This window comes from Lucilia sericata, unplaced genomic scaffold, assembly GCF_015586225.1.
Source record: "Lucilia sericata isolate MDLA Ls3-8-SP2 unplaced genomic scaffold, ASM1558622v1 Contig000473F_arrow, whole genome shotgun sequence".
NCBI classification, from domain to species: Eukaryota; Metazoa; Arthropoda; class Insecta; order Diptera; family Calliphoridae; genus Lucilia; species Lucilia sericata.
In genome coordinates, this window is record NW_023994488.1 from 208,900 (window position 1) to 280,988 (window position 72,089).

At 34.3% G+C, this 72,089-nt stretch overlaps 8 protein-coding genes across 8 annotated transcripts in view; all 8 read right to left on the bottom strand.

The window, feature by feature from the left end:
* Positions 1-40,968: 40,968 nt before the first annotated feature.
* LOC119605314 (arylphorin subunit C223-like) lies at positions 40,969-43,583 on the bottom strand. Its single transcript, XM_037958342.1, has 2 exons — positions 43,253-43,583; positions 40,969-43,186 (listed from the first exon to the last, which is right to left on the bottom strand). Exons 1-2 carry the CDS (start codon positions 43,457-43,459, stop codon positions 41,075-41,077), a joined length of 2,319 nt encoding a protein of 772 aa, XP_037814270.1. The 5' UTR covers positions 43,460-43,583; the 3' UTR covers positions 40,969-41,074.
* Positions 43,584-46,042: 2,459 nt separating this feature from the next.
* LOC119605310 (arylphorin subunit C223) lies at positions 46,043-48,626 on the bottom strand. The gene is made up of 2 exons (XM_037958337.1): positions 48,313-48,626; positions 46,043-48,249 (listed from the first exon to the last, which is right to left on the bottom strand). The coding sequence occupies exons 1-2, from the start codon at positions 48,517-48,519 to the stop codon at positions 46,123-46,125; spliced, it is 2,334 nt and encodes a 777-aa protein (XP_037814265.1). The 5' UTR covers positions 48,520-48,626; the 3' UTR covers positions 46,043-46,122.
* Positions 48,492-52,042, bottom strand: LOC119605313 (arylphorin subunit C223-like). The gene is made up of 3 exons (XM_037958341.1): positions 51,748-52,042; positions 49,555-51,681; positions 48,492-48,758 (listed from the first exon to the last, which is right to left on the bottom strand). The coding sequence occupies exons 1-2, from the start codon at positions 51,952-51,954 to the stop codon at positions 49,555-49,557; spliced, it is 2,334 nt and encodes a 777-aa protein (XP_037814269.1). The 5' UTR covers positions 51,955-52,042; the 3' UTR covers positions 48,492-48,758.
* An 890-nt stretch (positions 52,043-52,932) lies between these two features.
* On the bottom strand, positions 52,933-55,473 carry LOC119605308 (arylphorin subunit A4). Its single transcript, XM_037958335.1, has 2 exons — positions 55,186-55,473; positions 52,933-55,116 (listed from the first exon to the last, which is right to left on the bottom strand). The coding sequence occupies exons 1-2, from the start codon at positions 55,393-55,395 to the stop codon at positions 52,990-52,992; spliced, it is 2,337 nt and encodes a 778-aa protein (XP_037814263.1). The 5' UTR covers positions 55,396-55,473; the 3' UTR covers positions 52,933-52,989.
* A 2,849-nt stretch (positions 55,474-58,322) lies between these two features.
* Positions 58,323-60,954, bottom strand: LOC119605309 (arylphorin subunit C223-like). The gene is made up of 2 exons (XM_037958336.1): positions 60,630-60,954; positions 58,323-60,566 (listed from the first exon to the last, which is right to left on the bottom strand). Exons 1-2 carry the CDS (start codon positions 60,837-60,839, stop codon positions 58,440-58,442), a joined length of 2,337 nt encoding a protein of 778 aa, XP_037814264.1. The 5' UTR covers positions 60,840-60,954; the 3' UTR covers positions 58,323-58,439.
* Positions 60,955-62,541: 1,587 nt separating this feature from the next.
* On the bottom strand, positions 62,542-65,348 carry LOC119605315 (arylphorin subunit A4-like). Its single transcript, XM_037958343.1, has 2 exons — positions 64,798-65,348; positions 62,542-64,744 (listed from the first exon to the last, which is right to left on the bottom strand). Exons 1-2 carry the CDS (start codon positions 65,002-65,004, stop codon positions 62,633-62,635), a joined length of 2,319 nt encoding a protein of 772 aa, XP_037814271.1. The 5' UTR covers positions 65,005-65,348; the 3' UTR covers positions 62,542-62,632.
* Positions 65,349-65,577: 229 nt separating this feature from the next.
* LOC119605311 (arylphorin subunit C223-like) lies at positions 65,578-68,172 on the bottom strand. The gene is made up of 2 exons (XM_037958338.1): positions 67,856-68,172; positions 65,578-67,793 (listed from the first exon to the last, which is right to left on the bottom strand). The coding sequence occupies exons 1-2, from the start codon at positions 68,060-68,062 to the stop codon at positions 65,667-65,669; spliced, it is 2,334 nt and encodes a 777-aa protein (XP_037814266.1). The 5' UTR covers positions 68,063-68,172; the 3' UTR covers positions 65,578-65,666.
* Positions 68,173-70,154: 1,982 nt separating this feature from the next.
* LOC119605312 (arylphorin subunit C223-like) overlaps positions 70,155-72,089 on the bottom strand; it is a 2,612-nt gene continuing 677 nt past the window's right edge. The window contains exon 2 of the mRNA XM_037958340.1: positions 70,155-72,089. This exon is cut by the window's right edge and continues 295 nt beyond it. Within this exon, the coding sequence (XP_037814268.1) occupies positions 70,258-72,089 (1,832 nt within the window). The 3' untranslated portion in view covers positions 70,155-70,257.

Consider the following 72,089-nt stretch of genomic DNA (forward strand, 5'->3'; position numbering starts at 1 on the left):
CCTTGCACGGTCCCGCCCTTTTTGTGATACGCTTCACTTCAGAATAGAATAAACGATATTGGCCCGGCCCGCTATCACAATGACCGTTAGAAACTATTTTCAACAAAGTGGTTGGAAAGTTTTGATTCCCCCGCCTTATAATCTAGACTTTGCGACCGTCCGACTACTATTTGTTTCAATCGATACAAAGTGCTCTCTGGCACATTGGCTTGTTTTGTTCTTGGCGTTCCCGCCCTCTCTGTCATACGCTTCTCTTCAGAATGGTGATGTGGCCAAACATGAACGCTCGGTTTATTCTTAATCCAGACCTTGCACCGTCACCACCCTCTCTGTGATACGCTTCACTATAGAATAGAATAAACGAAATTGGCCCGGCCCACTATCACAATGACCGTTAGAAACTATTTTCAACAAAATGGTTGGGAAGTTTTGATTCACCCGCCCTATAATTTGGACTTTGCGATCGTCCAACTACTATTTGTTTCAATCGATACAAAGTGCTCTCTGGCACATTGTCTTGTTTTGTTCTTGGCGGTCCCGCCCTCTCTGTCATACGCTTCTCTTCAAAATGGTGATGTGACCAAACATGAACGCTCGGTTTATTCTTAATTCCCGCCCTCTCTGTGATACGCTTCAATTCAGAATAGAATAAACGAAATTGGCGCGGCCCACTATCACAATGATCGTTAGAAACTATTTTCAACAAAATAGTTGGGATGTTTTGATTCCCCCGTCCTATAATCTAGACTTTGCGATCGTCCAATTACTATTTGTTTCAATAGATACAAAGTGCTCTCTGGCACATTGGCTTGTTTTGTTCTTGGTTTCAAAAGCTGAGCAGTACTCTTGGTACGGAACCCATATATTTCCAGTAAAATGTGAAAAGGTCATAGCTATTAATAGTCCTCTTTCGATGAGTGGTTTGTACAAGATTTCAAAATTTTGCTACCTTTAAAGAAATGGCCTTCTTTTTTGACACACAAATACAACAACTTAACTTTCAATATTCAAATTTTAAAGAGTTGATATTTTAAGACCCAAAATTACAAATTTTTCTCTCCACCCACAAGCAGAGAAAAAAATCAACTTATCGATTTCATGTACAATATCACATGTTCTTTTTAGATATTTTTAACTTTTTTGTTGTTGTGTAGGAAAGCTACAAACATTTTTACATTGTATGTATGCATGTGATATTAAGAGTATTGTGCCGTGTCATGGCACATTCATTAAAGCCATCAAAAACACATTTGCTCCCCAAAGAAATGGGTTAATATGTTATGATGTGTCCTGTGATGTGAGTGGCCTGGCCCGGCCTCCCTGCCTGACAGGGTAGATATTTGCCAATATAACATGAACCATAGCCAGAACTAATGCTGTTTGCTGCTTGCTGAATATGACCTGCCAAAAACTGACCAAGAAATGTAATAAAAAATTCTGTAAACCTTCCTTCCCTCGTCCTTTACAGGATGTTTTTGCTGTTTATGGTTTAATGAAAAATCACCCAAAAAAGAAAAAAAAAAACATACAAAATTGTTTATTTTCACATGCCATTTATTATCAATACACGAAACATTTTGAGCATATAAACGTTAAACGTACATTCTTGTGATAAGGATATGTAATAAAATGAGAGCAAAATAATATTTATATGAGAACCTATTTTTTCATCTCTTCCTTACTTACCCTTGTGCAAAGCTGTACAAAAAGCTAAATTTATTGAACTTTTTTTTTAAATAATGTATGATGATTTTAGCATTTTTGTTGTTGTTGTTGTTTCTTTAATAATGATTGTTATTGATTAAGGCGGTTGGTTATTAAAAACCATAAAATACAAACTATTACAAGTGGGTTATAAGGATTTTTGAAGAGTTTTTTGAAAATTTTCATTTAATGTTTTTGAAAATAAGTTTCTTGGTTCTTTTTGAAATTTCATTTAAATTTTTTTGTTTTCACAGTCACTAAACAGTCGTAGTACATTTGACTGCTTAATGAGATGAGTTTTGTAATGAGATTTTTGTTCATGTCTCAGTTATACTTGAATAATTTACTTTTTTACATATGACGCCTTTTTGGGGGTTGTTGTTTCTTTTTATTTAAAATTTGCCTTTAGAAAGTTTTATCAAAAATATTAGGTGTATAACTTAAAAATATGGTATTTTGAAACATTCAAAGTATAGTTCATTGTTGTTCGCTACGAACAATTCTCATCCATCTGGCATCCTGGCGTAATTAATATCGCGTAACTTGACTGGAAGCAAAGAAACAAATAGTAGTCGAACGGGACATGGTCTGGACTAAAAGGCGGATGAGAGAAAACCAACCTCTTCTTTCTAAAGGTATTTCCGTATATGTCCCAGCTTTGTCACGATCAAATCTGATCCCTTTTCCTGTAAGTTTTTCGGACAATGCAACAGATTCGTCTCAAACGAATCAGTTGCAATCGGCACCGTTTCCCTGTGATGATCTCGCCATATATAGAACCCTAATAATATATCTATAGAACCCTTTTGGTTTCACCAAATACACAGTTTTACTTTGGCGTTAGTGATATTTGAATTTGATGTCGTTTCGGCTGATTTCACATAAGATATCCTACACTTCGGATTATAATTCTTCATCACAAGTAATGATTATAAGCAAAAGTGATTTTATTTTATAGTCCCCCCGGGGACCTTGTACATGGACCGGATTTAGCCATGTACAGAAATTGCCACCTGATTTCTTCATTGAAGATTGAAGGGGCGGTGGTGAGTCGTCACAAAGCTCACCCAGTGGTTGAAAAAGAAAACCATGAGATAGGCCAACACGGCAGGTACTCACGTAAACCACTTCGACTTCAAAGTCCCCCCGGGGTCATGTTACCTTGGTGAAATCTCCATCTTGGTATTATTGCAATATCACGGGGAAAAGAGGTGCCATCAGTACCTCTAGTCTGCCGGGACTATAAACTGGTGATGTCACTTCACTCTTCGGCTAGTCGTTGGTATGATTTGACATGAGGGGTCTAACCAGAGAGTCTGGTACTACGGGTGGCCAGTTGCCCGCAGGACTATGTCCTGGCTGGTCAGTTGGTTGATCTTTCTTCGGGATCCACGTAGCGGCTGTGGTTTAAACCGAAATTCGCGGGAAGAGTAAGTGGCGGTTAAAAGACTGATATAAGGTAAAGTCAATATTCCGGGATAAGTTCGGTGCTACCAATACCTCTAGACTGCCGGGACTATAAACTGGTGATGATCAAATGTATCCTCTGCCTTTTCTTGGAATGATTTGACATGGGGTCTAACCAGAACTCCAGATAATCTAGTACTACGGGTGGCCAATTGCCCGAAGGACTTTGTCCTGTCTGGTCACTTAGTTGAGGTTCCTTCGGGATCCAGTGGCTGTGGTTTATACCCAAATTTGCGGGAAGGGGTAGTTGGTTTGATTTGATTCACGGTGGAGTAATATATTTTCAAGATAAATTTCTGTTATCGACGATTGATCGGTACAAACCACAGGGTAGGTTGTGGAATAAAATGTTTGGAATAAGCTGATAATGCATAGATTGATCATTAAAATGATATGTTGACTGTTGGATATGATGTATCTGATGGAAGAGATGGAAGTGTCGGAAAAGACGGAAGAGACGAAAGTGTTGGAGAAGATGGATGGAGTGAGAAGGTTGATGGGTTTGTGTTTTGCTGCATACTTAAGTATGTGTTTGGAGTTTACCCTAATCATGCTTAACACAAAGCAGTAGGTCCTAATGGCCTTGTCTTGTCAAGTTATTATGGAGTCCGTGATTCGGTCTGACAATCTGTCCCTAGTTGCTGTTGCCGAAGCAACAGAGCTTCGTGATGTGGTTTCGCAACTAATGGTTGTTAATACTAGCGTTAGAAGATGGTGACGCTATGGCGTCGCTCATGACTATGCATATATGTACCTGTTGATCGGTGTTGATCCCGAGATTATACATAGATTCAATAGGTGCGATGTTGGGGTCTTCGTTGACCCCTCTCTTTCGATTTGTCTGGTATTTTTCAGCCTGTCGGGGTAGCTTGCTACCTGATTAGATAGCTCGAGCTCTTCAGCAAAGTGCTTGTACATGGACCGGCTCAACCATGTACAAAAATTGTCACCTGATTTCATCATAGAAAGATTCAGGGGCGATTGGTAGACCGTTCTCAAGTCTACTTAGCGGATGAAAAAGACCACCGTGAAATAAGCCGTCAAGGCAGGTGTTCACGTTAAGCACTTAGACATCTTTGATTTCTCTCAGCTTTAGTTTGCATGATACCCAATTTCCCTGCTTTTAGATGAATCCCGCTGATCGCAATCGATATGCTTAAGTTGAACGTTTTTCAAATTAAAGAGCAAACGTAAAACTTCACTGACTGGTTTCGTTTCGGGATAATGAAAGGATTGTTGTGGACAAAAATCTTTCGCAAAATGAAATTCAAATTCTTCTGGTTTGGTATAGAACACTATCGTCGAATGGGCGACATAAAAATCGGGACTTAAGTGATCCATTATCACCTCTAGCAAAATATCCAAAATGATCTTGACTCTCTTAGACTGTAAGCGAAATTCGCTAAAGCTGTATATAAGCTTGATAACTATACTCTCTATTGCATATTAGTCGAACGGCATCGATTGTATGGTGGACCCAAGTAAAAGTTATATCCGATGTTGTCCGGAAGGGTAGGAAGAATAACTTATGGCTCTGCTCAACAATAGCGCAGATTGGGATATTGTTTTACAAGCCTCTTTCTGGATCTGGAAAATTTTCGAAAAATTTTTTTTTTCATAGAAAATTTTCGATAAATTTTCCTTTTTCATAGAAATTTTCGATAGATTACCTTTATATAGAATTTTTTTTATAGAAATTCCTTTTATTTCTTTAAAGACTTGAGTTATATAAAATTATTTTTTGGATTTCTTATTTCTTTATTATTCATGTACTCTACTCTTAACGCTCTTGAGACACGATATTTCTGTACTTACAACTTAAACATCCATTGGTGGCAGCTGTCCTTTTTAATTTAGAAAACATTTATTGCTTTAGTTTGCATGATACCCAATTTCCCTGCTTTTAGATGAATCCCGCTGATCGCAATCGATATGCTTAAGTTGAACGTTTTTCACTGACTGGTTTCGTTTCGGGATAATGAAAGGATTGTTGTGGACAAAAATCTTTCGCAAAATGAAATTCAAATTCTTCTGGTTTGGTATAGAACACTATCGTCGAATGGGCGACATAAAAATCGGGACTTAAGTGATCCATTATCACCTCTAGCAAAATATCCAAAATGATCTTGACTCTCTTAGACTGTAAGCGAAATTCGCTAAAGCTGTATATAAGCTTGATAACTATACTCTCTATTGCATATTAGTCGAACGGCATCGATTGTATGGTGGACCCAAGTAAAAGTTATATCCGATGTTGTCCGGAAGGGTAGGAAGAATAACTTATGGCTCTGCTCAACAATAGCGCAGATTGGGATATTGTTTTACAAGCCTCTTTCTGGATCTGGAAAATTTTCGAAAAAATTTTTTTTCATAGAAAATTTTCGATAAATTTTCCTTTTTCATAGAAATTTTCGATAGATTACCTTTATATAGAATTTTTTTTATAGAAATTCCTTTTATTTCTTTAAAGACTTGAGTTATATAAAATTATTTTTTGGATTTCTTATTTCTTTATTATTCATGTACTCTACTCTTAACGCTCTTGAGACACGATATTTCTGTACTTACAACTTAAACATTCATTGGTGGCAGCTGTCCTTTTTACTTTAGAAAACATTTATTGTTTGTTGTTTTTTTTTTGTTCTGTTTTCATACAGCATCAAAACTCCTGAAACTAACAAAAGTTTTTCCCCGAAAAAACAAAAGAAAAACATGTTGTGTTCATCAATGTTTCAATGTAATTTTCATTGCTTAATCATACGTTTAGGACAAAAGTTGGTTTGACAGAGCTGGGAAATAAATATTTCAAAAAGGTACGGAAAAGGTACCTTTTTGAGTACTTAACAGTGTTATAAAACTGTTTGTACCTTTATATTCAAAAAAGTTTTCTATAAGATTACTTTTTTGATGTAGAAAGCATGGGAAAAGTACAATAGTACCAAATTGTTTATAGTACTGGAAAAGGTACACTAGTACCTAAATTCCCCATCCCTATTGAATACTCCATTGAGCATAGTTTTCAAAAGAGGGTGGTTTTCTTACATTTCTGCTGATTTTTTCAAAACAATATTTGTTTTTCTAAACAGGAAGGAAATCTGCTCATTTTTATGTTTGAAGCAAAAGCAAAAAAGGACGATAAAAAACAATAGTGTAGATTTTAAGGGTTTCTAAAAAGCCAACGTTTCTACTTCTTTTTGATTATAATAATTGATTAGTTTCTTATGCCAGGGGTGGAGTAAGTGGTGACTGGTGGTGGTGATGCTTGAACAGAAATAATTATGATACCAAGTACCTTTTGTATCCGTCCATTGACAGTTGTTGCATATTGTGTAAAGGAGCTAACGGAATGAAAGTCGTGGGGCTATTAGAAACAAATTTATGATGCAATATTATAAATCCATTGTAAACTTATTGAATAAGTCTGGACCATTTGTTTTCTATATTGTATTGTATAAGAGGGTTTCGGTCAAGTGGCTGTTTTTTGGGCAAATTCTCAACTTTAGTTTTTTTGTTTATTAAGAAGATTTTTTGCGCTAAAAAAGCAGAATTTATTTTCTAATCATTTGTTTTATTGAGTTTTATAGCTGAATGGAAACGGCAGCCCTTCTGTGTAAAAATAATACAAAAATGTAAATTTTTTGTAAAAATGGAAAATTTATCAAAGGTTTTCTATAAAAAAAGGAAAAATTTTCTATAAAAAGAAAATTTATGAAAAATTTTCTATAAAAAGAAAATTTATGGAAAATTTTCTATAAAAAGAAAATATATGGAACATTTTCTATAAAAAGAAAATTTATGGAACATTTTCTATAAAAAGAAAATTTATGGAAAATTTTCTATAAAAAGAAAATTTATGGAAAATTTTCTATAAAAAGAAAATTTATGGAAATTTTTCTATAAAAAGAAAATTTAAGGAAAATTTTCTATAAAAAGAAAATTTAAGGAAAATTTTCTATAAAAGAAAATTTGTGGGAAATTTTCTATAAAAGAAAATTTGTCGAAAATTTTTTATAAAAAGAAAATTTGTGGAAAATTTTCTATAAAAAGAAAATTTTTCTTGTCATACTCCATATAAAATATCACAAATTTAATTATTTCTAATTCTTTCCTATTTTCCTATTTTTCTATCCTTAATGTTTATTTGTTTAATTTAACAACATTTATATTCATTTTATGAATTTTGTATTTGCGTGTAAATCGAAAATTATGACAGTTAAATTTAACTTTTGCATATACTGAAATTAAACAGACAACAAAACGATGAGAGAAAAAAAAAATAACGAAAAACAAACAAAATTTAATGGCTTAGTAAACTGAATTATAATTGAAGTTAAATTGCCAATTTATTTAAATTTATGCTTAATTCTTAATGCAAATATGAGTTTTATTAGATATTTTAATGTTTAACGGCAAGAAAAAGAGCAAAAATAAATGTTATAATTTGTAATATAATTTTTTATTAGAACAAAGTGTTTTTATGTTATTTCGAAAGATACACACAAATTTTTTAGTAGAATTTAATATTTTTATAGAAAATTTTCCATAAATTTTCTTTTCATAGAAAATTTTCCTTAAATTTTCTTTTTATAGAAAATTTTCCTTAAATTTTTTTTTTATAGAAAATTTTCCATAGATAAAAAATTTTTCATAAATTTCCTTTTTATAGGAAATTTTCCTTAAATTTTCTTTTATAGAAAATTTTCCATAAATTTCCTTTTTATAGAAAATTTTTCATAAATTTTCTTTTTATAGAAAATTTTCATTAAATTTTCTTTTATAGAAAAATTTCCATAAATTTTCTTTTTATAGAAAATTTTCCATAAATTTTATATTTATAGAAAATTTTCCATAAATTTTATATATATAGAAAATTTTCCATATATTTTATATTTATAGCAAATTTGCCATAAATTTTCTTTTTCTAGAAAATTTTCTTTTTCTAGAAAATTTTCCATACATTTTCATTTTATAGAAAATTTTTCATAAATTTTCTTTTTATAGGAAATTTTTCATAAATTTTTTTTTTATAGAAAATTTTCCATAAATTTTCTTTTTATAGAAAATTTTCCTTAAATTTTCTTTTCATAGAAATTTATCCATAAATTTTTATTTTTATAGAAAATTGTCCATAAATTTTCTTTTTATAGAAAATTTTTCATAGATTTTCTTTTTATAGAAAAATTTCCATAAATTTTCTTTTTATAGAAAATTTTCTATAAAAATTCTTTTTATGTAAAATTTTCCATACATTTTCTTTTATAGAAAATTTTCCATAAATTTTCCTTTTATAGAAAATTATATATAGATTTTCTCTTTATAGAAAAATGTCCATAGATTTTCTCTTTATAGAAAAATTTCCATAAATTTTCTTTCTATAGAAGTTTTCTTTTACAGAAAATTTTCATTAAATTTTATTTTTATTTAATTTTATTTCTATAGAAAAATTTCCATAAATTTTCATTTTATAGAAAATTTTCTTTTTATAGAAAATTTTACATAAATTGAATGAATTTTCTTTGTATTTTCTTTTTATAAAAAATTTTCCTTCAATTTTCTTTTTATAAAATATTTTCCTTAAATTTTCTGTTTATAGTAAATTTTCTTTTTATAGAAAATTTTCCTTATTATAGTAAATTTTCCTTAAATTTTTATAAAAAATTTTTCCTCAATTTTCTGTTTTTTAGAAAATTTTCCATAAATTTTCTTTTTATAGAAAATTTTCCTTGAATTTTCTTCTTATAGAAAATTTTCCTTAAATTTTCTCTTTATAGAAAATTTTCCATAGATTTTTTCTTTATAGAAAAATTTCCATATATTTTTTTCTTTATAGAAAAATTTCCATAGATTTTTTCTTTATAGAAAAATTTCCATAAATTTTCTTTTTATAGAAAATGTTCTTTTTATAGAAAATTTTCCATAAATTTTCTTTTTATAGAAAATTTTCCATAAATTTTCTTTTTTTGGAAAATTTTCCATAAATTTTCTTTTTTTGGAAAATTTTCCATAAATTTTCTTTTTTTGGAAAATTTTCCATAAATTTTCTTTTTTTGGAAAATTTTCCATAAATTTTCTTTTTATAGAAAATGTTGAATAAAATTTTTTTTTATAAAAAATTTTCCTTAAATTTTCTTTTTATAGAAATTTTTCCTTAAATTTTCTTTTTATAGAAAATTTTCCATAAATTTTCTTTTATAGAAAATTTTCCTTGAATTTTCTTTTAACAGAAAATTTTCCTTAAATTTTCTTTTTACAGAAAATTTTCCTTGAATTTTCTTTTTATAAAAAAATGTTCCTTCAATTTTCTTTTTATAAAAAATTTTCCTTCAATTTTCTTTTTTTTTTAGAAAATTTTCCATAAATTTTCTTTTTATAACATTTTCATCTTTTTATGTCACATTGCCTTTCTTAAATTTTCTTAAAATTGTTCACCTAACAACCCCCAAAAAACTTTAATTTATTTTTACTTTCCAATAATACAAAAGAGTCACGCAATAGTTTGCCAAACTAATCATTCTTTTTGTTTAACTTTCGTTTTGCAATACAATCAAATAGTTAGATAAGAATGCAATCATTTGTTTTTCAAAAATTTCCAAGTAAAACTATTAATTTCAGAAAATATTAATGATTTTCCCAGATATTTGTTTTGTATTTACAAAGGAAGAATCATTTAAATCATATTTGTTAACTTGTTAGTGACATTTGGTAACAGGACGTTTGTTATTTTGATTTAAGTTGTTGTTATCATAGATATTTGGGAAGTCTTAGTTAAGAGCTTTTATCAAGCATTCGTTTTGGAAAGAAACTGGAACAGCAATTTATCTGTTTATGTAAATGTGAGTTTAAGTTTAATTTGTTCTTTTTCTAAATTTTAGGTTTTTTTTTTTTGGGGTATACTTAAAAAAATGTGTTGAAATAAGGTGGTTAGGGGAAAAAGTAATTTCTTGGAAATCCAAAAATTAGTTTTGAGCAATAGATTTATGTTTAAATTCCTTCCTAAGAAATCTTTTTTATTCTGTTTATTTAAAAATACGTTTTAAATATAATCTTGAAATGACCCTTTCTCCTACCTAATAATTGCCACTTTCTTAAGTTTTTTTAGACCTTCTTCCAAGTTGGCGTATGAGTATGTGTTGACTTAAGTGTTATTGTGGGCAATTTGATACTTTCGATTGAGCAAACTTTTAAAAACAACCACTACAACACAAACATACTCTTATACACACAGACACTCTCTCACAAGCATTTTTTATAACTTAAAACATAGGTCGGCATAAAGACAAGAAATAGCCTACAATTTCTTATTTCCTCATCTGTCTTAGAAAAGTTCGCTGATGTTCTTGTTATATTACTGTTTAATGTTGTTCCGAAACCTGTTATCTTTAAATGTCGTTCACTGTTTTAGATTTCTAGCTCACATATACATACATATATATTTACACATATGTAAACATCATTTACGCACATTTCTAACGCTTGTTTAAGGGTATGTGTTTTAAATGTTTTATAGACATACAGTTTAAAGGACTCTGCCGAGCATTCTTGCTTTCTTTTCTTTATTGCTATTGTTGTTTGAAGAGAAGAAGAAGAAAAAAGAAAACAGAAAGTAAACACGGGTCCTTGTTTTTCTAGAATGTCTTAGTGTTAGAGGGAGTGTTTGTTTATTTTTGCTTATTTATGAAAAATATGCACGAATTTATGTATATTTTGTGATGTGCGTATGTTTTTTATGTTTTCTTTACATTAAGGCATAGACTGATGTGAAATCATATGAAAACAAATTGAATATTCTCGAGGACTCCCACCAAAGGTTCATGATGCAGACAATTTTATTTCTATTCGATAATATATTTGAAATTAAGGCTAAAGACCTTATGGAACACTTCTTAGGGGGTTAATTCGAAGTCCGCTCGATAAACATATTAAATTTAATGCTACAGAAGAAGGAGATAGACTTCTTCGGGAAATTGAATGAATCCTTTGGTCACGTGGAGAACTAATTGATGCGATATTTTGACTCTGTAAGATTGGAGTTTTGATAGAATCTTGTCTGCGTAAATATGTTTATTCGACGTTTCGATGCCACTACCCAATTGATGGAGACTATGAGATTGAACTCATCAGATTTCCAAGACATTACGCAGTTTACGCCCCAGTAGCCGCTATTTGGTATTAGATTTTGTGGCGTGTCATAATGAACAGGATACAGAGTGACTTAGAGGTGTGTTGGCCCGTAATGTATGGGTTAAATGGTGATGGATGTTCCAGATGTCGAAGTGCTTTACTTGAACACCTGCCTTGTAGGACTAACTTCAAGATAGGGGATGGATGCCGAAGTTCTTTACGTGAACACCTGCCATGTTGGCCCTTTTTTACGGGCTCACTAGGTGAGCTGACTAGACAATTCATCACCATCCCTCACCATGAACCTTCGTCTCTGCCGGTCCATATACAACCACTTTGCTCAAGTACTCCAGTTATCATTTACAACCACGCAAATGGGATGGCCTCTGTTGAGTCGCCAACAGCACCTAGTGACGTATTAAAAAACCGAAACACGAATCCATCAAATAAGGACTTGTTCTTACTCATAGAGAACACACTGTTGTAAATCTGGTATGAACAGAGTAATGGTATCAATGGTATCACTTGTATAAGATACCTTTCATCCTTTACCATTTAACCTAGCATACTTCTCATTCATTCGACATCTCCCTAGAGAACAACAAACCGACACACTCACATTCATACTGTATCATATACATTTAACACCAACTCATTCCCAACGCTTAGTCCCACATTCACTCTTCTGTGGTATATTCCGAATTATAAACTTTACCGTACATCAGTCTTTTAACCGACATTCTCTTACCGCGAATTTGTGTTTAAACCACAGCCACCACCTGCACCCCGAAGGGACCTCCAAAACTCTGCCCTGCGGGCTACCAATTCCTATGGTACCAGATTATGTGGTTCGACCACATTTCAAATCATTTCAAGGGAAGGCCGAGGATACATTTGATCCTCATTCGTTTAAAGGCAGACTAGAGGTACCAAGATGGGGTCTATCATCAAGTTTATATAACCCATGGGGGTGGGGAGTAAAAGATGTGTAGTATTTCTGTCCTTGTGTTAAGGATATAGATGCCTTATCTATCCCTTTTTGTTACGGGCTTTGTACCTTTCATACCTGAACTCCCACATAAGGGACATACTAATATTCAAGAAAACGATACTTCCATTTACTAAATAAGTCTTTTGGAGCTGTTGCCGAATCAACAGCGATTATTCCAGCAGTGTAATTGTGTAGATGTCGAGGAGGGCTTCAGAATGATCGTTGAACATTCCAAAAATCGAATTTCAATGGTCAGAAATTCGATAGCTCGGGTACTTGAGCAAAATATTCGTAAATGTTCGGGTGTCCGCCGAAAATCGCCATCTTCGCGTTCTTTGCAAAATACAAAGTGGTGAGGGTGAGTCGTCACTAATTCAATGTTGTTGAAAAAGTCCACCGATAGATTAGCGCTTAAAGGCAGAAGCTCACTTAAGCATTCCAGGAATTTGTCCATGAGCATAGTGATATTATGTTCGGATTTCAAATACCCAAAGATACCTTTTTAAGGGAATCAAGGCCCATGGACTCTGCGGCGCTATTTGTAGTCATTTAACATACATATTGCTGGTTAAGTAATAAGTCTTTTGTCCCATTGTGATAATCTTAAAACTTTCGGAAATATTTTGAATTTCACAATATCCCAGATAATCAAACGGTACTTTAATTAAAATCATTTAGTAGGGCCTTGAATGAAATTTGTGCCAATATATCAGTATGGGTACATTTAAAGAGCATACACATAGAAGGTATTGAACAGATTTTAATGTTGGAAAAGGGTAGAAGCCCATACAAAAAATCTAAACGAATATCGGTCGATGCTGGGCCCTGTAGAATATAAATATCTCTTTGTGAAACATTATTTACTTATTATATCTCATGTCATCAAAACCATTTGAATTCTGCAAAGTATTGTCTAAGTTCGAACAGTAACAGAGACAATATTTCGACCTTTTGCAAGCCAGTAATATTAATGATTTCCGATGTTCGAAAGAAAATTTAGGTCGACTGCCAAATTCATAAAGGAAGCTCGAAATTTCCAACACTTAGATTAAAGTTGAGTGTTTAAGTGTTCTCCGTTAGTAAAAAGTTTAAGAGCTTAAATGGTAATCACTAATTTGAGTTTAAAAGGCTGCACCAAGGCTGTAGGCTGGGTAATTTTTGGTCTTCACTAATCAAACCATAAAATGAGCACGCGTACAACTTAAACCTGTCGTAAGCCATACAACATTTGCGATTACGATGATGACGAGCAAGTTCTTCAACTGCGACTGTTCTCGTATTCTTCTCATCTGTATAGCTGATTGCTTGCAGTCCAGTCTTGCAGTCTCTCTTAGGTGTTACGATGCTGAAAGCTTTGATAAACTTTGTGTAGAAACTCTATAATCCAACTATTGCCTCTAATTTGGACTTCTAATGTTTTGTAGTTTACATTGGGTAATGAGATCATGCCTTGAACTCGCTGAGTCCATGCTTAAAGCTTAAGTAATATTTTCCGATGAATTCCTATAGAATAGTTAAAAATCTGAGTGGGACATTTCGTGCATAGAAAACGTCCTTTACGTATAGTAGTGGTATTTGAGGCACCCTAATACATACTGCTTTTAAATATGTTTATTTAGACTTTCTTTTTTGTTCCATATTATTTTATATTTTTTTACATATTAAGCATTCATCTCCACATCTTTCACTCACACTCCTCTTATCTATATCATCGTTTTTGGAATATTTTATATGATGCGTAAATTTGAAATATAACACAGAGTTTTAAAAGAATGAAGTCTGAAAAATATATTTTCATTTAAAATTAGTTTTATAAACCTTTGATAATTTTAATAGTCAATTATGAATAACGGGCTTAACTAAAAAGTAAGACCAGTTCAATGAATCTTAAATGGTTAGAAAATCTCTAAAGAATTTATCATATATCGGTCTAAGAACAGGACCCATACACATTAGTTTCATCTAGTTATAAACTTAACTGCGTATATGTATATTAACCTACTTTCTTCCCGATTCACTTTACTCCTTTACAATCTGTAGCTCATATGTAATGTGTAAAATTTATTTACATTTTTATTTTCAAATTCAAAACAACAAATTTGAACGTGCTTTTAAGCTGCAAACAGTTTTTGCTCTTATTTCTTTTTGACTTGCCACATGTGAGGAAAACTCCTTTTCTTTTTTGCTTGAAATCGACAAGTTTGAAAAACAGTTTACTTGAAAGATAAACCAATAACTGGAGAAAAAATAAAACGTATGTAAGTAACACAACAGCAACAATAATAAAAAAGGGAATAACAAAATAAAAATTGTAACAATAATAACAAAAGAAAGTATATATTCGTAGAAATCTAAGGATACACAAACATATTCACATCTTAAACATGGACCCTGCAGTTCTGAGTAGCTAGAATGATATCCATTACAGTCCAATACATTGCTTTCTTACTCACAGGGAACACACTGCGGAAGTTTAGGTATGAACAGAGTAAACCCCGAAATATACTCGGACAAAGAAGGGAACAATACCTACAACATCAGGACAGGAATACAATACATCTCAGTGGACCGTTTATCCTTGATTCACACTGCATATTGTCATTGAGATATCAACTCATCCTCAACATATAGTTCGTAAAGTCTCTTCTCTGTATGGTCCTCTTGAGAAACTTATATCGAAATATATAATTTTCCGAAGTTTGAGATTCAACCACCGTGAAGCGATGTATCCAATAATCAGAACAAGACAAATTCTTGCGGGCACTAGCTCCCAGGATAGTATATAGGGTATATTTTCTTGTCAGATCGTGAGTCAAATGGCTCCCCTAAATTATATTCCTGATAGGCTAAATATATTGTAAGGTCCCGGTTTGTAATAACATCAAGGTGAGTACTGTTCACCAAGGTTACTTTCCTCGAGGGGAGAAATACTAAACAATTCACTTCCAGCCAGATTACCTGTAATGTGTTAAGTAGTCAGTGAACAAATCATTTAGAAATATTTAAAGTTCGGGCAGATAAGCTGTAAGACTCAAAACTCACATTGGTTATACAGAACTGAACTAGAACTGAACTAGAACGGAACTAGAACTGAACTAGAACTGAACTAGAACTGAACTAGAACTGAACTAGAACTGAACTAGAACTGAACTAGAACTGACCTAGAACTGAACTAGAACTGAACTAGAACTGAACTAAAACTGAACTAAAACTGAACTAGAACTGAACTGGAACTGAACTAGAACTGAACTAGAACTGAACTAGAACTGAACTAGAACTGAACTAGAACTGAACTAGAAATGAACTAGAACTGAACTAGAACTGAACTAGAACTGAACTAGAACTGAACTAGAACTGAACTAGAACTGAACTAGAACTGAACTAGAACTGAACTAGAACTGAACTAGAACTGAACTAGAACTGAACTAGAACTGAACTAGAACTGAACTAGAACTGAACTAGAACTGAACTAGAACTGAACTAGAACTGAACTAGAACTGAACTAGAACTGAACTAGAACTGAACTAGAACTGAACTAGAACTGAACTAGAACTGAACTAGAACTGAACTAGAACTGAACTAGAACTGAACTAGAACTGAACTAGAACTGAACTAGAACTGAACTAGAACTGAACTAGAACTGAACTAGAACTCAACTGAACTAGAACTCAACTGAACTAGAACTCAACTGAACTAGAACTCAACTGAACTAGAACTCAACTGAACTAGAACTCAACTGAACTAGAACTCAACTGAACTAGAACTCAACTGAACTAGAACTCAACTGAACTAGAACTCAACTGAACTAGAAACTCAACTGAACTAGAACTCAACTGAACTAGAACTCAACTGAACTAGAAACTCAACTGAACTAAGAACTCAACTGAACTAACTGAACTGAACTAGAACTGAACTAGAACTGAACTAGAACTGAACTAGAACTGAACTAGAACTGAACTAGAACTGAACTAGAACTGAACTAGAACTGAACTAGAACTGAACTAGAACTGAACTAGAACTGAACTAGAACTGAACTAGAACTGAACTAGAACTGAACTAGAAACTGAACTAGAACTGAACTAGAACTGAACTAGAACTGAACTAGAACGAACTAGAACTGAACTAGAACTGAACTAGAACTGAACTAGAACTGAACTAGAACTGAACTAGAACTGAACTAGAACTGAACTAGAACTGAAACTAGAACTGAACTAGAAACTGAACTAGAACTGAACTAGAACTGAACTAGAACTGAACTAGAACTGAAACTAGAACTGAACTAGAACTGAACTAGAACTGAACTAGAACTGAACTAGAACTGAACTAGAACTGAACTAGAACTGAACTAGAACTGAACTAGAACTGAACTAGAACTGAACTAGAACTGAACTAGAACTGAACTAGAACTGAACTAGAACTGAACTAGAACTGAACTAGAACTATGAACTAGAACTGAACTAAACTGAACTAGAAACTGAACTAGAACGACTAGAACTGAACTAGAACTGAACTAGAACTGAACTAGAACTGAACTAGACTGAACTAGAACTGAACTAGAACTGAACTAGAACTGAACGAACTGAACTGAACTAGAACTGAACTAGAACTGAACTAGAACTGAACTAGAACTGAACTAGAACTGAACTAGAACTGAACTAAACTGAACTAGAACTACTAGAACTGAACTAGAACTGAACTAGAACTGAACTAGAACTACTGAACTAGAACTGAACTAGAACTGAACTAGAACTGAACTAGAACTGAACTAGAACTGAACTAGAACTGAACTAGAACTGAACTAAACTGACTAGATCTGAGCTAGAACTTAACTACATCTGAAGTTCGGCCAAACACGCTGTAAGACTCAAAAGTCACTTCAGGGACCACTTCAAAACTGCTGGTCATACCTCCATCCTCGATAAAACATTTTGTTTTTCTCCAGATATAAAAAATCATTGATGAAAAACATTGGAAAGAAACAACATAGGATGTGTGTGTGACAGTGTGTTTGTGTGTAAAAGAAGAAAATGTATATGTGTTTTTGAAGCCCACAAAGGGGTCATACATTAATATTTAAAAAACGTATTTGAACTTATAAGGGAAATGTGTAAGAAATCGTAAAAAATTATTGAAGATAGTTGATGTTGCCTTGATATTGAATAAATATTGAAACAACACGAAGTACATATATACACATTTTAAATGTTTTTATTTTCTGCTTAAATTCTATACACATTGAAGAGGTGAAAGGTGTGGTTATTGCTGTTTTAGGTTAAATATTAAGGTACATATTTTACAGACTCTTTTTGAGTTCTATTTTATAAAGGAACAAGGATTGACAAGTGTTTCTGTATCAATAAATAATTGGAAAATTTAGTTTTACTTTTATGAAGAGCTGCTATCGGCAAAGAGCTCTCTTATTACTTTTCTTGTCGCAGAGCACAATGGGTTATTGGATGCCACTTCGTATGATTACCTTTGAGATTGAAAAGTATTTATACAGATACTTTGACAGGTCACTTGATAACTTCTTAAATTTGTGCAAGTACCATTGCTGCTCATTTTAAGCAGATTATCTGCAAGATTTTTCCACCATTTTTTCATTCATAACACACAAGTACGTATGTATGTTGGCTGCTCATTTCAATACTTAAACTATATAGTATAACTCCTTTTCTTTTCCTCCAAGAAAACCAATTCCCTTGAGGTTGCTTTTGCTTATATTTTTATTGATTCTGGAAAAAATAATAAATAATTTAGCTTGAAATGAAAAATTTATCAAATATTCATCATTGTTGTAACACAAATTGAAACGTGCAAAGTGATTTTTATTGAGTTCCATAATGTGGCTTAGCATTTTAAAATAGGCAAAAAACTTTAGCACAAGTTGGTTATAAATTTAAAACATGGATTTTTCTCCTCGTCCTTTAATGTTTTTTTTTGCACAGAAAGAGTGTGCAAAAATGATGTGCTAAATTTACACATTACGCAGCTGAGTGGAATTTTTATTAACTTTGGGAAATGGCAAATGAAACGCAGATAATGTTTAAATTTTTTTGAAATTTCAACATTAATTTGAGGCTGCACTGGGGAGAGAACTAGAACAGAACTAGAGCAGAACTAGAACAGAACTAGAACAGAACTAGAACAGACTTAGAACAGAACTAGAACAGAACTAGAACAGAACTAAAACAGAACTAGAACAGAACTAGAACAGAACTAGAACAGAACTAGAACAGAACTAGAACAGAACTAGAACAGAACAAGAACACAACTAGAACAGAACTAGAACAGAACTAGAACAGAACTAGAACAGAACTAGAACAGAACTAGAACAGAACTAGAACAGAACTAGAACAGAATTAGAACAGAACTAGAACAGAACAGAATTAGAACAGAACTAGAACAGAACTAGAACAGAACTAGAACAGAACTAGAACAGAACTAGAACAGAACTAGAACAGAACTAGAACAGAACTAGAACAGAACTAGAACTGAACTAGAACTGAACTAGAACTGAACTAGAACTGAACTAGAACTGAACTAGAACTGAACTAGAACTGAACTAGAGCTGAACTAGAACTGAACTAGAACAGAACTAGAACTGAACTAGAACAGAACTAGAACAGAACTAGAACAGAACTAGAACAGAACTAGAACAGAACTAGAACAGAACTAGAACAGAACTAGAACAGAACTAGAACAGAACTAGAACAGAACTAGAACAGAACTAGAACAGAACTAGAACAGAACTAGAACAGAACTAGAACAGAACTAGAACAGAACTAGAACAGAACTAGAACAGAACTAGAACAGAACTAGAACAGAACTAGAACAGAACTAGAACAGAACTAGAACAGAAACTAGAACAGAACTAGAACAGAACTAGAACAGAACTAGAACAGAACTAGAACAGAACTAGAACAGAACTAGAACTAACTAGAGCTTAACTAGAACTGAACTAGAACTGAACTAGAAAACTAGAACAGAACTAGAACAGAACTAGAACAGAACTAGAACAGAACTAGAACAGAACTAGAACAGAACTAGAACAGAACTAGAACAGAACTAGAACAGAACTAGAACAGAACTAGAACAGAACTAGAACAGAACTAGAACAGAACTAGAACAGAACTAGAACAGAACTAGAATAGAACTAGAACTTAACTAGAGCTGAACTAGAACTGAACTAGAACAGAACTAGAAACAGAACTAGAACAGAACTAGAACAGAACTAGAACTTAACTAGAGCTGAACTAGAACTGAACTAGAACAGAACTAGAACAGAACTAGAACAGAACTAGAACAGAACTAGAACAGAACTAGAACAGAACTAGAACAGAACAAGAACACAACTAGAACAGAACTAGAACAGAACTAGAACAGAACTAGAACAGAACTAGAACAGAACTAGAACAGAACTAGAACAGAACTAGAACAGAACTAGAACAGAACTAAACAGAACTAGAACAGAACTAGAACAGAACTAGAACAGAACTAGTACAGAACTAGAACAGAACTAGAACAGAACTAGAACAGAACTAGAACAGAACTAGAACAGAACTAGAACAGAACTAGAACAGAACTAGAACAGAACTAGAACAGAACTAGAACAGAACTAGAACAGAACTAGATCAGAACTAGAACAGAACTAGAACAGAACTAGAACAGAACTAAAACAGAACTAGAACAGAACTAGAACAGAACTAGAACAGAACTAGAACAGAACTAGAACAGAACTAGAACAGAACTAGAACAGAACTAGAACAGAACTAGAACAGAACTAGAACAGAACTAGAACTAGAACAGAACTAGAACAGAACTAGAACAGAACTAGAACAGAACTAGAACTAGAACTAGAACTAGAACTAGAACAGAACTAGAACAGAACTAGAACAGAACTAGAACAGAACTAGAACAGAACTAGAACAGAACTAGAACAGAACTAGAACAGAACTAGAACAGAACTAGAACTGAACTAGAACTGAACTAGAACTGAACTAGAACTGAACTAGAACTGAACTAGAACTGAAGTAGAACTGAAGTAGAACTGAACTAGAACTGAACTAGAACTGAACTAGAACTGAACTAGAACTGAACTAGAACTGAACTAGAACTGAACTAGAACTGAACTAGAACTGAACTAGAACTGAACTAGAACTGAACTAGAACTGAACTAGAACTGAACTAGAACTGAACTAGAACTGAACTAGAACTGAACTAGAACTGAACTAGAACTGAACTAGAACTGAACTAGAACTGAACTAGAACTGAACTAGAACTGAACTAGAACTGAACTAGAACTGAACTAACTGAACTAGAACTGAACTAGAACTGAACTTGATCTGAACTGAACTAGAACTGAACTAGAACTGAACTGGAACTAGAACTGAACTAGAACTCAACTAAAATTTAATGTGTTGGCATTCTAAGGTCTTTAAAATAACCTTCCAATTTAGCTTTATTTTTGGAAATGTTGTTTTTAACAAAACTCTTGACAAGTTTAGTATTTTATTTTTTGAAGTGCTAGACCACAATCCATTATAATGTGTTTGTTTTAAAAAGTTTCTGAAAATAATAAATAAATAAATAAATATTTCTAATATTTAAGCATTACCTTATATTGTTTAATATCTAAACTGTCCTTGTTCCAATTTTAGTACAATTACTTAGAATTTTATTTCAAGGATGATTGGCATAATATAAATCAGCATACATGAAAGACATATTCAGTAGAATTTTGCATATAATTTTAGTAAAGACCATCTAACAAGAACGATTTTTCAAATATGAATGTAACAGTTTTTAGAAATGAATGAAAATGTTGTTGAAAGGAAAATAAATTTTAGAAATCAATATAGATTAATAAAGTCTGTAATAGAAGTACATTAAAACAATTTATAATGTGTTCAGATTTTGTATCCTTAGTTGCTATTGTCCGAGAAGACCGAAAATGATCAAAAACTTGGGGTTGTGAAATAAATAAAAGTCTCTGAGAGAAACTAAATCGCAGAGAGACTAGCACACTAAGATCTTACCTCAATAAAATTATTCATTTTGATTTCTAGTGCATTTTTGTGCATACCCCACAATACATTACAATAAAACTAAACTCATAGAAAAAAGTAAAACAAATAATTCATGTTCGGTTTTAATAGAGATAACAAACAAACCGCCCAACCCTCATACCACACTACACAGACCAGACCACCAACCTCTTGTTACTAAACGATGTGATGAGACCCCCCAAACAGATTCATAACACACATTTATGAATTTTAATACATAAGTTGTTTTTCTCCGCCGTACTGATAACACAGCTAGCAGATTGAAAATATATTGTGCAAAAAATTATACAAAAATCAGGGGAACAAAAGATAGGGAAAGTAAAAATATAAAAAATATAAGCACGTGTAATGTTTTAATAAAAACTCCAATAAAAATCTAATCAATGAAAGTGCACACATGTAAAATTATTTAATAGTATGTAACATGTTTATGTATGTATAAGTAACCACTTTTGTACAAAGTAGCGAATAATTACGCTCCAATATACTGTAAAGCTTTTAACAAGCAGATTAACATAAACGTTAGTTTCTGATAGAAATTTCTTAAATTTAAACAAAACTAGAACAGAACTAGAACAGAACTAGAGCAGAACTAGAACAGAACTGAACAGAACTAGAACAGAACCAGAACAGAAATAGAACTAGAACAGAACTAGAATAGAACTAGAACAGAACTAGAACAGAACTAGAACAGAACTAGAACGGAACTAGAACAGAACTAGAACAGAACTAGAACAGAACTAGAACAGAACTAGAACAGAACTAGAACTAGAACTAGAACAGAACTAGAAGAGAACTAGAACAGAACTAGAACAGAACTAGAACAGAACTAGAACAGAACTAGAACAGAACTAGAACAGAACTAGAACAGAACTAGAACAGAACTAGAACAGAACTAGAACAGAACTAGAACAGAACTAGAACTGAACTAGAACAGAACTAGAACAGAACTAGAACAAACTAGAACAGAACTAGAACAGAACTAGAACAGAACTAGAACAGAACTAGAACAGAACTAGAACAGAACTAGAACAGAACTAGAACAGAACTAGAACAGAACTAGAACAGAACTAGAACAGAACTAGAACAGAACTAGAACAGAACTAGAACAGAACTAGAACAGAACTAGAACAGAACTAGAACAGAACTAGAACAGAACTAGAACAGAACTAGAACAGAACTAGAACAGAACTAGAACAGAACTAGAACAGAACTAGAACAGAACTAGAACAGAACTAGAACAGAACTAGAACAGAACTAGAACAGAACTAGAACAGAACTAGAACAGAACTAGAACAGAACTAGAACAGAACTAGAACAGAACTAGAACAGAACTAGAACAGAACTAGAACAGAACAGAACTAGAACAGAACTAGAACAGAACTAAAACAGAACTAAAACAGAACTAGAACAGAACTACAACAGAACTAGAACAGAACTAGAACAGAACTAGAACAGAACTAGAACAAAACTAGAACAAAACTAGAACAGAACTAGAACAAAACTAGAACAGAACAGAACTAGAACAGAACAGGAACAGTACTAGAACAGAACTAGAACAGACTAGAACAGAACTAGAACAGAACTAGAACAGAACTAGAACAGAACTAGAACAGAACTAGAACAGAACTAGAACAGAACTAGAACAGAACTAGAACAGAACTAGAACAGAACAGAACTAGAACAGAACTAGAACAGAACTAGGACAGAACTAGAACAGAACTAGACAGAACTAGAACAGAACAGAACTAGAAACTAGAAACTAGAACTAGAACAGAACTAGACAGAACTAGAACAGAACTAGAACAGAACTAGAACAGAACTAGAACAGAACTAGAACAGAACTAGAACAGAACTAGAACACAACTAGAACACAACTAGAACACAACTAGAACATAACTAGAACGCAACTAGAACAGCTAGAACACAACTAGAAAAGATCTAGGATATACATAAGTAAATAGAATGTTCTCATTTCCACGCCTAATTTATACCTTCATTACTCATACGCCTACATCTAAAAAGTAATAAATATATTTTAATTTACAACCTTAAAAAACCATGTTCTTTTCTTTTTTTTCGTGTCATTTTATAGTAACACTAAATAATTATACCATTAATATAATTAACTACCTTTACCCTAACCCAATAATAACCCAAAAAAACGAACTGGAAAAACATTATACAGATATTTTGCCTTAGTAAAGTTTAAAAGGTTACATGGAAACCCATTTGTATACTAAGAAAATGTTATAAATAAAATAAAGAATATTACTTACAAGTAATTTATATTGATCCTTTTTTTAATTTTTCTTTCTAGATAAAGGAACAAATTATAAAAATACTTAAATATACATATACAATTATTATATGATACGAACACATGCAGATATGCTTAGTGGAATATTAGGTGGGCTCCAGAACAGTATTGAGTAACGAAAATTTTTGATCTTCCAAGGAATATCTATGTTTAACAAAAAACATGCAGAGCAAGTCTTAGACTTGCAATTTATGTTTTGCTAGAAATTAGTTTTATGGAATTTTTAATTAGGACCATCCTATTTACACATACATGCATATGTATGTGTCCGCCTAAGTTGTGTTCATTTGTATACACTTTATCGTACAAGACATGTGTGTATGTATATTAAGAATGTAAACCCTTGTCATTTTGCTAATGTACACAAATGGGTAAGTGTTACATGTGACCCATTAAAGTAAGAAACAGCAATAAAATGGAAAATAGTATGTGAAGAAAACCAGGGTTTTTATGATACTGTATGGGTATGGTTAATCCCAATGATTAAGTTTAACTACACATACACATGGAGTATCCTTGAGTTTTCATTAACATACCCTACAGTTCTAAAGGTAGAAAATGGATTTCTTTGAGTTTAGTTTTTTGGATTTATTTTGGAAAAAGTAATATTCCGAAAATAGTAGTAATTTTTTTTACAATTTCATTAAGTATAAAATATATAAAGTTTTTACTGGAAGTATGAGTCAAATAGGACTGCACTCATTTTAGAACCCTTTTCTTTAATGACTCATTTCTTGGCATTAGCAGCCCACTGAATACCTCTCTGTACCAGTATCAAATTCATGTGTATTTTGTAGGGTGTTGTTCAAATGATGTAATTATAAGTTTATAACCTTTTCGGAGTACACAAACACAAAGGTAACCTCATCCAGAACACCTTAAAATATACAGACTAAAATCACACACAGCAACACTCATTGCAAGTTTAAATTTACAAATGTTGACCATATATTTTATCACTCACATACTCAGTCAATTTTCAAGGATTTTGATCTACTTAAAATAATTGTTATTGTTATAAAATATATCCCATAGAATTTTGTGGTAATGGATTTAAAATTATAGTACCTGTATTATTTGTGCGTTTGTCATTATTCGTTGTCAACGAGACATCGATGTCGTTTCTGTCCTATAAGAATTTCAAATTGTGATTCTATGCTTATCATTTGAAAAACACATTCACATAATGTGTCTCTTGACCTCTTATCAACTTTAGCTTTATAATCATCATGTTGTCTATAATTTCATATTGTGGTACTGTGCTCAATTGTTTTATGAAATTGAATAGATTTTTTGAAATATTGGGTGTATTAGGAATAAGTGGACAATGATGGCTTTTAATTAGAAATATTAGAAATAAACTGGAACGGAACTAGATTTGAACTAGAACAGAAATAGAAAGAACTAGAACTAGAACAGAACTAGAACTAGAACAGAACTAGAACAGAACTAGAACCAGAACTAGAATAGAACCAGAACTAGAACAGAACTAGAACAGAACTAGAACAGAGCTAGAACGAACTAGAACAGAACTAGAACAGAACTAGAACAGAACTAGAACAGAACTAGAACAGAACTAGAACAGAACTAGAACAGAACTAGAACAGAACTAGAACAGAACTAGAACAGAACTAGAACAGAAACTAGAACAGAACTAGAACAGAACAGACAGAACTAGAACAGAACTAGAACAGAACTAGACAGAACTAGAACAGAACTAGAACAGAACTAGAACAGAACTAGAACAGAACTAGCACAGAACTAGAACAGAACTAGAACAGAACTAGAACAGAACTAGAACAGAACTAGAACAGAACTAGAACAGAACTAGAACAGAACTAGAACAGAACTAGAACAGAACTAGAACAGAACTAGAACAGAACTAGGAACAGAACTTAGAACAGAACTAGAACAGAACTAGAACAGAACTAGAACAGAACTAGAACAGAACTAGAACAGAACTAGAACAGAACTAGAACAGAACTAGAACAGAACTAGAACAGAACTAGAACTAGAACAGAACTAGAACAGAACTAGAACAGAACTAGAACAGAACTAGAACAGAACTAGAACAGAACTAGAACAGAACTAGAACAGAACTAGAACAGAACTAGAACAGAACTAGAACAGAACTAGAACAGAACTAGAACAGAACTAGAACAGAACTAGAACAGAACTAGAACTGAACTAGAACAGAACTAGAACAGAACTAGAACAGAACTAGAACAGAACTAGAAACAGAACTAGAACAGAACTAGAACAGAACTAGAAAACTGAACTAGAACAGAACTAGAACAGAACTAGAACAGAACTAGAACAGAACTAGAACAGAACTAGAACAGAACTAGAACAGAACTAGAACAGAACTAGAACAGAACTAGAACAGAACTAGAACAGAACTAACAGAACTAGAACAACTAGAACAGAACTAGAACAGAACTAGAACAGAACTAGAACAGAACTAGAACAGAACTAGAACAGAACTAAACAGAACTAGAACAGAACTAACAGAACTAGAACAGAACTAGAACAGAACTAGAACAGGAAACTTAGAACAGAACTAGAACAGAACTAGAACAGACACTAGCACCAGAACCTAGAACAGAACTAGAACAGAACTAGAACAGAACTAGAACCAGAACTAGAATAGAACAGAAATAGAACAGAACTAGAACAGAACTAGAACAGAACTAGAACCGAACTTAGAACAGAACTAGAACAGAACTAGAACAGAACTAGAACATAACTAGAACAGAACTAGAACGGAACTAGAACAGAACTAGAACAGAACTAGAACAGAACTAGAAACAGAACTAGAACAGAACTAGAACAGAACTAGAACAGAACTAGAACAGAACTAGAACAGAACTAGAACAGAACTAGAACAGAACTAGAACAGAACTAGAACAGAAACTAGAACAGAACTAGAACAACTAACTAGAACAGAACTAGAACAGACTTAGAACGGAACTAGAACAGAACTAGAGTAGAACAGACTTAGAACGGAACTAGAACAGAACTAGAGTAGAACTAGAACAGAACTAGAACTATTGTTTAGAACGGAAAGAACTGAACTGTAAATTGTCAAAAATTTAATATAGTTTCCTAAATGATCTATTTTTTAAAATTTACCCCCAATATTTGTATGCCTTCCGATCTAAGTAATAACATATTAATTTACACACCTTCATCATATATAAACATATTTTCTTAGAGCTCATAAAATTTCAACAACTTTAATCACATCAAATTTTGTGGTTTTCGTTTATTCTATTCTTAATCATCTAATAGTTTGTCACTGTCTCTACCCTTCCTCCCCCTTAACCATTCACCATTTGTTATCAACTAACTCAGCTTTTAAATTTTGTCTATTGTTTTAAGACGTTGAAATCTTCTTAAATGTATCAATTGTTGTTTATGCAAAAATAAATAAATAATACTACTTATTGCCACACTGTATTTTTTGTTATTGTTACTTTTAAATATTGTTGTTATTCGAAAAAAATGGCAAGAGCATTATTGCAAATTATAGCAAATGGAATTATATAAATAAATTAAAACTAAACACAGCAATTATGTTAATTATCTTAATAACATTAAAATTTATAACATTTGTAATTAGTGTGGAATGTTGTCTAACAATATTTATTCAATTCTATATAGAGAAAAATACATTTAGATGGATTTAGCTGATAAAGTAAAAACCCCAATTGCTGTGGGAAAATAAATCAAATTCAATTGCCCAGAAAGCTTTAAGTATTTATAAGAGATTATTTAAAGAAAAAAGCTTTAAAAGAAATAAAATGTGATAAAAATGATTTAAGGCAGGTAAGGGTTAAGACATAAATGTTTAGTGGGGAGAGAAGAGATATTGCGGGAATCGTAGAGAATTGTATATATGTAATAATGATAGACTTGATGGCAGACTATAGACTAGACTATAGACTAGACTAGACTAGACTATAGGCTAGACTATAGACTAGACTATAGACTAGACTATAGACTAGACTATAGACTAGACTATAGACTAGACTATAGACTAGACTATAGACTAGACTATAGACTAGACTATAGACTAGACTATAGACTAGACTATAGACTAGACTATAGACTAGACTATAGACTAGACTATAGACTATAGACTATAGACTAGACTAGACTATAGACTAGACTATAGACTAGACTATACTAGACTATAGACTAGACTATAGACTAGACTATAGACTAGACTATAGACTAGACTATAGACTAGACTATAGACCAGACTATAGACTAGACTATAGACTAGACTATAGACTAGACTATAGACTAGACTATAGACTAGACTATAGACTAGACTATAGACTAGACTATAGACTAGACTATAGACTAGACTATAGACTAGACTATAGACTAGACTATAGACTAGACTATAGACTAGACTATAGACTAGACTATAGACTAGACTATAGACTAGACTATAGACTAGACTATAGACTAGACTATAGACTAGACTATAGACTAGACTATAGACTAGACTATAGACTAGACTATAGACTAGACTATAGACTAGACTATAGACTAGACTATAGACTAGACTATAGACTAGACTATAGACTAGACTATAGACTAGACTATAGACTAGACTATAGACTAGACTATAGACTAGACTATAGACTAGACTATAGAGACTATAGACTAGACTATAGACTAGACTAGACTATAGACTAGACTATAGACTAGACTATAGACTAGACTATGGACTAGACTATAGACTAGACTATAGACTAGACTATAGACTAGACTATAGACTAGACTATAGACTAGACTATAGACTAGACTATAGACTAGACTATAGACTAGACTATAGACTAGACTATAGACTAGACTATAGACTAGACTATAGACTAGACTATAGACTAGACTATAGACTAGACTATAGACTAGACTATAGACTAGACTATAGACTAGACTAGACTATAGCCAGACTATAGACTAGACTATAGACTAGACTATAGACTAGAACTATAGACTAGACTATAGACTAGACTATAACTAGACTATAGACTAGACTAAGACTTACATACTATAGACTAGACTATAGACTAGACTATAGACTAGACTATAGACTAGACTATAGACTAGACTATAGACTAGACTATAGACTAGACTATAGACTAGACTATAGACTAGACTATAGACTAGCTATAGACTAGACTATAGACTAGACTATAGACTAGACTATAGACTAGACTATAGACTAGACTATAGACTAGACTATAGACTAGACTATAGACTAACTATAGACTAGCTATAGACTAGACTATAGACTAGACTATAGACTATAGACTAGACTATAGACTAGACTATAGACTAGACTATAGACTAGACTATAGACTAGACTATAGACTAGACTATAGACTAGACTATAGACTAGACTATAGACTAGACTATAGACTAGACTATAGACTAGACTATAGACTAGACTATAGACTAGACTATAGACTAGACTATAGACTAGACTATAGACTAGACTATAGACTAGACTATAGACTAGACTATAGACTAGACGATAGACTAGACTATAGACTAGACTATAGACTAGACTATAGACTAGACTATAGACTAGACTATACTAGACTAGAGACTAGACTATAGACTAGACTATAGACTACGAAGAGATTCTTGTAATGTGAAAATAGTTTGGTTTTTGAGAGTTTTAGTAATTCTTTGATATTATACCATAGGTCGGTCGAAAACTAGTTCGAAGCCAAGTCAACTTGTTTCTGTCATTTAAAAATGCTAATATATTAACAATATTATTTTCAAATTTTTTTGTATTCCGGTTTTTTCTTCCTATAATGATTTTTTTTAATTACTAATGACCCAATTCCCTTTTAATCAAAATAACACAACAACATAAAAGTGGTCATGTCCAGGAGGCCTGTTTAATTACAAATTAACATAAAGGGGAGCACAGTAGGCAACACAGAGAAACACACACACAAATAATACATCTCAATTATTTTATAATTATTATTATTTTTCGTTTTATTTTTTAACAGTTCAAACAAGAGGGAAGAGTAGGAGGCAGAATTGTTTGAAAGGATCTCTACAATATTCATTAACTTAACTTAATTTTTTTTTTTTTTTTTTTTTGTTTGGCTTGTAAATTGGTAAGGGAGGGGGGTATAGTTAAAATGTTATAACATAATGAGTACGATAATAAAGAGAAAATGACAGAAAATGATTAATAAACAATATAATGTTACATATTTGTACGCCTGCATATTATTTTTTTATATAATAAATCGATTAATTTACACTTTAGCTTTGTGAAAACTAATGAATGAAGAATGGGAGAGTGATAAAGGAAATATCTATATAGTCTGTCTAATTTGCTACTGAATGAATAAATATGTTGCAGGAGAAATACATAACTTTAGTCACACATACATATATAGAATTTCAAAAAACGCCCAGGGCTGATTTCTAGCTATGAAACGTTTATTGATGATTTTGTTGAACATGTTCTTTAATCATTTTCTATAGAATACTATTAAGCATAATAAAGTTAGTAATATAAATTGCCTACAACATCATTAATAGATAAGCTAAAAAGAACACCATTTCCGGTTAACACAGCTTAACATTTATGCATCATTTAAAAAGCTTTCTCATTATTTAAGGAAATAAGTTCTTAAAATATATTCTCTAACAGAAATTAAATTTGTATACAATTTGTTTAACTTTATTTCTTTTATATTGCCTAGGGAAATGGTGTTTGTTTTCTATGGCAGTAATGTAGCTAGTGAGTCGCAGCTTGTGATAGTTATAATTTAGTGATTATCATTGAAAATAGTAAAACGACTTTATAGGCTGCTATAAAAAGTCTTTTTTTTTTATTTACTACACAACTATTATTTATAACTTTACAAACAAATGGTGTCATACATACTCGTTTATGGCATGCTATATAGGAGATTTATTTTTTCAATTACACCCACTTTTAGTTAATTATTTTGTCAGATTTTCCCCTCACAATTTCATTTCAATCTAAATGAATAGTTTATACGTATATAGAGGCTCGTAAATTAACCCTATAGTGCACAGAATGGACAACTGGGTAAACATACCTTTCAACCTACCGCTACATTTCGGACAACCTAATACTAAAGACTAGTCTATAATGTTGTCTATAGTCTAGAAATAGTCCAGCAAAAACTGTAGTTGTAACAAGACAATAGTTAAGAGTTTAGACCAGGTTATGGAAAAGAATATATAGCATGTTATAGACCAAACTATCGAAAAGACATACTATAGTCTGCGTCCTAGATCAGTCTATAGTCCAGACTATAGTCGAGACTATACACCAGACCAAAGTCTAGACAATAGACGAGACTATATACCAGACTATAGACTATACTATATTCTAAATTGTAGACCATACTATAGGTCAGATTATAAACCAGGCTATAGTCGAAATTATAGACTAGACTATGGACCAGATTATAGTCGAAACTATTCACCAGACTATAGTTAATAGTATGGACATGACTATTGGCCAGACTATACACCAGACTTTAGTCAAGACTATAGATCAGACTATAGTAAAGACTATAAACAAGACTATACTCAAGACTATAGTCGAAATTATAGACTAGACTATGGACCAGAATATAGTCGAAACTATTCACCAGACTATAGACCAGTTTATAGTCAAGACTATAGACCAGACTAGAAAAGACTATACTCAAGACTATAGACAAGACTATAAGCAAGACTATAGACCAAATTATAGCTTTGACTTTATACCAGACTTTAATTGAGACTTCAGACTAGACAATAGTTGACATTATAGAGCAGGCTTGACTGTTGACCAGGCTATAGTTCAGACTATAGATCTGTAGTAGAGAATATTGTCCAGACAATATTCTAAATTGTAATATAGACTTTTGTCTGATAGTCGAAACTATAGACCTGACTATAGATCAAACTATAGACTAGACAATCTTCTCATTAGATTAACTACTTCAACTAAATGTGTCTCTGGGAATATTAATTTTATGTTAATCCGAAATTATCAATTTTACCTAGAACTTACCGTCTACTTATATAGGACATTTTAATAAAAATCTCTTTGTATTGATATTCAGAGTGAACTAACATTTAAAAAGTTACTAATTCCTTCACAATCTCCCACAAATCTACACGATAATACCAACTAATGCCTATCTCGCAAGCAGCCAACTATATTTCCAATTCCCTTTACACTTCGGCCTTTAGCCCAACATACACCAACCATTATATATGTATGTATGTGTACGTACAACTTTGATTGAAATGAAAAAGTTTCTTTCATATTTCAACTTGCCACCACTAAGAGTGTGTATATATGTATGTATGTGATATATTTGTGGCATAAATGACTGACTGACAATTGTTTAATGTTTGAGTTCGAAATAATATTGCTGACGTTGAAGATAATTTTCGTAATAATGTTGATGATAATGATGATGACAATGACTACAACTCTCTATAAACAATAACAATTTTCAACAAATGACGATATGACTTTTATGTAAAAAGTAAAATTTTTTGTTTAATTAGTTGACTAAAGAGAAAACTATTTCGAAATATTTTCAATACGTAATATTTTCATTCACATCCATCAGACACACACACTAGGCCACTCATTCATTGAATGATTAGTAGGATTTTTCCTTCATTTTTAATTTAGTCTTTGTTTGTTTAGAGTATGAGCCTTGTAATGGTGTCAGCTTCTGTAGGGATTCAAAGAGAATTGGATATTGTAATTTATCATGAAAATAATTAATAGATATATAAAGGAAAAATGGTGATATTAACTCTTTAGGTAAAAGTGATAATGGATTGTTTTTAGGTGGTTATTTAGGGCCTTCGAAGTTAGCAAGTTAGGGCGAGTCTAATAAAGCCAGGATCTTCGAAGAGGAAGGGTTAATACTATCAAATTATACTACAATTTTCAGAGTTAGACTATTATAATGAAAAACACTATAATTCGGAACTCCTTAAGAGGTACATAGAATGGATTGGGAAGTGGAAGTTGATAAATCAAATCGGAGGAAATACACCCAGGCCCTATGGGTCTGTTGAGTACTCCTTTAAAGGCAAGCCCTATATGTGTGCAATGCTTTTATTATTATCAGTTGACGTTTGGAAACTATGTTCGTAATGGATGTGATATCTGGAATAACGTCGTTTCCAAAATCTTGTACACACGTTAGAACCCGTTTATTGAATTTTGTGTAGATGTGTAACTAACTAACTAACTAACTAACTAACTAACTAACTAACTAACTAACTAACTAACTAACTAACTAACTAACTAACTAACTAACTAACTAACTAACTAACTAACTAACTAACTAACTAACTAACTAACTAACTAACTAACTAACTAACTAACTAACTAACTAACTAACTAACTAACTAACTAACTAACTAACTAACTAACTAACTAACTAACTACTAACTAACTAACTAACTAACTAACTAACTAACTAACTAACTAACTAACTAACTAACTAACTAACTAACTAACTAACTAACTAACTAACTAACTAACTAACTAACTAACTAACTAACTAACTAACTAACTAACTAACTAACTAACTAACTAACTAACTAACTAACTAACTAACTAACTAACTAACTAACTAACTAACTAACTAACTAACTAACTAACTAACTAACTAACTACTAACTAACTAACTAACTAACTAACTAACTAACTAACTAACTAACTAACTAACTAACTAACTAACTAACTAACTAACTAACTAACTAACTAACTAACTAACTAACTAACTAACTAACTAACTAACTAACTAACTAACTAACTAACTAACTAACTAACTAACTAACTAACTAACTAACTAACTAACTAACTAACTAACTAACTAACTAACTAACTAACTAACTAACTAACTAACTAACTAACTAACTAACTAACTAACTAACTAACTAACTAACTAACTAACTAACTAACTAACTAACTAACTAACTAACTAACTAACTAACTAACTAACTAACTAACTAACTAACTAACTAACTAACTAACTAACTAACTAACTAACTAACTAACTAACTAACTAACTAACTAACTAACTACTAACTAACTAACTAACTAACTAACTAACTAACTAACTAACTAACTAACTAACTAACTAACTAACTAACTAACTAACTAACTAACTAACTAACTAACTAACTAACTAACTAACTAACTAACTAACTAACTAACTAACTAACTAACTAACTAACTAACTAACTAACTACTAACTAACTAACTAACTAACTAACTAACTAACTAACTAACTAACTAACTAACTAACTAACTAACTAACTAACTAACTAACTAACTAACTAACTAACTAACTAACTAACTAACTAACTAACTACTAACTAACTAACTAACTAACTAACTAACTAACTAACTAACTAACTAACTAACTAACTAACTAACTAACTAACTAACTAACTAACTAACTAACTAACTAACTAACTAACTAACTAACTAACTAACTAACTAACTAACTAACTAACTAACTAACTAACTAACTAACTAACCAACTAACTAACTAACTAACTAACTAACTAACTAACTAACTAACTAACTAACTAACTAACTAACTAATTAACGAACTAACGAACTAACGAACGAACGAACTAACTAATTAACGAACTAACGAACTAACGAACGAACGAACTAACTAACTAACTAACTAACTAACTAACTAACTAACTAACTAACTAACTACTAACTAACTACTAACTAACTAACTAACTAACTAACTAACTAACTAACTAACTAACTAACTAACTAACTAACTAACTAACTAACTAACTAACTAACTAACTAACTAACTAACTAACTAACTAACTAACTAACTAACTAACTAACTAACTAACTAACTAACTAACTAACTAACTAACTAACTAACTAACTAACTAACTAACTAACCAACTAACTAACTAACTAACTAACTAACTAACTAACTAACTAACTAACTAACTTACTAACTTACTAACTAACTAACTAACTAACTAACTAACTAACTAACTAACTAATTACGAACTAACGAACTAACGAACGAACGAACGAACTAACTAACTAACTAACTAACTAACTAACTAACTAACTAACTAACTAACTAACTAACTAACTAACTAACTAACTACTAACTAACTAACTAACTAACTAACTAACTAACTAACTAACTAACTAACTACCTAACTAACTAACTAACTAACTAACTAACTAACTAACTAACTAACTAACTAACTATCTAACTAACTAACTAACTAACTAACTAACTAACTAACTAACGAACTAACTAACGAACTAACGAACTAACTAACTAACTAAATAACTAACTAACTAACGAACTAAATAACTTGTCAAAGCAAGAACACTCACAAGAGGGCTCTTTTTCTATCTCTCTCTGTTTTAAAGGGACGACTGACTACTCCTTGCATTACTTGGGTACACTAAAATAGTTATTGAACTTCACTTTTCAAATACTTGCGTACCTCTTTTCAATTTAAGTACTAATACATACGAAAATTTATATTGCAAAAGTTGTTTCGTACTTTCATAAAATTGTAAAAGGGTTTTATTAAATAATATTTCGTATTATGCAAGAATTTTTCATAAATATTACGATTTTTTTCGTAAAGTGTGGTTTTATGTTTGAAATGCTATAAGTTCTTTAAAAGTTTTTTCAAAAATAGTAAATATTTTATGATATTTAAATCGAAACGTCTTTTATTTATGGATTATGCCAATTTTGTAGTAAATGGGTTGATATGTTTTTCTAAATTTTCAATTATTGTTATTCTAACAAATTACTTCAAGGTTTTCAATAATCAAAAATAACACTAAAAAATAATAATTCTTTTAAAATAATTAGTTTTGTTATAATTTTCGCCCTTTCCAACATGAGATTATCAAAAATTAATATGATAGAAGAAATAAGTAGAAAAAATCTAAAAAAATCAAAATGTTGGAAATAAAATTAAAACATGTAGCAACAACTGTTCAACAATATGTAACAATTAATTTTTGCAATATATAGTAAGTATTATTATAGTGTACATATCTGTGGCACTAAGCAAAAAAAAAACAACTTCCTTTGGCTGCTCTTTACAATGACGGGTGATGACTATCATTAGTTTTTTTTTGTGCTAAGCTTTATACAGAAGATTGAATTTTATATAGAAAAAATTATGCTATAGCAAATAAATATAGAAAAATAAGAGAAGAACAAAAAAATAACAAAAAACGAAACTTATTGTTTAAGGATAAACAGTGTGCAGCATAAGTATAACAACAAGTTTAAAACAAATTTTAAGGAAATGTTTGTTACAAACCAAGTTCCAACGTTTAATATTTGTTGCTCATAATATTGGTCCTTCTGTCTTAGCACTAGACAAATACATAGCTAAACAATAACAACTTTTTATATCTTTTACATGTTTCTCCTCCTTATTCCTGCTCCCTATAAATTGATATTCTATTTTGAAACTGGTTCGAAAAAACAGAAAACCAACAAGAAAAACTTATAATCGATACAATGAAATTATAGAAAATATTGAAATACGAAAGACAACATAAAAAGCGGTGGGATTAAATTTTTTTATATTAAGACTATAAAAAGCAACAAAAAAAATTTGTTTTAAGAAAAAAATATAAATTAAACTCACACTGTTTGTAGGGATAAGGGAAAAATTTAACAATGTAACAAATTCGCAATCTACGAACAGAGGCAGCCATAAACTCTAGTACAAGAACAAAAAACATTATTGTTTTTTTGCTAATTCTACTGTTATACGAGGGTCACTAAATGTTAATATCCTCATTCTTTGGATATACGTATACTTTTTAAAGATTCTCAGAATCAAACAAAAGCTCTGCAACATAGTTTAAAGTTGTTGTTTTTCTATTAATCATAATATGATCTAATAACATCATGATATATTATATATAATATGTTCTGAAATAATCATACTAAGAAACAAAGTAATCATATAAAGATCTAATATAATCATATTATGGTTTAAAGTAATCATATTATGGTTCAAAACAATCATATTATAGTTTAAAGTAATATTATAAATCACGGTTTAAAATAATTATATTATGATTCAAAGTAATTATATTATTGTTGGTTAAGGTAGTAGTTCACTGCTCGCGAACACTCAAGTAGAGTCGAAGAGAATCCGTTTTGACCGGACCACTCCACTCATCAGATGTAGTGTTGTATAGTATTAGAACCAGCCTGTAGCAGTGAGAAATCTCAGCATATCATTAAGTTTAGATCCAGATATCTTACTAAGGTTAGATATAAAGTAACTGACAAGAAAACGGGTTCCTTTAACGGATATAGCAGGGCATTCACAGTGTAGATGTCTTTGCAATTGCAACAATGTTCAATGAAGAGTAGCTCAAGCCGACTTGCATGTTTGCCTAGCAGCCAGTGTCCTGTTATTACTGCTATCAATCTATAACTTCAGTTTATAAGGAGTCTTGTGCGTTTCTCATTGAGGGAGGGCCACAATATGTGTCTAGGCTATTCCATCTATTTTGAGCCTTTTAAAGATAGAATTAGAGGATACTGCTCTTGATAAAACTTTACGGGGTGCTACTGAAACGGTGTTGGAGATATCAAGAGCAGATTCCGTTCTGGCAAGCTCATCTGACCGTTCATATCCATAATTGTCCCTATGCGCAGGGACCCAAACAAAGGTAATGTCAGACAGGCGACCCAGATCTTTCTTGCATTGTCCCACTAAGAGGGAAGTGGTAGTATAAGAATTTAGTGAGAGAAGTGCCGCTTGACAATCGACAAAAACTCCTATGTTGCCTCAAATATTGAGGTCATGACGTACCCTTGTAGGGTACTACCAGCTACGATACTTATTATGTAATATAACCGATATCTATTCTATGTTTTTTCGAGTTCTGTTTATATAAAATCGATTTCCAAGACCATACGGTATGAAGATTCACATCGGAAGGAAGGTCATCAGACTTATGTGTTAAAAATCTTTCGAAATCAGAGATCTGGTAGATTATAAATCAAATAATACTGTTGATGAGATAATAATTGATCTTGATTGGTTTTAAGTCTTTTGTGTTTCCCGACTCGGAGTTAAAGATTAACCTAATCTCCTTACTCTAATTTTGTTTAAAACCCTTGAAGAATCAATACTTAAAGATGTCGATGAGAAAGTAGAGAAGTTGTACAACACATTGTTCTGAAACTGATTATACACTTTATTTAAGTTCGATAATCATATGCCCTTAACTCGATTCTCATCTATTAAGTTTCATTGGCAACTGTTTCCACATAAAACTAATTTCTCCAATTTTTCTCTAACCACCCTCGTTTGTTAGCTTTTCCACCATTAATTTGCTACTCTACTATATAAGACTACAAGGAAAAGGTTCACAATTTCGTTTCGTTTTTTTTCTTTTTTGTCTGTGCCTTTCTATGTAATGTCGCTTTTTCTACTGATTCTGTCATTGGATGGGCTGCATTTGACAGACCATTTATCATTGTACTAATTGAGTATCATTAAATAAACCGAGTGTATACCATCCCAAATAGTACAACAGCAGCTACATAGGGATGATATTCTATATTTTTTTTGCCAATGACTAAATTGTATTGTGTTGTATTAAAGCCGCAAAATACAACATAATACCCGGGACTATATATAAAGATTGGCGATATACAGCTAGACAATAAAGTTCAGTTACAACGAATTAGATTTGACAAGAAAACTACTGTCCGTTTTATTCAGACCCCTCTGTAGTATTTATATTTTTAGCATTATTACTGCTGTAGTTGTTATATGTTGACGTTGTTGATACAAATAATAATAATGTTAATACTATAAACTCTATGCCACCAATAATCAATTGATGTTTTTAATAATACAACATGAGAAATGATAAACATACATACATACATATCTCCTCTATATCTATATATGTATGTATGTATGTTGTATATCATATATAATTAATACATTGAACATATTATGGGAATAGTCGAGAGAAAAACAATAACGCTCATAAAAGGGAATTAGTCATTTAAGTTTGAGGACTTTGTATTTTCTCAGATAACTGCAGTCAGCTTTTAAAATTAATTATATCTCTATTCTAAAAACTAGACAAAAATACTGATTATTCTTCTCATCTATAAGATAGACAATAGAAGATTAATTGATTTGTTAATATTTGATTGCTAGACTAGTAGAAATTATACACTTAGCTAAAAATAACAATACATACTATAGTCAAGATTATAGCCCAGACTATAGACAAGTCTACAGCCCAGGTTATAGACTAGACCATAGTCCAGACTATAGACTAGACTATATTCCGGTCTATAGAATATACTATAGTCCAGACTATGGAATACACTAAAGTTCAGACTACAGAATAGACCAAAGTCCAGACTACAGAATAGACCATATTCCATACTATAGAACGATAGTCCAGACTATAGACTATATTCCAGACTATAGTCTAGTCTATAGTTCATACTATAGAGTAGACCATGGACCAGACTATAGAGCTAGTCTATAGTCTGGACTATAGACCACACTATAGTCAAGCCTATAGACCAGATCTTAGTCCAGGCTATACACTAGACTACAGTCCAGACTGCAGAATAAACTAAAGTACAGACTAATCTAGTCTAGTCTATAGACTAGACTATGGACTAGACTATAGACTAGACTATAGACTAGACTATAGACTAGACTATAGACTAGACTGACTAGACTATAGACTAGACTATAGACTAGACTATAGACTAGACTATAGACTAGACTATAGACTAGACTATAGACTAGACTATAGACTAGACTATAGACTAGACTATAGACTAGACTATAGACTAGACTATAGACTAGACTATAGACTAGACCATAGACTAGACTATAGACTAGACCATAGACTAGACTATAGACTAGACCATAGACTAGACTATAGACTAGACCATAGACTAGACTATAGACTAGACTATAGACTAGACTATAGACTAGACTATAGACTAGACTAGACTATAGACTAGACTATAGACTAGACTATAGACTAGACTATAGACTAGACTATAGACTAGACTATAGACTAGACTATAGACTAGACTAGACTATAGACTAGACTATAGACTAGACTATAGACTAGACTATAGACTAGACTATAGACTAGACTATAGACTAGACTATAGACTAGACTATAGACTAGACTATAGACTAGACTATAGACTAGACTATAGACTAGACTATAGACTAGACTATAGACTAGACTATAGACTAGACTATAGAGTAGACTATAGACAAGACCATAGACTAGACAGAAAAACCTCGTATTATTGTTTAATAATATATTTATATTTCTGTAGAACACAAAATTTTTAATATTTTTATTTCTTCTGTCTCTTTACAGGTAAGCAACACCAGTTCGATAATATTAATTTTGGATTTTCAGCTAAAGGCATTTCATGAGCTTAATCAAAAAGGAGTAGTTTTTCTAGATGAATTTAAAACAAGTAGGAAAGTATATAGAAATTCATAGGTTTATTTTTATTAAATCCATTTCAAAAAAATCTAATTTTATTTATGCTCTCTATAACATTGTAAACTATTCTAATAAAATCCACTCCGAAGCGTCATCTGTTTGCAAAATTAAAATTTAAAAAATAAAAAAAATATTAACTACATTTTTTTTTAAATAAATAAAATTTTAAGATTTTTATTTCCCACTATTTTCTATTCAGTTTTATTAAACTTTCACCCTTCGCTCCAGCATTTTGATGGCTGTTAATGATGGGAGTATATGCCTGCATATATCTATGGTCAGTTGCAATAAAGATATAGATTTTTATTTCAAATGTTTTTTTTTTTTTTATTTACAAAAAATGCATTTATTTTTGTTATTGTATTCTTTTGTATCAGATTTTTGTTATTAGTTTTTGTGGTTGATTTCGATCAAAATGCAATCAATGGAGCCTTGCCACATTTTGTGGTATACATCGGTAGATATGTTTATGTATGGAAACTGCACACCAGGGATAAGTAAGAGTAAAATAATGTTAAAATCCAATAAAACTAAAGTCAGTTATTGCCTGAGAGCCAAAAAAAAAGAACATATTTCACTGAAATCATAAAAAAATCATGAATGAAAATTTTTAACACAATTACAACCAAACTCCCACTTAAATGAAACAAATTTCGTGGAATTAAATAAAACACATTTAATATATATTTTATAAAATGCTTTCTTTATTTTCCTTGTTTATAACCTTTCCCTATATCATTAACCTTACAATATCCCTAAGATTTTCCACCTGCTTAATGGATGTAGTTTTAGTCGAAGTGTCCGAACTTTTCGTATTTGTGTTCAAAGTACTTGCCGAAGGTTTCCTTGTGGTAGATCTTGACATCCTTGAAGTACATGTTGGGTACGAAGAATTCGTATTCATCGATTTCACGATCGAAGGGATAGCCGAAAGGCATCTCATCAATGTAACGGACACCAGAGCCAATACCACAAGAGTAAGAGTAGTCGAAGGTAGAGAATTGTTCGTAGGAGGCAGTGTAGGGAGTGACATAGAAGAAGAATTGCATGGGCATACCCTTGACCCAACCATGGGGTAAGACCAAACGGTCGGGGAAAGCACAGTGAGGTTCACTGATGTCCAAGGGGAAGTCGTATTTGCCTTCGAAAGCAAGCATGACGTATTTGTACAATTCAGTGTAGGAAGTGCGGTCTTCAGTGGTCCAGTAGAAGTCCTTGGAGTAGCGCTTGAATTCATTGACACCAGACTTAAGAGTGTAGACGAAGCTATCGAGTTCCATGAAGTTTTCACGGTTTTCAGTCAAGGAGATAACACGGCCAAATTCGTCGTATTTGGGACCCAAGAAGGTGCGGATAACAACTTTTTGTTCCTTGTCGGATTCAATAATGAAATCAAAGTCGAAGGGCTTGTGGTTAAGGCGCATTTGACGGGCCAACAAAGTCTTATCCCAAACAAATTGACCATCAACGAAAGTCATCTTATCGTTCAACAAGTTGGTAACATCGAAGTCGACCAAATCGAAGAAGGTAACCAATTCACTGACCTTAACGTCCTTGATGGTAACACCAGGGAACAACAACTCTTCGTGAGTGTAGGGTTTGACATAGTAGAAGAATTGGAAGTAGACGGAAGCGATCTTCTTGTAGAACATGTAGAACAAAGGATCACGCATCATGGTTTCGTAGTTCAAGAAGATGTGAGGGAAGACTTCCAAATCGTGGGTGTGGACATCACCGAAGTACATATGGGCGAACATGTACCAGTATTTGAAGAAGTATTTGTCGAAGGTATCAACATTGCCTTGCATGATGCTGCCAATGTATTCAATGGATTCGGGTTTGCGCAAATCAATAGTCTTGCCCTCGTAGGTGACATAGACACCCTTGGTGATGATTTCATCCAAACGGTTGAAGAAGTCCATAACCTTGTAGTAGTAGTCGAATTTGCCGTAGCTTTCAACTTCGTAGTAGTTCTTGCGGTAAGAGTAACCAACACCATTGTAGTAAACCAATTGAGGGTTGTAACCGTATTCGATGGTGTTGAAGTAGGAGAATTCGGGAATTTCACCAAAACCGTGAGACAAACGTTCCATGTAGTAACGAGACAAAATTTGGCGGACATTGTACAACCAGTATTCACCACGACGATCCTTGTTCAAACCGTAGGTCTTGCCGTCCAAGAAGAAAGCGTAGTCCATGTTGAGATAGTACCAGTAGGCGTTGAAGCCAACATCTTCAGTGAAGTAGGACAAAGCGGATTCCTCGTTGAAGAATTCAATGTCACGGGTGTAGTCAACAGGCATGAAGAACATCTTGGTGCCTTCGAAAAGTTCCAAATATTTGGAGTCCTTGTTGTATTTGTCCATGTTTTCGCGCAACATGAAACGGTCTTCAGAGTACCAGTGTTCGCCCAAACCCATCATCTTGTACCATTGCCACATCTTAAAGTCCTTGGTGTAGTAATAGTAGTAGTGGTTGTCATGGTTCTTGTAGAAGGTAGCGTAGTCCTTGTAGAGGATATCCTTGTATTCCTTCTCGTACATGATGTATTTGCTCCAGACATCGTAATCGAATTTCTCAGCTTCGTAAACGAATTTGCTGTTGAAGAAGTATTGAGGGAAGATTTCGTAGATGGAAGGCAAGATCAAGCCATGGAAATCATCACGGTGGATGACGGCCAAAGTCAAAGCATAGACGAACATGCCTTCGTTGCAGTGCATACGAGCCCAGGCAACATTGCGTTGGAAGACTTCCCAGTTCTTGGCGTAGTAAAAGAATTCGAACAAACCATAGGCTTGCTTAAGGTGGGTGTTAACCAAAGCACCGAAGAATTCACCCTTGGGTAAAAGAGCATCGTGTTTGTAGGCTTCGTAGAATTTCTCCATGTACATATCGAAGTTCTAAAATGAATATTTTATAATTAAAAGGATGCTGGGCAAGAGCTTAAAATTATCCTTGTTACTTACAGTGTAGTCAGCCTTGTCAAAAGCGAAAGTCTTGCCCAACTTGATCCATTCCTCGAACATCAAAGGATCCTCAACACGGTAAACAATTTCAAAAAGGAACTTTTGCTTAGCCAAAAAGTCCTTATCGGCGATTTTAACTTCATGCTTAGGAATGCTGCTGGCAGCAACCAAGCCAACAATGGCCAATAAAACAATGGCGATTTTCATTGTTTTGTCCTTCAACAGAGCGCGTAGTGTTCAAAACCAAACTGTCCACGGATTAGAGTTTGATGCAACGATCAGTTCCAATACCTAAAGACTGCTGATGTTAGCAATATTTGTGTCACCTTTTATACGATTTGAGCAGCGACATTTCTTTTATTTTTTTGTTGTTTTCTAATCTGCAGTATGTTGAATAATAATAATGATGTTCTTATCATTTGTGCCTGCACAATAATAATCTTCTAGTATTTTTATTACTGTTGCACTTTTTTGCACCTTTTGATGAGCATAAATATTGATAAGAACGCATTAGTTTTTGATTTGTTTGTTGCGAAATTTAAAAAAAAAATTATAGATATTTTTAAATATTTTGTTTTGTTGTGATGAGTTTTAGTTATTGTGATATCCGCAAACTTGACACAAGTGCAAGTGTGCTGTTTATGTTTTATTCAAGGTTGAATATGTTTGCAGTTGGTTTCTGGAGAAAAGTTTACTTATAAAATAAGATCATAAATAAAAATGCTTTGGGTTTATAATTTTCAACGTTTTTGGTTATCTGAAAAACCCTCATGAATATTACATTATATCTGTCTTTTTCGTGGAATCTAAACATATGGGCAATTCCATGAGAAGTTAAACCATGACTGACAAAATAAACTTTTGCGTTTTTGATGATAATCCAACAAAATTCGGTGTATGCATCAAAGACGAAAGCTGCTGAAAGCTTTCATTACAAATATCGCTTTATAGCTTATAATTATATTACTTATAATACCATCCCTTCAGATTTTTCAATATGCAAAGGTCGCGGTCTTTAACATCTATTATTTACAGCAACTTAGATACATATAAGTGATCTGATGATAAAATGTTATCTGTGTGATATATCTATAAGTACTGCAGAGCAATACTGTTTACTTTCAAAGGTTTTTCGGATAAGAGTAGCTTTTCGATGTATATACCTCTTCGATGGTACTATAAGTTTTCCTTATTAATCTTTAATAGCTGTAAATGTAATCACATTTACCAAATCGATCACTTTTACGGATTTCCAAATTGGTTGAAACATTTAATAATGTCTCTATTATAGACGCTAAGAATCCGCTAAGAAGTCATACGTTTTTGATTACAGCAAAATCAATGAGTAACATTTTCATTCTAGCTCTGTCTTTCACGTTACTGAAGCTCGTCTCTCTTGGTCCTTGATAAAATTTCGCTAAGGCTTCTTACTGGACACTGTCAGATCTTATGGGCTAACCAAGTAAAATATTGCAGAAGTTGTTCAGATGAGGAGGTAGAGCGATCAATGCTCTTTGCCTCAGATTTTGTGAGAGAGTCCGATTTTTCTTTTGGAGTGTCGTTGGATTGACTAACTATAATTTCCGGAAACATCTTCCTTCTGTGCTCCAGATAGTCGTTTCTTAGTAATAGGTAGTTTAGCTTCATATGCTATCACTCACCTGTTTCACCATTTGCTCTACTTCATCCTTTTTGGGATTTGCTATAATGGTGTTGTTATTATCATCTGAGGATTGAGAGTCGTAACCCTCACCTATATTTAAAGGCTGAGGTAGCTTAGAGCTCTCTCCGAGTACATCCTTCTCTTTCACCTCTATGTTTTTGCCAATGGCATGCTGTACACTTGACGCATTGTCCACCACGGAGGCCAAGGTAGTATTTTGCTCACGATTGCAGGATGACAACGACACGTGACTCGCGAGTGGATCAACACTTGCCGCCGGTACTGGGTTATTTAGGCCCTGCACTGTAACATTCATCTTTTTGTTTTCACTTTCCATGTTGTTTTTTCCCCAGTTTTTTGGTCCGCGGGGTATATAATATTCCCAGGTGGTGGACAATCTGCCCTCCCTCAGCTTGAGTCAAACTTAAACTGGGGGAGGACAGATGGTCCATTACCACCCCCTATCCGCGCTCGGTAGGAAACATGGGAAAACTCCCCCGAGCGTTTGACTTAAGAACAGAAAATTTTAAGAAAATGGCCAAAGACTCTTAAGTAAATAAATTATTAAAACTCTTTTAACTTTGATTTACTGTCAACAGGACATTAAGGTTATATTAAGGTTATACATATGTATTAGGTTATATAAATCAAAGTCTTAGCTTTCGAGGCATATTACATTCTTTGCAAAACAAAATTTTTTCTAAATATTATTTTTATGCGAAGTTTTCTTAAAGGCTGTCCCAGTGTGGCATGCATCACTAATAAATGTATCAACATTTATTTAAAGTACTGACCAAATTAAGAAAAATATGGGGCAAATGGCCTCCGAGTATTCTCGCTAATTCGTATTCTATTCATAAAACCTAACCTACATACATATATTTTAATGCTATAACATGTTCCTATTGCCAATGAAGAGGGAGCCACTTTAGTAGCAACCAAAACTTATAGTTTGGCTCACACTTGACTTTTAATAAAACAATATTTCAAATTGTACTTGTTTTAATCTTATTTAAAAAGTTTTATTATTTAACTGTAACAAACAGATTTCAGCACACGTTAAAAGGTTCCTGAAATAAATATTTTTAGTTCTAAACAATTATAAAATAAAGAGATAAACAACAAAATTTATATTTTTTTAATTGCTTTTTTATTTAACAAAACTTAAATTTTTAACATCACATTAGGCAAATTGATTTCCATCAATTTAATGATAGTAGCTGTAGTCGAAGTGGCCGTAGTTTTTGTATTTCTGTTCAAAGTACTTGTCGAAAGTTTCCTTGTGGTAGATCTTGACATCCTTGAAGTACATGTTGGGTACGAAGAATTCGTATTCATCGATTTCACGATCGAAGGGATAGCCGAAAGGCATCTCATCGATGTAACGGACACCAGAGCCGATACCACAAGAGTAGGAGTAGTCGAAGGTAGAGAATTGTTCGTAGGAGGCAGTGTAGGGAGTGACATAGAAGAAGAATTGCATGGGCATACCCTTGACCCAACCATGGGGCAAGACCAAACGGTCGGGGAAACCACAGTGAGGTTCACTGATGTCCAAGGGGAAGTCGTATTTGCCTTCGAAGGCAAGCATGACGTATTTGTATAATTCAGTGTAGGAAGTGCGGTCTTCAGTGGTCCAGTAGAAGTCCTTGGAGTAGCGCTTGAATTCATTAACACCAGACTTAAGAGTGTAGACAAAGCTGTCGAGTTCCATGAAGTTTTCACGGTTTTCAGTCAAGGAGATAACACGGCCGAATTCGTCGTATTTGGGACCCAAGAAGGTGCGGATAACAACCTTTTGTTCCTTGTCGGATTCAATAATGAAATCAAAGTCGAAGGGCTTGTGGTTAAGGCGCATTTGACGGGCCAACAAAGTCTTATCCCAAACAAATTGACCATCAACGAAAGTCATCTTATCGTTCAACAAGTTGGTGACATCAAAGTCAACCAAATCGAAGAAGGTAACCAATTCACTGACCTTAACGTCCTTGATGGTAACACCAGGGAACAACAACTCTTCGTGAGTGTAGGGTTTGACATAGTAGAAGAATTGGAAGTAGACGGAAGCAATCTTCTTGTAGAACATGTAGAACATAGGATCACGCATCATGGTTTCGTAGTTCAAGAAGATGTGGGGGAAGACTTCCAAATCGTGAGTGTTGACATCACCGAAGTACATATGGGCGAACATGTACCAGTATTTGAAGAAGTATTTGTCGAAAGTGTCAACATTGCCTTGCATAATGCTGCCAATGTATTCAATGGATTCAGGTTTGCGCAAGTCAATGGTCTTGCCTTCGTAAGTGACATAGACACCCTTGGTGATGATTTCATCCAAACGTTTGAAGAAGTCCATAACCTTGTAGTAGTAGTCGTATTTGCCGTAGCTTTCAACTTCGTAGTAGTTCTTGCGGTAAGAGTAACCAACACCATTGTAGTAAACCAATTGAGGGTTGTAACCGTATTCGATGGTGTTGAAGTAGGAGAATTCGGGAATTTCACCAAAGCCTTGAGACAAACGTTCCATGTAGTAACGAGACAAAATTTGGCGGACATTGTATAACCAGTATTCACCACGACGATCCTTGTTCAAACCATAGGTCTTGCCATCCAAGAAGAAAGCGTAGTCCATGTTGAGATAGTACCAGTAGGCGTTGAAGCCAACATCTTCAGTGAAGTAAGACAAAGCAGATTCCTCGTTGAAGAATTCAATGTCACGGGTGTAGTCAACAGGCATGAAGAACATCTTGGTGCCTTCGAAAAGTTCCAAGTATTTGGAGTCCTTGTTGTATTTGTCCATGTTTTCGCGCAACATGAAACGGTCTTCAGAGTACCAGTGTTCACCCAAACCCATCATCTTGTACCATTGCCACATCTTAAAGTCCTTGGTGTAGTAATAGTAGTAGTGGTTGTCATGGTTCTTGTAGAAGGTAGCGTAATCCTTGTAGAGGATATCCTTGTATTCCTTCTCGTACATGATGTATTTGCTCCAAACTTGGTAATCGAATTTCTCAGCTTCATAAACGAATTTGCTGTTGAAGAAGTATTGAGGGAAGATTTCGTAGATGGAAGGCAAGATCAAGCCATGGAAATCATCACGGTGGATGACAGCCAAAGTCAAAGCATAGACGAACATGCCTTCGTTGCAGTGCATACGAGCCCAGGCAACGTTGCGTTGGAAGACTTCCCAGTTCTTGGCGTAGTAGAAGAATTCAAACAAACCATAAGCTTGCTTAAGGTGGGTCTTTACCAAGGCACCGAAGAATTCACCCTTGGGTAAAAGAGCATCGTGCTTATAGGCTTCGTAAAATTTCTCCATGTACATATCGAAGTGCTGAAATTAAAATTTATAGTTAAAAAATATTTGAAAAATGCTTTTAATGTTCCTGTAACTTACAGAGTATTCAGCTTTGTCAAAAGTGAAAGTCTTGCCCAACTTGATCCATTCCTCGAACATCAAGGGATCCTCAACACGGTAAACAATTTCGAAAAGGAACTTTTGTTTAGCCAAAAAGTCCTTATCGGCGATTTTTACATCCTGCTTAGAGATGGCACTGCCAGCAACTAGGCCAACAATAGCCAATAAAGCGATAGCGATTTTCATTGTTTAGTCCTTCAACAGAGCGCGTAAAATTCAAAACCAAACTGTCCACGGATTAGAGTTTGATGCAACGATCAGTTCCAATACCTAAAGACTGCTGATGATTGCTTAATTTTTGCGCTTTTTATACAAATTATGTAGTTCCGATTTGTTCGGGGAGTGAGCTTATCACTCCAGATGCATGAAATCATCAGGTTTTTTTTTCGTTTTTGTTTTTGCACGTAGCATCTTGCACTTTTTACCTTTGAGACATAAAAGTGATAATAATTTAATTAGTGCATTTTTTAATATGTTTTATTATCAGTGTTCCTAGTTGTTATTATGTTATTTTTATATTTTTAGTTTTGTTTATAATTTAGTGCAATATTATGAGCTTTATGAATTTAAGACGATTTTAGCATCAAATAGATTTCTGGAATCTTTTCAAAGATCTAGAATATTAAAGAAGTGTTTTGAATTGAAAATGGGTAAAACATATTTCGTTCTTTGTGTTCGATTTTGTTTTTTGATCTTACAGCCAGTTGACTAAGGAGAGTCTTCCCGTCAATATCATATAATTTGGCATTATATGCGCCCAATTTTAGTTGTTTTTATTGTGAAAATTTTCCAAATAGATCGTTATGTTGAATGTGGCTCTAACTCGTTATTTGCAAAACAGCCTTAAACCTTATTTAGGTTTTGGTAGCACTGCCGTTAAAAGAATAATATCCGTGATAGTCTTAGAAAACTTTTAAAAAGTTCTGTGGTTTCTTTTCGAAAATTCACTATATTGTATATACTATCAGTTACTTGGGTCTTCTAGGGTTAAAAATACCATAGGACCGTTTGTATTTTGCTAATAATTCGCTAGTTTTAGTTTTACATAAAACTGATTTATTCAAAATTATAATTCGCTAATGAAAATTTCGGTTATATTAAGTCTTCATGTAAATTTGAAAAATAACTAAAGTAATAATAATAAAGTAATAATAATATTTAATATATTTTAAAAAAATATTAGTTTTATTTAACAATAATAATAACATCAATAAGTAATACCTAATGAATGTAGGCGTAATCGAAGTGACTAAACTTTTCATATTTGTAGCAATAATACTCGGGCTCGTAATACTTTTCGAAGGTCTTCGTGTGGTAAATCTTAACATCCTTGAAGTACATGTTGGATACGAAAAATTCGTATTCATCGATTTCACGGTCGAATGAATAACCGAAAGGCATTTCATCAACGTAACGAACGCCAGAGCCAATACCACAAGAGTAAGTGTAGTCGAAGGTAGACAAATGTTCGTAGGAGGCATTGTAAGGAGTGACGTAGAAGAAGAGTTGCATGGGCATACCCTCCACCCAACCGTGGGGTAAGATCAAACGATCGGGAAAACCACAGTGGGGTTCGCTGATGTCCAAGGGGAAGTTGTATTTGCCTTCGAAAGCAAGCATGACATATTTGTACAATTCAGTGTAGGAAGTGCGGTCTTCCACGGTCCAGTAGAAGTCCTCGGAGAGACGTTTGAATTCGTTGATACCAGATTTGAGAGTGTAGATGAAGCTGTCGAGTTCCATGAAGTTTTCACGGTTTTTCGTCAAGGAAATAACACGGCCGAATTCGTCGTATTTGGGGCCTAAAAAGGTGCGGATAACAACCTTTTGTTCCTTATAGGATTCAATAACGAAATCAAAGTCGAAGGGTTTGTGGTTAAGACGCATTTGACGGGCCAACAATGTTTTGTCCCAAACGAATTGACCATCAATGAAATTCATCTTGTCGTTCAACAAGTTGGTGACATCAAAGTCGACCAAATCGAAGAAGGTAACCAATTTACTGACCTTAACGTCCTTAATGGTAACACCAGGGAACAACAATTCTTCGTGAGTGTAGGGTTTGACATAGTAGAAGAATTGGAAGTAGACGGAAGCAATCTTCTTGTAGAACATGTAGAACATTGGATCACGCATCATGGTTTCGTAGTTCAAGAAGATGTGAGGGAAGACTTCGAAATCGTTAGTGTTCACATCACCGAAATACATATGGGAAAACATGTACCAGTATTTGAAGAAGAATTCGTCAAAAGCATCAACGTTACCCTGCATAATGCTGCCAATGTATTCAATGGATTCGGGTTTGCGCAAGTCAATGGTCTTGCCTTCGTAGGTGACATAGACACCCTTGGTGATGATTTCATCCAAACGGTTAAAGAAGTCCATAACCTTGTAGTAGTAGTCGAATTTGCCGTAGCTTTCAACTTCGAAGTAGTTCTTGCGGTAAGAGTAACCAACACCATTGTAGTAAACCAATTGAGGGTTGTAACCGTATTCGATGGTGTTGAAGTAGGAGAATTCGGGAATTTCGCCAAAACCGTGAGACAAACGTTCCATGTAGTAACGAGACAAAATTTGGCGGACAATGTACAACCAGTATTCACCACGACGATCCTTGTTCAAGCCATAGGTCCTGCCATCTAAGAAGAAAGCGTAGTCCATGTTAAGGTAGTACCAGTAGGCGTTGAAACCAACATCTTCGGTGAAGTAAGACAAAGCAGATTCCTGGTTGAAGAATTCAATGTCACGGGTGTAATCGACAGGCATGAAGAACATCTTGGTACCTTCGAAGATTTCCAGGTATTTAGGGTTCTTGTACTTATCCATATTACCTAGCAATATGATGTGTTCTTCAGGGTACCACTGCTCGTCCAAACCCATCATCTTCCACCATTGCCACGTCTGCCAGTCCTTGGTGTAGAAATAGTAGTAATGGCTGTCAAATTTCATGCTATCCTTGTAGAGGATATCCTTGTATTCCTTCTCGTACATGATGTATTTGCTCCAAACATCGTAATCGAATTTCTCAGCTTCATAAACGAATTTGCTGTTGAAGAAGTTTTGAGGGAAGATTTCGTAGATGGAAGGCAAGATCAAGCCATGGAAATCATCACGGTGGATGACGGCCAAAGTCAAAGCATAGACGAACATGCCTTCGTTGCAATGCATACGAGCCCAGGCAACGTTGCGTTGGAAGACTTCCCAGTTCTTGGCATAGTAGAAGAATTCAAACAAACCATAAGCCTGTTTAAAGTGGGTCTTTACCAGGGCCCCGAAGAATTCACCCTTGGGTAAAAGAGCATCATGCTTGTAGGCTGCATATAATTTCTCCATGTACATATCGAAGTGCTGTAATTCAACTTCATAATTAAAAAAAATGCTTTGTATGAAGTTAAGATTATCCTTGTAACTTACAGTGTAGTCAGCCTTGTCAAGGGCGAAAGTCTTGCCCAACTTGATCCATTCCTCGAACATCAAGGGATCCTCAACGCGGTAAACAATTTCGAAAAGGAACTTTTGTTTAGCCAAAAAGTCCTTGTCGGCGATTTTGACTTCATGCTTAGAGATGCTGCTTCTAGCAACCAAGCTAACAATGGCCAATAAAACAATGGCGATTTTCATTGTTTTGTCCTTCAGTAGAACTGGAAAATATTGCGAAATTTATATTAGAGTTTGATGCAACGATCAGTTCCAATACCTGAAGACTACTGATGTTTTAGAAATATGCTAGGTTTTATATACAAATTGATTTGGTGGTTGGTTTACTGGATTAATCGTTTTGATAAGAGATTTCTGGTGATTTGAGTTTGATAATTTGTTGACATGTTTTTAGCTAAGCCTGCAATGGAGTTATAACAAATGTTTCCTAAGATTATCTTGGATTTATGATTTACATATATTGGAGTTTTCGAAATAATTTCCTAATAAGTACTTCACCTATTAGGTGAATATATAATTGCTGCTATGGAATCCTAATAAAACAATTTGAATATACGGTAAAAACAACAATAGTCATTATGTGTAAAATATTTGGTTAGCTAACAATTTGGAAAGTTTTCTGAAGTGTCAAGTTTATTGAAATAACCTGTATTCTGCTGATTTATATACATACCCCAAGCTTTTGCCACAAAAAATTGTGATTGAAACTGGATATCTTAGATTAAAGTCCATCAAATTATTTATACTTACACATACACCTCATTTAATACACCTAACAGTGGCAAAGAAAGTGTTTCAGAGTTTTACTGTCCTCTCCACTTGCTCTACATTTGTTTGAATCCGCACGTCCAATTTTGTATAGATGTGCTCGTAATCCTGTGTGTCCACTCAGAATACGTACCATCATACCAACCTCAGACTTGCTCGTTTTGAGTAGATTTCTCGTCTCTCATCAGGGTCACAACATAGGTTCTTTGAATTAGGAATGGGTTCTATTTTCTCTTTCACCGAAAAATTATGACAGAGTTAATCGTTTCTTAGAACACATCAGTTTTGACGAAATTTTGAATGTTAAATTAATTAAAAACTATTCAAAGAAACAAATACAAACTAAATGGTTTTTAAATCATTTATTATTTTTTTTTTTTTTTACAAAACTTATTTTTTAGTATTTTTATACATAATCATAACCAGATTCACAATATTTTAACAATATTTTTAATGATAGTAGCTGTAGTCAAAGTGGCCGAAGTTTTCGTATTTCTTGCCATAATACTTTTCAAAAGTGTCTTTGTGGTAGATCTTGACATCCTTGAAGTACATGTTGGGTACGAAGAATTCGTATTCATCGATTTCACGATCGAAGGGATAGCCGAAAGGCATTTCATCAACATAACGAACACCAGAGCCAATACCACAAGAGTAGGTGTAGTCGAAGGTAGACAAGTGTTCGTGGGAGGCGGTGTAAGGAGTGACGTAGAAGAATAATTGCATGGGCATACCCTTGGCCCAACCACGGGGCAAGATCAAACGGTCAGGGAAACCACAGTGAGGTTCACTGATGTCCAATGGGAAGTCGTATTTGCCTTCAATAGCAAGCATGACATATTTGTACAATTCAGTGTAGGAAGTACGGTCTTCGGTGGTCCAGTAGAAGTCCTTGGAGAGGCGTTTGAATTCATTGACACCAGAGTTAAGAGTGTAGATGAAGGAATCAATTTCCATGAAGTTTTCACGGTTTTCAGTCAAGGAGATGACACGGCCGAATTCGTCATATTTGGGACCCAAGAAAGTACGGATGATAACCTTGTGAGATTTGTCGGATTCAATGGTGAAATCGAATTCGAAAGGTTTGTGGTTGAGACGCATTTGACGAGCCAACAAGGTCTTGTCCCAAACGAATTTGCCATCAACGAAAGTCATCTCGTCGTTCAACAAGTTGGTAACATCGAAGTCAACCAAATCGAAGAAGGTAACCAATTCACTGACCTTAACGTCCTTGATGGTGACACCAGGGAACAACAACTCTTCGTGAGTGTAGGGTTTGACATAGTAGAAGAATTGGTAGTAGACAGAAGCGATCTTCTTGTAGAACATGTAGAACAAAGGATCACGCATCATGGTTTCGAAGTTCAAGAAAGTGTGAGGGAAGACTTCCATATCATGGTGGTCAACATCACCGAAGTACATATGGGCGAACATGTACCAGTACTTGAAGAAGTATTTATCGAAGGTATCAACATTGCCTTGCATGATGCTGCCAATGAATTCAATGGATTCTGGTTTGCGTAAATCAATGGTCTTGCCTTCGTAAGTAACATAAACACCCTTGGTGATGATTTCATCCAAACGGTTGAAGAAGTCCATAACCTTGTAGTAGTAGTCGAATTTACCGTAGCTTTCAACTTCGTAGTAGTTCTTGCGGTAAGAGTAACCAACACCATTGTAGTAAATCAATTGAGGGTTGTAACCATATTCGATGGTGTCAATGAAGGAGAATTCGGGAATTTCACCAAAGCCGTGAGACAAACGTTCCATGTAGTAACGAGACAAAATTTGACGGACATTGTACAACCAGTATTCACCACGACGATCCTTGTTCAAACCGAAAGTCTTGCCATCCAAGAAGAAAGCGTAATCCATGTTGAGGTAGTACCAGTAGGCGTTGAAACCAACATCTTCGGTGAAGTAAGACAAAGCGGATTCCTTGTTAAAGAATTCAATGTCACGAGTGTAATCAACAGGCATGAAGAACATCTTGGTGCCTTCGAAGATTTCCAAGTATTTGGAGTCCTTGTTGTATTTATCCATGTTTTCGCGCAACATGAAACGGTCTTCAGAGTACCAGTGTTCACCCAAACCCATCATCTTGTACCATTGCCACATCTTAAAGTCCTTGGTGTAGTAATAGTAGTAGTGGTTGTCATGGTTCTTGTAGAAGGTAGCATAGTCCTTGTAGAGGATATCCTTGTATTCCTTTTCGTACATGATGTATTTGCTCCAGACATCATAATCGAATTTCTCAGCTTCATAAACAAATTTGCTGTTGAAGAAGTATTGAGGGAAGATTTCATAGATGGAAGGCAAGATCAATCCTTGGAAATCATCACGGTGGATGACGGCCAAAGTCAAAGCATAGACGAACATGCCTTCGTTGCAGTGCATACGAGCCCAGGCAACATTGCGTTGGAAGACTTCCCAGTTCTTGGCGTAGTAAAAGAATTCAAACAAACCATAAGCTTGTTTAAGGTGGGTTTCTACCAAAGCACCGAAGAATTCACCCTTAGGTAAGAGAGCATCGTGTTTGTAGGCTTCGTAGAATTTCTCCATGTACATATCGTAGTGCTGTAATTAAATTGAGATAGTCCACAGTAAGATCCTTTGGAATTAATTTAGCTTTTATGGTTAACTTACAGTATAATCAGCCTTGTCAAAAGTGGTGCATGTTTTGGCCAATTTGATCCATTCCTCGAACATCAAGGGATCCTCAACACGGTAAACAATTTCGAAAAGGAACTTTTGTTTAGCCAAAAAGTCCTTATCGGCGATTTTTACATCGTGCTTAGAGATGCTGCTGGCAGCAACTAAGCCAACTATGGCTAATAAAACAATGGCGATTTTCATTGTTTAGTCCTTCCTTAGAGTTTGATGCAACGATCAGTTCCAATAGCAAAAGACTGCTGATATTTTGGAAATTTGCTAGGGTTTTTATACAATTTTTAAGAATGATTTTTCATATGTATGTATAATTTTATCAGCCGTCATGTGCAGCCAGGTGATAGTTTTTTGTTGATAAGTCCATTTATTACCTATTCTGATTAGAATTTATAACACCTTATTGGTATAAAGATTTCGATTTGATTTGGTCTTTATAATTATGGGGTTTTTAAGGTTGTTTTTAATATTTCTTTTGATAAGACTTGATAATGTATTTTATTTTGCATAAACTTCTTCTGTAGATGCGAATGCATGCGAATTTTTGTTAATTCATATGCAATTTTGGGTTCACATATATATAAAGGTGATGATCCCCAGATTGTGTTTATTGCTAATAAATTTTTAATGTTTTTTTTTAACACCTGTTCTTTCGTTTCTAAGCTACAAATTTGCCAAACATTTATTTTTTAAGTAATTTTTTCGGCATTGTGCATATTCTCTTAAAGAAGTATATCGGATTAGATATTTATCTTGTTGGGCATATTTTCTTTAAGAATAAATTCTTGCTTGTAATTAATCCTACAGAATTCAGAATAACAACTTAATCATCCATATTGACATCTTATATTATCACTTTAAGCTTCGCATCGCCTACAGCACTCGCTCTAACATCAGCCTTATTTGTTCATTCCTATAATGATTGAATTCATTAATATAATGTAAACCCAAAGATTGTAGCTTTTGAGCAATTTTTAGATGGAAACAGAAGTAAGTGTTAATGTACTTATTTTAAATACATAGGTTTCATTATTTCAAAACACTGTATATGTCACCATGAAACATATTCTTTTTATTTATAGATCATATATTTGTGGTTTTTAGAGAATATCCGGCAATATTGCCTATAGATCTTCTAGAATTACATTATATTCATATGTAGATTTGGGTGTCTCCATTTGTAAGAAGAAAAAATAACTTACTAACTTGTCCCAGAATAGATGTTGATGTCAAGAAGTAGATAGAAATTATATCTTAGAATGACCTAGATTTTTATTTGCGGCGAGAACAGCAACAATGTCCACTTTGAGGCCAACCCAAGGCAGATTATACAGTTTTAATATATTTTACTTAAACCGTAGTTCTCAAAGGGCTTTTTCAATAACATTTTGATATTTTTGCTGTTTGCTATAGCAAATAACCAATATTGCTTGTTCCAATCTCTTGCTCGAACCTCATAGGTTTACTTGCTCAAAGTTAGCTTATTAACTGCACAGGCCAACGAAATGAAGGTTTGTAAAATCTTTTAATACAAGCTTTTCTGAAGTGCTGAATCCGAATCAGATATGGGTTTTTTTTATCACCCACAATTTTCTCAGAATATATTATTTGTTCATATATAACGGACATTTTATATAATTATGAAAATATATTTACGTTTTAGGGTTAATTTACATGTTTTTGATATCATCATAAATACGAGTCTTCATTATATATTTTTCTTAAGATTCATTTAAATCGGTTGAAAACAAAATAATAATTCACTATGGTTTCAGGAACATTTTCTAATATTGCAAAGCTTTAGTTTGACCTCTTCAGTTTGTGGGTTAAAATTATTCGATTTTACTTAAACTTCAGATATGCATATCTTATTATATGGAATTTTATATTCTGAAAGGGTTTTGTATAAAATGCATATTAGTAAGGAATTAAGGATGATTTTCAAAAATATTTTCAATCAAATTTCATTCTCCAAAATCTCCAAAAATCAAATCGCCGGTACCGCTAATGTCGACCTAATTTCTTTACTATTTTATACCCTTCTTTATTGTGCATAAGTCGCATGGAAATTTCCTAAAAAGTTTATAATTTGTTTAACAAAATTGTAATAAAAGTTTGAAACCGCAGTCTGTAGGGTTTCCCATTTATTATTATACCCCAAATACGGTTTACGCTATCTAATGAAGATGGTTAGGTTAGGTAGATAGGAGGATGTATACTACATCAAATCCGAAGAAATACACCTAGGCCACTATCGGGCCTGTTGTGCGCTCCAATTCATAAAAAAAAAAATGTTCACTGAATGTATTATTTTTCCATGTTCAGAAACTCAGTTTCCTGGACGTAATTCCTAAAAATCTTCCAATCAGTGTTGGTTAAGAATGTTATTTCCGGAATAACATCACTTCCAAGATACTAGGATCTAACTTCGACGAATGCCTAATAGAGGCAAGGAAAGTGCTCCAGAGTTTCACTATCCTCTCCACATGCTCTACATTCGTCTGAATTCGCACGTCCACTCAGAATACGTACCATCATACTAACCTCAGACTTTCTCATTTTGAGGAGATTTTCCGTCTTGCTCTCATCAGGGTCACCCCATAGATCTTTGTGGTTCTACCCACCGTTGATCTAATCTAATGAAGATAAAAACTCAAGTTTGTTTAATAAGGTCAATATACGCAGCTTCTACAAAATGAAAGAATTGAGTATTTGGGACACAACTATACAGGCAGGAAGAATAAAAGATAAAAATGTTGAAAATTGTTAACTAATATGACTTTTTGATTTCTATAATCAAAATCAGCATTCTAAATAACACTAGTTCGTTGGCCTGTGTTAGTAAATTTTCTGGTGCCTTGGTAATGCTGAACCATTTGCAAATAACATGGTAAATATAATCAGAATTCGTTTTAAATTTCAAAATGCAATATCTTAAAATTTTGACCTGATACCTTATATGATCCTCATCAGAAAATCTATTTAATCTTCATACTTGATTCAGAAAGATTTGATTTTAATTCCAAAATGTACTTAGAGAAAAAATTTATAAAAATGTTTAAACTTTTTATATAAAAAACTATCTTAATATGCACAACCAATAAAATCAACTCATATTATATTTTTAATTAATTAATTTATTTTTATTAATCAATATTTATGCCGTTTTTTTTTCTTATTCACAATAATTCGCTAAATATTACTATACATTCAACATAAGTTTACCAATACATTTAATGATAGTAGTTGTAGTCGAAGTGGCCGAAGTTTTCGTATTTCTTGCCATAATACTTTTCAAAAGTGTCCTTGTGGTAGATCTTGACATCCTTGAAGTACATGTTGGGTACGAAGAATTCGTATTCATCGATTTCACGATCGAAGGGATAGCCGAAAGGCATTTCATCGACATAACGAACACCAGAGCCAATACCGCATGAGTAGGAGTAGTCGTAGGTGGAGTAGGGTTCGTATTCGGCGGTGAAGGGAGTGACATAGAAGAAGAATTGCATGGGCATACCCTTGTACCAACCTCGGGGCAAGACCAAACGATCGGGGAAACCACAATGAGGTTCGCTGATGTCCAAGGGGAATTCGTATTTGCCTTCGAAAGCAAGCATGACGTATTTGTACAATTCAGTGTAAGTGGTGCGGTCTTCGGTGGTCCAGTAGAAGTCCTTGGAGTGGCGTTTGAATTCATTAACACCAGAGGTGAGAGTGTAAACAAAGCTGTCGAGTTCCATGAAGTTTTCACGATTTTCAGTCAAAGAGATAGCACGACCGAATTCGTCGTATTTAGGAGCCAAGTAGGTGCGGATAACAACCTTTTGGGGCTTGTCAGATTCAATGACGAACTCAAAGTCGAAGGGTTTGTGGTTGAGGCGCATTTGACGAGCCAACAAGGTCTTGTCCCAAACGAATTTACCATCAACGAAAGTCATCTCGTCGTTCAACAAGTTGGTGACATCAAAGTCGACCAAATCGAAGAAGGTAACCAATTCACTGACCTTAACGTCCTTGATGGTGACACCAGGGAACAACAATTCTTCGTGAGTGTAGGGTTTGACATAGTAGAAGAATTGGTAGTAGACGGAAGCGATCTTCTTGTAGAACATGTAGAACATAGGATCACGCATCATGGTTTCGTAGTTCAAGAAAACGTGGGGGTAAACTTCGAAATCGTGGGTGTTGACATCACCGAAGTACATATGGGCGAACATGTACCAGAATTTGAAGAAGTATTTGTCGAAAGTATCAACATTGCCTTGCATGATGCTGCCAATGTATTCAATGGACTCAGGTTGGCGCAAGTCAATGGTCTTGCCTTCGTAAGTAACATAGACACCCTTGGTGATGATTTCATCCAAACGGTTGAAGAAGTCCATAACCTTGTAGTAGTAGTCGAATTTACCGTAGCTTTCAACTTCGTAGTAGTTCTTGCGGTAAGAGTAACCAACACCATTGTAGTAAATCAATTGAGGGTTGTAACCGTATTCGATGGTGTTGAAGTAGGAGAATTCGGGAATTTCACCAAAACCGTGAGACAAACGTTCCATGTAGTAACGAGACAAGATTTGGCGAACATTGTACAACCAGTATTCACCACGACGATCCTTGTTCAAACCGTAAGTCTTGCCATCCAAGAAGAAAGCGTAATCCATGTTGAGGTAATACCAGTAGGCGTTGAAACCAACATCTTCAGTGAAGTAAGACAAAGCTGATTCCTTGTTGAAGAATTCAATGTCACGGGTGTAGTCAACGGGCATGAAGAACATCTTGGTGCCTTCAAAGATTTCCAAGTATTTGGAGTCCTTGTTGTATTGGTCCATGTTTTCGCGCAACATGAAACGATCTTCAGAGTACCAGTGTTCGCCCAAACCCATCATCTTCCACCATTGCCACATCTTCCAGTCCTTGGTGAAGTAGTAGTAGTGGTGGCTGTCGAAGTTCTTGTAGAAGGTGGAGTAGTCCTTGTAGAGAATATCCTTGTATTCCTTTTCGTACATGATGTATTTGCTCCAGACATCGTAATCGAATTTCTCAGCTTCATAAACGAATTTGCTGTTGAAGAAGTATTGAGGGAAGATTTCATAGATGGAAGGCAAGATCAAGCCATGGAAATCATCACGGTGGATGACGGCCAAAGTCAAAGCATAGACGAACATGCCTTCGTTGCAGTGCATACGAGCCCAGGCAACGTTACGTTGGAAGACTTCCCAGTTCTTGGCATAGTAGAAGAATTCGAACAAACCATAGGCTTGCTTAAGTTGGGTGTTAACCAAAGCACCGAAGAATTCACCTTTGGGTAAGAGAGCATCGTGCTTGTAGGCTTCGTAGAATTTCTCCATGTACATGTCAAAGTGCTGGAATTTAAAAGGAAACATTGGCTATAAACTTAAATATTTACAAGTTTCTTAGTGACTTACAGTGTAGTCAGCCTTGTCAAAAGTGGTGCATGTTTTGGCCAATTTAATCCATTCCTCGAACATCAAGGGATCCTCAACACGGTAAACAATTTCGAAAAGGAACTTTTGCTTAGCCAAAAAGTCCTTATCGGCAATTTTTACCTTCTTATCGGCAATGCTGGCACTAGCCACCAAGCCAACAATGGCTAATAAAACAATGGCGATTTTCATTGCTTTGTCCTTCAATAGAGCGCGTAGTGTTCGAAACAAACCTGTCCACGGATTAGAGTATGATGCGACGATCAATTCCAATACCTAAAGACTGATGAAGTTTGCAATATTCTGTGGGGTTTTTATACAAATTGATGTGTTTGTTTTTAAAAATCAATTTTTTTATTTGTCTTATCAGTTAAAATGTTTGTTATGATTTTTTTTTTTTCAATATTTATGTTGCACCTGTTTACTGATAAGAACGCATTAGTTTTGCATGAATCTTATGGTGTTTCTTATTTAATAGAAAGTTTGTTTGGGTGCTTCAGACTCGCAAATTTTAAACTGGTCACAGGTTATCACTGTTTGTATGTTAGTTTTGTATTATTCCATACATATGTGATTAGAGGCTTGTCGACAGAGGGTCTAGTGATATTTTTGAAATTGTTTTTATGAAAATAAAGATTTGTTGGTGGATTATGTTTAGTTATTGGGAATGTTGTGGTCTGGAAAGTTCACATTGATTAAGTGAAAAATGTGAGAAAAATAATATTTTCACCTGTTTTGCATTGGATTCATAATATTAATTGGCCGATAAAATATAATATGGGATAATCTGGAATTGGAAAAGACTACGAAATGTATTTTTAATTCATTCTAAACGATTTAATGATATTAAGGATATCCGGTTCGTGAGTGGTAGATGCCTATATTCGAGAAGTTCCAAGTATTTGGAGTCCTTTTGGTATTCTTCAAACATTTCGAGCAACATGAAGTGTTCATCAGAGTACCAGTGCTCACCTAAACGCATCATTTTCCACCATTGCCACACCTTCCAGTCCTTGATAAGTTAATAGTATTGGTTACAGTGATCTTGCGTTTACCGTTTGCTGTTGATTAAGTATTCAGGGAAGATGAAGCCATGGAAATCATCACCTAATTAGTTAATTTGGAAGAAGGATGAATGTACGATGCTATCTGATAGACCTGGTGGGAATAGAACCCGTGACTGCAGTACTGACTGACTAGTACACCATTAACTAACCTAAGGAGGCATCCGGACTTCATAATACGAGCTATTGTAATAGACCTATAACACCCAATCCCAATTTTAATATCATACAATTGGATACTCCCCCGAGGCATGTCAGGAAGGATCTTCGTATATACGAGGAAAACATATGCAGATATGTGCAGGATCCACTGGATCAGTCCTCGTATTCGGCAGCTTTGAACGACATTCATAGAGACGCCATAAATTCCGCGGTCGCAGGATACCGCATGAATGTCGTACTTGGAGGTCGCCCACCGCCCATAGCAGACACGGAAGAAAACCTGCCGCGGAAAACAAGAGTAGTTGTGGCACAACTAAAATCAGGATGGAGCAACAGGCTCAATGCCTACTGGTCACGTATAGACCGTGCCGTCCCCAACGAATGTCCTGCATGTGGTCAGGGTCCTCGTGACACCCACCACATATTCAACTGCTCAGCCAACCCTTCACTCTGTCCAATGGATTTATGGACGCATCCAGTTGAAGTAGCCCAATTTTTAGGCCTGGACATTGATGTAGAACCACCTAACTAGATTATTGTATAGTTTTAGCTGTTACAACAACAACAACCTATAACACCAAGTATTTAATAGATGTTTATCGTGAGAGAATACTCTTAATTTCGATACATAAAACTAAAATCAAATAAAAAATTAAAACAAGAGAGAATTTCGTAAATTTTTGGATATAATATTTATTAACTTAAGAAGTAATTACAATAAATTAATATATATTCATAATATTTTTCCTTAACTAATAACTAATGGAAGTATTCATGATCAAAATGGCCGAAATTTTCATATCTATGTTCGAAATATTTTTCAAATATCTCTTTATGATAGATCTTAACATCCTTGAAGTACATATTGGGAACAAAGAATTCGTATTCATCGATTTCACGATCGAAGGGATAGCCAAAGGGCCTCTCATCGATGTGACGAACACCAGAGCCAATACCGCAAGAGTAAGTGTAGTCGTAAGTGGAATAGGGTTCATAGTCAGCGGTGAAAGGTGAAATGTAGAAAAAGAGTTGCATAGGCATACCCTTGTACCAACCACGTGGCAGGATCAAGCGATCAGGAAAACCACAGTGTGGTTCGCTAATGTATAAGGGGAATTGGTATTTATCATCAAGTGCAAGCATTACATATTTATACATTTCGGTGTAGGTGGTGCGATCTTCAATAGTCCAGTAGCATTCTCTAGACATGCGCATTATTTTATTAATACCCGACTTAAGGGTATATATGAAGCTATCAATTTCCATGACATTTTCACGGTTTTCTGCCAATGTTATAACACGACCAAATTCATCATATTTGGGAGCCAAATAGGAACGGATAACAACTTTTTGTTCCTTGTCGGATTCAACGGTAAATTCAAAGTCGAAAGGCTTGTGGTTGAGGCGCATTTGACGAGCCAACAAAGTCTTATCCCAAACAAATTTTCCATCAACGAAAGTGATTTCATCATTCAGCAAATTTGTAACATCAAAGTCCACCAAATCAAAGTAGGTAACCAATTCACTGACTTTAACGTCCTTGATGGTGACGCCAGGGAACAACAATTCTTCGTGAGTGTAGGGTTTGACATAGTAGAAGAATTGGTAGTAGACGGAAGCGATCTTCTTGTAGAACATGTAGAACAGAGGATCACGCATCACGGTTTCGTAGTTCAAGAAAACGTGGGGTAAGACTTCGAAATCCTTAGTGTTCACATCACCGAAATACATATGGGCAAACATGTACCAGTATTTGAAGAAGTATTCGTCAAAAGCATCAACGTTACCCTGCATAATGCTGCCAATATATTCAATGGATTCGGGTTTGCGCAAATCGATGGTCTTGCCTTCGTAGGTGACATATACGCCCTTGGTGATGATTTCATCCAAACGGTTGAAAAAGTCCATAACCTTGTAGTAGTAGTCGAATTTTCCGTAGCTTTCAACTTCGTAGTAGTTCTTGCGGTAAGAGTAACCAACACCATTGTGGTAAACCAGTTGAGGTTTGTAACCGTACTCGATGATGTTGAAGTAGGAAAATTCGGGAATTTCACCAAAACCGTGAGACAAACGTTCCATGTAGTAACGAGACAAAATTTGACGAACATTGTATAACCAGTATTCACCTCGACGATCCTTGTTCAAACCGTATGTTTTGCCATCTAAGAAGAAAGCGTAGTCCATGTTAAGGTAGTACCAATAAGCGTTCAAACCAACATCTTCGGTAAAGTAAGACAAAGCTGATTCTTTGTTAAAAAATTCAATATCACGAGTATAATCAACCGGCATGAAGAATATGTTGGTACTTTTGCAAATTTCTAAGAATTTTGGATCCCTATAGTATTCACTAATATTTTCGCGCAACATAAAGTGGTCCTCAGAGTACCAGTGTTCGCCCAAACCCATCATTTTCCACCACTGCCACATCTTCCAGTTCTTTGTGAGGAAATAGTATTGGTTGTCATGATTAGCGTATTCCTTATAGAGAATATCCTTGTATTCCTTTTCATACATGATATATTTACTCCAGACTTGGTAGTCGAATTTTTCAGCTGCGTAAATAAATTTGTTGTTGAAGAAATATTGTGGAAAAATTTCATGTATTGATGGCAAAATCAAGCCCTGAAAATCGTTACGGTGAATAACGGCTAAAGTTAAAGCATAGATAAACATGCCCTCGTTGCAGTGCATGCGAGCCCAGGCAACGTTGCTCTGGAAAACTTCCCAGTTTTTGGCGTAGTAGAAGAATTCAAACAAACCATAAGCTTGCTTAAGGTGGGTCTTTACCAGGGCACCAAAGAATTCCCCTTTGGGTAAGAGGGCATTATATTTGTACGCTTCATAGAATTTCTCCATATAAACGCCATAGTGCTGAAATTTAGATTTAGTTAGAAAATGTTTTTTCAAGATTTATTAAAACTTACAGTGTAGCCAGATTTGTCGAAAACGAAAGACTTTCCCATCTTTATCCATTCCTCAAACATTAAGGGATCTTCAATACGATAAACTATTTCAAAAAGGAACTTTTGTTTAGCCAAGAACTCCTTATCAGCAATTCGGAACTTCTTGTCGACCACGCTAGAACAGGTCACCAAGCCAACAATGGCCAATAAAACAATAAAAATTTTCATTATTTTGTTTTTCAATATTAAACTAGAAATGCCGCAGCGAGGTCCAAAGCCTAACGACTGCTGTTTATTGAAAAATTCTTTGTGGTTTTATACATTTTACTTTATTCGTTTTCAGAATAAGTTTATCAGTGGAGTATTTGTTCTGTATATATTTTAGAAATCATTGCACCTGTTTACCACTTGAAAACCATCAATGATGATGTTATGTGTAATGTCTGAACATAAAATTGATACAGTTTAAAGGTTATCAGATTTGCCGAAGTTCTCAAAATTATTAGAATTCTTGGCAAATGAGAATGCAAGGAATCGTAACTTTTTTATTTTTACTTATCGACAACTGCTATTTTAAGAATATACCTTTTTAAGAAAAGGTGCAAAACATTGCAAATAAAATTTTATTAAAACTAATGGTCACATAATCGAGACATATTTTAGGAATTACAATTTATCGGAAAATATGTGTCTTTAATAAGGTGCTTATATACCTTATCAATTATAATACAGTACTATCAAATATCCTTCTATGTCTTATATACTTATCTGAAAATAAAAATTTTAATAAAAAGCAGTAACTTTGATATTGTTAATTATATTATCTTTTTATTTTATTACTTAATTATCACATCTAAATATGGTTCAAAATGGTTTACACTAGAAAACATCTAATGGTAGTATTCATGATCGAAGTGACCGAACTTTTCGTATTTGTGTTCAAAGTACTTGGCGAAGGTGTCCTTGTGGTAGATCTTAACATCCTTGAAGTACATGTTGGGTACGAAGAATTCGTATTCATCGATTTCACGATCGAAGGGATAGCCGAAAGGCATTTCATCGATGTAACGAACACCAGAGCCAATACCACAAGAGTATTTGTAGTCGAAGGTGGAGAATTGTTCGTATTCGGCGGTGAAGGGAGTGACGTAGAAGAAGAATTGCATGGGCATACCCTTGACCCAACCGTGGGGCAAGACCAAACGATCGGGGAAAGCACAATGAGGTTGGCTGATGTCCAAGGGGAATTCGTATTTGCCTTCGAAAGCAAGCATGACGTATTTGTACAATTCAGTGTAGGTGGTACGGTCTTCAGTGGTCCAGTAGAAGTCCTTAGAGTAGCGCTTGAATTCATTGACACCAGATTTAAGAGTGTAGACAAAGCTGTCGAGTTCCATGAAGTTTTCACGGTTTTCAGTCAAGGAGATAACACGGCCGAATTCGTCGTATTTGGGAGCCATGTAGGTACGGATAACAACCTTTTGTTCCTTGTCGGATTCAATGGTGAAGTCAAATTCGAAAGGTTTGTGGTTAAGGCGCATTTGACGAGCCAACAAAGTCTTATCCCAAACGAATTGACCATCAACGAAAGTCATCTTGTCGTTCAACAAGTTGGTGACATCAAAGTCGACCAAATCGAAGAATGTAACCAATTCACTGACCTTAACGTCCTTGATGGTGACACCGGGGAACAACAATTCTTCGTGAGTGTAGGGTTTGACATAGTAGAAGAATTGGTAGTAAACGGAAGCGATCTTCTTGTAGAACATGTAGAACAAAGGATCACGCATCATGGTTTCATAGTTCAAGAAGACATGAGGGTAAACTTCGAAATCGTGGGTGTTGACATCACCGAAGTACATATGGGCGAACATGTACCAGAATTTGAAGAAGTATTTGTCGAAAGTATCAACATTGCCTTGCATGATGCTGCCAATGTATTCAATGGATTCGGGTTTGCGCAAGTCAATGGTCTTGCCTTCGTAAGTGACATAGATACCCTTGGTGATGATTTCATCCAAACGGTTGAAGAAGTCCATAACCTTGTAGTAGTAGTCGAATTTGCCGTAGCTTTCAACTTCGTAGTAGTTCTTGCGGTAAGAGTAACCAACACCATTGTAGTAAACCAATTGAGGGTTGTAACCGTATTCAATGGTGTTGAAGTAGGAGAATTCAGGAATTTCACCAAAACCATGAGACAAACGTTCCATGTAGTAACGAGACAAAATTTGGCGGACATTGTACAACCAGTATTCACCACGACGATCCTTGTTCAAACCGTAGGTCTTGCCATCCAAGAAGAAAGCATAGTCCATGTTAAGGTAGTACCAGTAAGCGTTGAAGCCAACATCTTCAGTAAAGTAGGACAAAGCAGATTCCTTGTTGTAGAATTCAACGTCACGGGTGTAATCAACAGGCATGAAGAACATTTTGGTGCTTTCAAAGATTTCCAAGTATTTAGAGTCCTTGTAGTATTCTTCGAAGTTTTCGCGCAACATGAAATGTTCCTCAGAGTACCAGTGTTCGCCCAAACCCATCATCTTGTACCATTGCCACATCTTGAAGTCCTTGGTGTAGTAATAGTAGTAGTGGTTGTCGTGGTTCTTGTAGAAGGTAGCGTAGTCCTTGTAGAGGATATCCTTGTATTCCTTTTCGTACATGATGTATTTGCTCCAGACATCGTAATCGAATTTCTCAGCTTCGTAAACGAATTTACTGTTGAAGAAGTATTGAGGGAAGATTTCATAGATGGAAGGCAAGATCAAGCCATGGAAATCATCACGGTGGATGACGGCCAAAGTCAAAGCATAGACGAACATGCCTTCGTTGCAGTGCATACGAGCCCAGGCAACGTTGCTTTGGAAGACTTCCCAGTTCTTGGCATAGTAGAAGAATTCGAACAAACCATAAGCTTGCTTAAGGTGGGTGTTAACCAAAGCACCGAAGAATTCACCCTTGGGTAAGAGAGCATCGTGCTTGTAGGCTTCGTAGAATTTCTCCATGTACATGTCAAAGTGCTGTAAATTAGAAGTGAATCTAATTAGTAAGAAATTATTTTCGGGAGTTTGTGATAACTTACAGTGTAGTGAGATTTGTCAAAAGTGAAAGATTTGCCCATCTTGATCCATTCCTCGAACATCAAGGGATCCTCAACACGGTAAACAATTTCGAAAAGGAACTTTTGTTTAGCCAAGAATTCCTTATCGGCAATTTTAACATCGTGCTTAGAGATGCTGCTGGCAGCAACCAAGCCAACAATGGCCAATAAAACAATGGCGATTTTCATTGTTTTGTCCTTCAACAGAGCGCGTAATATTCTAAACCAAACTGTCCACGGATTAGAGTTTGATGCAACGATCAGTTCCAATACCTAAAGACTGCTGATGTTTTGAGAATACTTTGGGGTTTTTATACAAATTGTTTGGCATATAATTAAGAATAATAGCCTTATCAATTGTATGACTGTTTTAATGTTTTATGTTTATGTTGGACCTATTAACCTTGCGGTAAACATAAAAGATGATAAGAACTCGATAGTTTTATAGCAATTTTCTGCTTGTGATTTTTATGGTTTGTTATTGTTGACTGTCTGTTCCGTGATTAATACATACATGCAGATGATTTGCCCCTAAAATTGTGTTTGCTGATTTGTGATTTCTATTGTGAGTATTTTTTGGATCTTTTCTTTAGTCCAAATGTTATCAGAAGTTTTCGTTTGCTATAGTTTAAACTTATTTTGTGTTTTCTTGTTTGTCTGTTTAAATCTTAATTTTTTAGTACAATATTCAACCAGAATTTAGTTAGGTGTGATTCAATATCTGATTCACTTTATATGTTCACTTTTTTTATTGAAAAAAAAAACATGTAATAGAGTATATGTTATCTGTATGTTGGCTAAATTTAACAAATAAGTATTTAGAGACGATTTCCTATTTTAATTTAATATTGAATTTGAACTGGAAAAGCTGATTTTTTCCAAATATTGCGAATTCTGTCCGATTTTCTGAAAGAGGCCTTATGTAAAATAGAAATGAAGATGACAGGTTATATCCATTATAATATCTCCCAATATATTTCGATCTAATTTCGGAGAAAGTCTGACAATAGTAAAAAAGGTGCTCCCGAGTTTCACTGTCCTCTACATGCCAGTAATCCTGTATGTCCACTCATAATACATACCATCATACTAAGCACAGACTTGCTCATTTTGAGGTGGCTTCTCGACGTACTCTCGTTTGGGTCACCCAATTTTTGTGGTTGTACCCAAAATTGGGTGACCTTCTACCTCGGGCTCCCTTTTCTTTAAAGCTATTACATTTCTTTGTCGAATACTCTCGAGTGGTCTAACACCCATATGATGTAAACTTTATCTCTGGGAGAGTATTCGATGAGAGCTTTTTTACAATGCAATATGGTCTTATTTATTCTGATCCAATTTTCGCATTTCGCTATTGCTAGGACTTCTGCCTGGAGGCTAGTCTTGTGATTAAACGAAGGTGTGTTTTCGTTACTGGGTTTTCAATATAGAACCATAGGACCACTTTGTCCCCCAATTTAGTCCCAATACCATGCCTATGTTTCCCTACATAGACCTCAGCACCGATATGCCTTGTTGATCATATCCTCTATGGTGGTGGTGCCTTAATTTTTCGGGTCAAGGATTATACTGGAAGCAGGGTCCAATATACATAGATATTATTTTATTCTTGTGAAATAACAGAATTCTCTTGATTGAGCCCAGGCCGTATTCAGAGTCTCTTCAGTACTTCTGCACAAATAATATTGATCCTTTCTCCTCAGAAGTATTATGACATTTTCTGCATAGCAGACATTGCTCGTTTGGAGTCCTTAGGAGGGTATTAATCGTGTTTGTACGGAAAAAAGCGGACAGAATGCCAACCTGTTTTGTATGGCGAAATATACTTTACCCGATAGTTATATCGTACATCTCGCAGCTTATCTATCTGTTTCTTAGCAAATAATCGATCCAGTTTCGGCGCACCCGGTCAACATAAAATTGGTCTAAGGATTGGATAAATGTATCATTGTGCATGTTACTGAAGTTGCCTTCGAAACGCGAAATTATCTCAATCAAATTATCGGAAGTCAGACGATTATCTTATTTTAGAAAAAAACAATATTTTTTTATTAAATTTTTTTTAGCTGAATGAAAAATTTTTTAAACAAATTGCAACATAACTGAACTTAGCAGAACCAAGTAACAAAACAGATCAAAATTTGTAGAGGAACTCAAGAACACACTAACTCCATAAATTTATACTCTATCATAATTAAGGATATACTTTCCTCCTGCTTGTTACAAATTTCGATCTACTAAAAGTTGCTGAAAATCAAAAATTTTAATAAAAAACAAAAAATTTGATGTAACAACTTTATTTTTTTTTTATTTTATTATTAATGTTAATTATCACATCTTGTATATTTACACATCTATCAATACCCTTTTACATTAGGAAATATCTAATGGTAGTATTCGTGATCGAAATGACCCAACTTTTCGTATTTGTGTTCAAAGTACTTGGCGAAGGTGTCCTTGTGGTAGATCTTAACATCCTTGAAGTACATGTTGGGTACGAAGAATTCGTATTCATCGATTTCACGATCGAAAGGATAGCCGAAAGGCATTTCATCGATGTAACGAACACCAGAGCCAATACCACAAGAGTATTTGTAGTCGAAGGTGGAGAATTGTTCGTATTCGGCGGTGAAGGGAGTGACGTAGAAGAAGAATTGCATGGGCATACCCTTGACCCAACCGTGGGGCAAGATCAAACGATCGGGGAAAGCACAGTGAGGTTCGCTGATGTCCAAGGGGAATTCGTATTTGCCTTCGAAAGCAAGCATGACGTATTTGTACAATTCAGTGTAGGAGGTGCGGTCTTCAGAGGTCCAGTAGAAGTCCTTAGAGTAGCGCTTGAATTCATTGACACCAGATTTAAGAGTGTAAACGAAGCTGTCGAGTTCCATGAAGTTTTCACGGTTTTCAGTCAAGGAGATAACACGGCCGAATTCGTCGTATTTGGGAGCCATGTAGGTGCGGATAACAACCTTTTGTTCCTTGTCAGATTCAATGGTGAAGTCAAATTCGAAAGGTTTGTGGTTAAGGCGCATTTGACGAGCCAACAAAGTCTTGTCCCAAACGAATTGACCATCAACGAAAGTCATCTTGTCGTTCAACAAGTTGGTGACATCAAAGTCGACCAAATCGAAGAAGGTAACCAATTCACTGACCTTAACGTCCTTGATGGTGACACCAGGGAACAACAATTCTTCGTGAGTGTAGGGTTTGACATAGTAGAAGAATTGGTAGTAAACGGAAGCGATCTTCTTGTAGAACATGTAGAACAAAGGATCACGCATCATAGTTTCGTAGTTCAAGAAAACGTGGGGGTAAACTTCGAAATCGTGAGTGCTGACATCACCGAAGTACATATGGGCGAACATGTACCAGAATTTGTAGAAGTATTTGTCGTAAGTGTCAACATTGCCTTGCATGATGCTGCCAATGTACTCAATGGATTCGGGTTTGCGCATGTCAATGGTCTTGCCATCGTAAGTGACATAAATACCCTTGGTGATGATTTCATCCAAACGGTTGAAGAAGTCCATAACCTTGTAGTAGTAGTCGAATTTGCCGTAGCTTTCAACTTCGTAGTAGTTCTTGCGGTAAGAGTAACCAACACCATTGTAGTAAACCAATTGAGGGTTGTAGCCGTATTCGATGGTGTTGAAGTAGGAGAATTCGGGAATTTCACCAAAGCCGTGAGACAAACGTTCCATGTAGTAACGAGACAAAATTTGACGGACATTGTACAACCAATATTCACCACGACGATCCTTGTTCAAACCGTAGGTCTTGCCATCCAAGAAGAAAGCGTAGTCCATGTTAAGGTAGTACCAGTAGGCGTTGAAGCCAACATCTTCAGTGAAGTAAGACAAAGCAGATTCCTTGTTGAAGAATTCAATGTCACGGGTGTAGTCAACGGGCATGAAGAACATCTTGGTGTTTTCAAGGATTTCCAAGTATTTAGAGTCCTTGTAGTATTCTTCGAAGTTTTCGCGCAACATGAAGTGTTCCTCAGAGTACCAGTGTTCGCCCAAACCCATCATCTTGTACCATTGCCACATCTTGAAGTCCTTTGTGTAGTAATAGTAGTAGTGGTTGTCGTGGTTCTTGTAGAAGGTAGCGTAGTCCTTGTAGAGGATATCCTTGTATTCCTTTTCGTACATGATGTATTTGCTCCAGACATCGTAATCGAATTTCTCAGCTTCGTAAACGAATTTGCTGTTGA

What these genes read in the sequence shown, in the direction of transcription:
- LOC119605314 (XM_037958342.1), bottom strand. Translation starts at nt 43,459, where the DNA reads ATGAAAATCGCCATTGTTTTATTGGCCATTGTTGGCTTGGTTGCTGCC. An exon ending in TTGACAAGGCTGACTACACT is followed by an intron (nt 43,187 to 43,252) that starts GTAAGTAACAAG and finishes TATTCATTTTAG; the next exon opens with AACTTCGATATGTACATGGA.
- LOC119605310 (XM_037958337.1), bottom strand. Translation starts at nt 48,519, where the DNA reads ATGAAAATCGCTATCGCTTTATTGGCTATTGTTGGCCTAGTTGCTGGC. An exon ending in TTGACAAAGCTGAATACTCT is followed by an intron (nt 48,250 to 48,312) that starts GTAAGTTACAGG and finishes TTTTAATTTCAG; the next exon opens with CACTTCGATATGTACATGGA.
- LOC119605313 (XM_037958341.1), bottom strand. Translation starts at nt 51,954, where the DNA reads ATGAAAATCGCCATTGTTTTATTGGCCATTGTTAGCTTGGTTGCTAGA. An exon ending in TTGACAAGGCTGACTACACT is followed by an intron (nt 51,682 to 51,747) that starts GTAAGTTACAAG and finishes GTTGAATTACAG; the next exon opens with CACTTCGATATGTACATGGA.
- LOC119605308 (XM_037958335.1), bottom strand. Translation starts at nt 55,395, where the DNA reads ATGAAAATCGCCATTGTTTTATTAGCCATAGTTGGCTTAGTTGCTGCC. An exon ending in TTGACAAGGCTGATTATACT is followed by an intron (nt 55,117 to 55,185) that starts GTAAGTTAACCA and finishes ATTTAATTACAG; the next exon opens with CACTACGATATGTACATGGA.
- LOC119605309 (XM_037958336.1), bottom strand. Translation starts at nt 60,839, where the DNA reads ATGAAAATCGCCATTGTTTTATTAGCCATTGTTGGCTTGGTGGCTAGT. An exon ending in TTGACAAGGCTGACTACACT is followed by an intron (nt 60,567 to 60,629) that starts GTAAGTCACTAA and finishes TTTAAATTCCAG; the next exon opens with CACTTTGACATGTACATGGA.
- LOC119605315 (XM_037958343.1), bottom strand. Translation starts at nt 65,004, where the DNA reads ATGAAAATTTTTATTGTTTTATTGGCCATTGTTGGCTTGGTGACCTGT. An exon ending in TCGACAAATCTGGCTACACT is followed by an intron (nt 64,745 to 64,797) that starts GTAAGTTTTAAT and finishes TCTAAATTTCAG; the next exon opens with CACTATGGCGTTTATATGGA.
- LOC119605311 (XM_037958338.1), bottom strand. Translation starts at nt 68,062, where the DNA reads ATGAAAATCGCCATTGTTTTATTGGCCATTGTTGGCTTGGTTGCTGCC. An exon ending in TTGACAAATCTCACTACACT is followed by an intron (nt 67,794 to 67,855) that starts GTAAGTTATCAC and finishes TCTAATTTACAG; the next exon opens with CACTTTGACATGTACATGGA.